The following is a 60948-nucleotide window of genomic DNA, read 5'->3' on the forward strand; positions in this document are numbered from 1 at the left end:
CCATACACCAATCCATAGAATAGGTGCTATTATCATCTTATTTTACAGCTGAGAAGACTGAGGCTCAGAAGCGTTGACGTGGCTTGCCCGGATTAACACAGCTAGTAGGTAGCAGAAGCACTTCCACCTGGCGTCTGACTTAGTATTTGGGGAGTCTTTCTTACCCTAAAGCCGGTGCTCTGAACCACCGTGTAATTACTGCCTAATTATTTTATTCACTAATTTTTCACTAATTTTATTTCACTATTTCACCATTTTATTCACTTTGATTTCTTCATTTAAAAAATAGTTATTGATCCCTTACTCTGTGCTTGGTCATATACTGAGTATAAGTTGTGCATTGACGAGTTTATAGTTTGTACACAAATAAGGCTTACAGTCTAATCGGAAAACAGTGAGCAACTGATAACAAAACGAATCGCCCAATTAAAATTGTGGTATGTACTTTGGTGGGAAAGTATGGGGAACTATAAGAAGGGTGTTTTCTGGGAGATGAGGGCCTGTGATGTGTCATGGGCGCTCAGTCACTAAGTCGTATCCGACTTTTCGCTACCCCATGGACTGTACCCTGACAGGTTTCTCCATCCATGGGATTTTCCAGGCAAGAATACTGGAGTCGGTTGCCATTTCCTTCTTCAGGGGATCTTCCTGACCCAGGGATCAAGCCGCAGTCTCCTGTGTCTCCTGAATTAGCAGGAAGATTCTTTACCACTGAGTCACCTGGGAAGCCAGGTTCATGCTGAATGACTTATGATTTGACTTGGGTCTCCTGCCCCCTTAAAATCTAGCTCAGGGGGCTTTCCTGGTGGTCCAGTGGTTACAACTAGGTGCTTCCAGTGCAGGGGGCACAAGTTCTATCCTTGGTGGGGGAACTAAAACCCCCACAGGCCGCAGTGGGGCAGCCAAGAAGTCTTTATCAAACTGTTTGAACATTGTGTTAACCAGGATTCTAGCAGTTACAAGTGACAAAACTTACCACAAACTAAAACCAAAGTAAGTATTGCTTTGTCACATTCTGGATTAAGAGCACATTAACAAATATTGACTCAGCTCCCGCCCCTCATGTGTTGGGGGACAAGCATATGGATGTAGAACTTACTCATTCAACAAATAGTTGCTGAGCTTTTGTTATGTGTTAGGTAAAACTATCTGATGACCCCATTCTTGTCCCCATGGGAATTAACTGTCTGGTGGGGAGACCAATAACAAACACTAAATACAAATGAGCATATAATTATACTTGTGAGTAGTGCTAGGAAGAAGGGCAGAACACTCTAAAAGCCTCTAAGCAGGGATCTTGGCCTTATCTGGAAGGTCAGGGGAGACCTCCCTCTCCCAGAGGATTGTTTGGTGTGACATATGAAGGATTCATAGGCGAATTAGGCAAAATAAGAGAGAGAGCATTTTAGACAGAGGAAACTGCATGTGCAAAGGTCCTGTGGTAGAAGGGAACATGGTAATATCAAGGACTTGAAAGAAGGTCAGTATGGAGCATGCAAACAAGAAGGAGGACTGGCATGAGACGAGGAGGAAGAGGTAATTAGAGGCTGGTGGATTTTCTCAGAGCTTACAATTTGAAGAGACAGGAACCGTGCACAGAGGCTACCATTTTTTGTGTGTTTGAATCAAATGTGGTGATGTGTGAAAGGCATAACAGTGCCTGACATACAGCAGACACTCGATAAATGGTAGCTTCTAATACTGTCCCAGTGAACTGTGAATTTCTAGAGGTCAGGGACTGTATCCATTTCTTCTCTGTCTACAGGCTCTCTATGGAGGGAGAGGACTCAGCACATGTTTGTGAACCAAGCTAGAAGGAGCAGCATTTAATCTATATCTCAGAAAATGAGGCCAGGAAAGAGCACCTCTAGCCAGGGGAAGGTATAGGCCTTGGCCAGGAAGCAGGAATAGACAGCACTGATTTTGGAAAGGCTGGTGGAAAACCGAGGGGGGTTGCACCATAATGATCATTGGTGAATTGCCTCCCCAGCATCCATCCCCTTTGATTTTCATTTGGAGGTCGATTAGTGCCCTTCCCACTGACTCAGTGTGGTGAGGATAGGGCTACATTCACAGCATCAGGGATGAAGTGAGTACAGGAATGGCTTGACCTATCTTTATATCCATTCCCTTCACTGTGGTGATTGGCTCAGGTATGGGCACGTGACCTACATTCATCCAATCAGAATGGGTTTGGGGAGTTACAACGATCTAGTGAGGATGGGGCTGGAACATCTCCCCAGTATGAGGGACTTTCTGAAGGCTGAGCCAATCCAGAATACTTGTCAATGAGAGATGAAGAGGGAGAAATCAGAATCGGTCTGGGAAGGGCCTGGATGTGGGTTCACCCTGACTTCAATGAGGAGACAAGTCAGCTCCATGCTGTCTTTTTTGACCCACAGCATGGGCACATGCACACGTGGTGGAGACAAGAGTTCCCAATGCAGAGTGAACAGCAGGAGGGGAGCAGGAAGTGGAGACGTGAGAGCTGAGACAGCTGCAGAGACATTCATGATGACAATTTTGTAGCGAATGGCCTGGGTCCTTGAGTAACTGCAGGCAGCAGATCTGGCCACCCACCTGGACGATTCACATGGGGACTGTAAGGTGAGAAACACCTGTGATTCCCGTGGGGACTATAATGTGAGAAAGACACTGTGTTCCTTAAGCCACTCTGTTGTTGGGTCTCTATGTAAGAGCTGTCTGGCTTGGCACCAGCTAATTCATTCTCCCTTATACCCAGCAACCTCTCATCCTTTGAGACTCAGCTCAAATGTCCCCTCCTCCAGGAAGTCTTCTCTGAACTCATCCAGAGGAATGATCAGTTTTCCCTGCTCCATGTTTCAAGGTTGTGTTTCATTCTCTCTTTTTTGCTGTTGTTTGGTTTTGTTTTATTTATTTTTAATTGAAGGATAATCACTTTACAATATTGGTTTGATTTCTGCCATACATCACTATGAACAAGGTTGTATTTCTAAGTCCCTTTTGCAGGCCTCCATCACAGGACATATCTAATTCAGATGCGCTCCAGTTTTGGAGAAGGTGCCTACCCTGTTGATTGTGATTTGATTCATCCATTCATATATCTGTAGAGGTTCATACACTTGCAGGCTGTTTGCAAAATCCTGGGAGATGCAGTGTTGGGATGGGGCTAAGAATTTGAGCCCCTGTTCTTGCTTAATTAGTTGAGCTCATGGAAGCAGCTCCATCTTGTTCTCCTGTCTCTAGTACTCATTTTGTTAGAACAGATCTAGAACTCAGCCTTGTTCTCTGACTTCCACAAATCCCCCCTCACACAGGCATTTGTGTGGGTAGCAGATTTTACTAAAGATTTGATGAAGGTGGGAGGAGGGTTTTAATATCTGAAGTTGGTTCTTATTTTATTCTCTTTTTCAGCAACTTGCGAATATCCTTCGTAAGATTTATAGCAATTTGTCATTACTTTGTTTATCTGTCTTTTTACTTTTTGTGTGTTTTCTTCCTCTATGAGGTTGTAATAAGGACTGATCTTGCTCATCATCCTTTTTACAGCACTCAGTACTGGTAGGCAGTAGACTGACCTCAGTTTAATTAATGAATGTGAATTTGGACATCTGTCTGAAATGTTCTTCCACCATAGGGAGATTTTTATCCAGCTCACCCTCTCCAGTTTTTCCAGGCTTTTTCTTATTACTCATTTTTTTGTATCAGTTTGTCCCACAGGGCCTCCAACATTCTTCTTACCCTGTATGTGGAAAATGTTCCATTCTCTCTAGCCCCTACTCCTAAACCCATCTGCAAATCTAACTCCCTAAGGCATTCAGAAACAAGACACCTTTTATATAAGGAAATCTCCACTCCTTAAGACACAGTCATGGTTTTAAATTTCCTCTACCTTGACCATTTCATCCCTAGTACCCTGTACAGGGCCTGGCACAGTAGAAGCTGAGGCTACACATGTGTGTTAAATTCAAGGAAATGGAGAGGCTTTAGATGGTGTGACAGACTAAAGGCCACCACAATCTCTTTGGCAGTCCTTTTGTTAAGAGATAGGGTCAGTGCTTCCCCTTCTTGAATGTGGACCAGCCAGTGGCTGTTTTGACCAGTGGATTATAGTGAAAGTCATGCTGTACCAGTTCCAAACCTAGCTTTTATGAGGACTGGCAGTTGCCACCTTGGGTTTTTGGAGCTCTGAATCACCACGTGAAACTCCAGTGATTCTGCTGGAGAGACCATGTGGAAAGGCCCTGAGACGACAGGGAGATGGGCCCAGTTGAGCTCAATCTTGTTGCTGATGCCACCCAGACATCAGGCATGTGAGGGCAGGCTCGTGGGTGCCTTGGACTTTCAGACCAAACTCATCACCCACTAACTACTGTTGCCCAGTGACTATGGTTGGTGTCATGGAGCAGAATAACCCACCCAAATCCTTGATCCACCAAGTTGTGAAATATATTAAAATATTCTAAGCCACAACATTTTGAGTTGATGTGTTAGGCAGCAATAGGTCACTGGAACAGAGGGAGCGAGCCCCTTGGGGAGCCAGGCCAAGGATGCTGGCTGGGCCACCACCAGGACTCGGGAGGGTGGGCAGGTGACACTCTGGTGGGAAAAGGAAAGCAAAGGGAGCTTCATTTGCACCCTAACGGGGCTGTGGCTGGAGGAACAGATAGTCAGTGGCCACCTCACCTCTCCTTGGCTGGCCCAAGCTTAGAGAGTCCTTGGAGGTCCTTGGCATTGACCTCATAGTGGAGGTGTTGATGTACCCTGTACTGATGACATGGGACAGAAAAGGTACATATATAGAGGCCCTACTCTGTGCCAGGCACAATGATGCATGTGTCCTTAAACACAGTACAACCCAGAGAGAGATATGCAAATACTGGGTCAATATAAGTAAAACTGAGGCTTGGAGAGGGCAAGTGAGCTGCCCAGCGACAGAGCTGGGGTTGGATTCTAGGCTGTCTATTCCAAAGTCCAGCTATGGCACTGTGACCTGGCCACATTAGAGGGGTCAGAGGGATTTGAGGACCTCATGGTGGTAGTGGTGACCACAGCTCCCAGGGGTCTGATATGTGCATTCACCCAGGAGAAGAGGCTGTGTTGTCCCCTGCCAGGATGAGGGCTTTGAAGTTTTTCCCATGGAGAAGAAGGTGGGGGGTATAAGAGAGCCCAGGTTCCCTAAAACCCAGGGAATTAGGTCAGTAGTTCTTACCTTGCTGCAGGACCCAGGCAAAGAGGCAGAATCTCTGCCCGAAGGAGAACAGGGCATTAGAGTGGGAAAACATGAGTCTAGTCATGGCTGGGTGGCCTGGTGAAGGAAAGGGCCCTTTGCCTCACCGATCCTCAATTTCCTTATTTGTAGAAGGGAATAACCACAGTACCCGCCCTGCTAGTCTTTCACTCATTCATTTATTCATTCATTCATTTTCTCACTTACTCAACAAGCACCTACTGAGCACCGACAGGACCAGGCTGGACGTAGCAGTGTGCCAGCGACATCCAGACCCCTGGCCAGTCCTTGCATGCACGGAGTGGGGAGAGATGATGGTCCCCAGACCCGGAACAGCTCCTTTCCCATCTGGGAGCTCTCTTCTCACTTCCGGGCAATGGCAGTGCTCATCACAGTGGAGGCTCAGAGATACTCCCTGGGGCCTCTGGGCAAAGGCTGCAGGGAGGTGAGCGGATCATGGGATGGAGAGGAGGCAGAAGCGGATGGTGGCTGATTCTCAAGGCTAAGTCCTGCGACAGTGAAATGGGTCCTCTGCCCGTGGCCATCTCAGGAGGGTGGGCTGGGCTGTGGAGGCAGATGGAGGAAGGCTGGATCTGACAGGTTGAGGAGGCCTCTGAGAGCCCCTCTGGGGGTCAGAACTGAGACTCAGGTCCCACCAGACTGCTCCAGAGTATGGTCTGTCAAGGAGGCCTCAGGCCACCCCAAAATAGAATGAGTTCTTTCCCTGTGTACAGTTTTTACAGTTTCCAAAGCTCTTACCCTGTATGGCCTGAAAGTATACATTAAGAGGGTCATTTTCCAGATGGGAATATTGAGGCTCAGAACAGTGGCTGGCTTATCCAAAGTGATCTGTTAAATTGAGACAAGAACTCACCTTCCTGGTCACTCCTAGTGCTCTGTCTCACCCTGACTCCTCTCCTCTCCTTACTGACCTTCTCCCCATGAAGTCCCATTGACCCCAGCTCCCCATCTACCTTCTCCTTGGGGCCCTGAGACACCCCCTCCCCCTGCCATCCCCATCCATGGTGATTCAGGAGCTGTCATCTTTCAGGAAGTGGGGAGATGCCAGGGAAGAGCAGAGATGCAGACTGGGGTGCAATCCTACTGCCTCACACTCACCCCAGGCAGGCAGAGAGGACACCTTCTGTGCCTGGAGGCCAGGGAGACAGAACTCACACTTCATCTTTTACATTCAGGCTCACCTGTGATCCTCAGAGAACCCTCCCTGCTGAAGAATTTTACAAGTGAGGGATTTTTATCAAGACATGATAAGACGTGACCAAGATTTCCCAGTGAGCAAGTGCCAGAGCCAGGACACGAACCCTGGTCTGGTTCTGCATAACCCTGGTTATTATGCAGAGCCCTTTCTGAGTCTGGTGTCAAGAGAGGGAGGGCTGGGCAGCCGGATGGTCAGGCATTCAGGGGGACACGGAGTCCAGATGTCTAGAGGCAGTGTAGATACGGCACCAGCCAGCAAGTGTCCCTGTAACAGCCGTGCTCCCCAGGGTTCTCCTGGAAGGAGGCAGAGTGAGATCATGCAACAGCAAGATTAGGATTTTTTGTGAAAACAAGCAAGAGACAGCAAGGGTAAAACAGGGGCTATAGCTCTACTGGAGATGGTGGGGAGGATGAACAATATCACTCACGAAAAGAGTCCAGCCAGGCACTCAACAAGCAGGCGTCATCCCCCTTTGCAACCTGTGCAGTCTTAATTTCTCTGTGGCTCAGTTTCCTCATCCATCAGATGGGAATCACAGCAGCTGCCTCACAGGATCTCTGTGAGGATTAAGGGAGTTGATGTAAACCTGGCACATTGTGAGGACTCGGTACCTGTTTAGTGTTGACTATATTCCTCCTGTCAGTAGCATCCTATCCTGTTGGGCCTCACGGCTTTATTTCCCACCACTCCCACAAACCCCACCAGTCACACTGAGGACCCTCCCTAGACACAAGCGCAGGAAGCCAAGAATGAGGACAGAAATGCACATAAGGTGTGTTCACCCGGAGGGTGAGGGAGTTTGGAAGTCATTGCCCTTGGCGGTGACATACTATACCTAGATGCCACACCAAAACTACTAGAACCGAACCATGAACTCAGCAAGGTAGCAGGATACAAGGTTAACATACAGATGGACTTCCCTGGTGGCATGCTGGATAGGAATCCGCCTGCCAGTGTAGGCGACACGAGTTCAGTCCTCGGTCCAAGAAGATTCCACACAGGTGGAGCAATTAAGCCTGTGAGCCACTACTACTGTGCCTGACCTCCAGGGCTCTCGAACTGCAACTCCTGAGCCCTTGCGCCTGGAATGTGGTCTCCATAACAGAGAAGTCACTGCCGTGAGAAGCTCAAACATTGCAGCCAAGAGTAGCCCCCACTCGCCACAACCAGAGAAAACCCCCATACAGTGACGAAGACCCAACACAACCAAAAAAAAAGATTAACATACAGAAATCTATTGCATTTCTTTACACTATTAGTGAAATATCAGAAAGGGATAATAAAAACAAAATCTCTTTAAAAATCACATTAAAAAAAAAAGCAAACAGGAATAAACCTGACCAAGGAAGTGGAAGATTTATATCCTGAGAACTATAAGATAGTGTTAAAGGAAATTGAAGATGACTCCCGGTAGCTCATACAGTAAAGAAACTGCCTGCAATGCGGGAGACCTGGGTTCGACCCCTGGGTTGGGAAGATCCCCTGGAGAAGGAAATGGCAACCCACTCCAGTATTCTTGCCTGGGAAATCCCAAGGATGAAACAGCCTGATGGGCTACAGTCCATGAGGTCACAAAGAATCAGACACAACTGAGCGACTAACACTTTTATAGAAATGAAGAGATATCCCACACTCTTGGATTGGAAGAATTAATATTGCTAAAATGGTCATAGTGAACTTCCCTGGTGGTTTGGTGGTTAAGATCGGCCTGCCAAGGGTGGAGAAAGAGATTCCATCCTTGATCTGAGAAGATTTCACATGCCACGGGGCAACTAAGCCCGTGTACCACAGCTACTGGGCTGAAGCATTAAAGTCCATGAGCCACAACTACTGAAGCCCACGTGCCTTAGAGCCTGTGCTCTGCAACAAGAGAAGCCCTTGCAATGAGAAGCCCATGCAACGCAATGAAGGGTAGCCTCTGCTTTCTCTGGCAACTAGAGAAAGGCCGTGCACAGCAATGAAGACCTAGCAAAGACAAAAATAATTTATTAAGATGAGAGCATTAAAAAATCGAATTGCTTCCTAAAAAAAAACAATGACCATAGTACTCAAAGCAATCTACAGATTTAATGCAATCCTTATCCATGTCCTTACCGATGAAATGGTGACAATATCAGTGAATGAGCCATTGGCATAAGTGAAACCCCAAGCCCTGTGCCTGGCATGGTAGCTGCAGGATTTGGTGCTGGGGCTGGAGGCTTGGGAGTCCCCGCTCTCTTATAATCACCAACTATTCATGATTCTTAATCTGATAGTCGGGAGCCTCTGTAGCAAATTGGGGTCCTTGTGTTCTCGCAGTATTTCTGAAAGCCAGAGAACCGGCTCATACTGAAATGGGAAGAGGTCGTCAAGCCGATAAAGGAGCCTGTGTTCTGGACTGGGAACACGGGTGCTCCAGGAGGTCATGTGGCGAGTCCTGCCCCGCAGAGCTGGGACAGCTGCCTTGAATAGTTGGGAAATAAATTATTAATCAATGCTCTCTTAAAAAAAAATCAGGCGAGGATGAGTGTGGTAATTTCAAAAGTTTGGAGCCACTGATCTGGCTTCATTCCTCCCTTCTCCCTAGGGCCAGTGTGTGGACAGAAACACTAAAGCCCTAGTTTGGAGCCCAAGGATCATAGTCTCGGAAGCAGCCCATCATTTGATGAGACGAGGGTCAGGAGGTATCATTTTTGTGTTATGATGGAAAGGAACTAACAGTTATCAGGGCCCTTCTATATGTCAAGTGCTTTACAGGTATTCTCATTATCACAATAAGCCTTTCAAATACTGTGCCATTTTACAGATGAGAAAAAATGAGGCTCAAGTTAAGTGATTTACCCAAGTCTCACTCATCCCGCCTTGAAGACTTAACTCACTTTATTTCTTCTGTCTAGAGGCAGTTCCCCACTGAAGGCAATGTTGCCCCTCAGAGATATTTGGCAATTGTCACTACTTAGGGTGGGGCTACATCCGGTGAGTGGAGCCCAAGGTTGCTGCTAAACATCTTACAGTGTACAGGATAGCTTCCCATAGCAAGGCACTACCTGGCCCCAAGTTCAGATGGTAAAGAATCCACCTGCAATGCAGGAGACCCGGGTTTGATCCCTGGGTTGAGAAGATCCTCTGGAGGAGGGCATGACAACCCACTCCAGTATTCTTGCCTGGAGAATCCCATGGACAGAGAAGCCTGGAGGGCTACAGTCCGTGGGGTCGCAAAGAGTCGGACATGACTGAGTGACTAACACTACTACTACTAAGTTGAAATAATGTGGAGCTGGAGAAACTCTGATCTAGAGAAATCCATGCGCTTCCCTCTGGGTCACTCCGGGCGGTCCTCCTTGAGTCCCCCCTGGGAGTGGTTGCCCCTCCTCATAACCCCTGCAGCCACTGTCTGTCCTAATAGGTGCTGATCATGCTGCCTCGAATCAGAGCTTCCAGTAAATGGTACTGGATTGATAATCAATAAATGCTTGTTGGTTTAAGACACAAGGTAGTGCCTATTAACTCCTTGCTTCAATTAGACTGGGGATTCCTACCATTTCAGGGCTGGAAAGAAATACCCGAGGGCTCTGTTCTAGCACCCTAACTGAGCACCACCATCCCTCACCTCGATTGTCTTGATAGCATCTGACCTGGCCTCTGTGTTCCAGTCCTTGACCTCTTACAGTGTATTCTTCACACAGTATCCCAAGGGATTCTTCCTAGTTCTGTGGTTTCCCATCTCAGATCAAAAACTAAAGCCCTTATGGTGTTGTTCAAACCAATATAGCGTCAGACATTCACACCCTTATCTGACTTTGTCTCCTACCACTCTCCCCTTTTCTTGCTTTGGACCACACTAGCCTCCTTGCTTCCTTCTAGTATTCAGGCTTCTACCTCAGGGCCTTTGCACTTGCTGTTCCCTTTGTCCTCTAACTTCTTCAGGTATTTTATCAAACCTATTTCTCAGGGACTTCCCTGACTGTCCAGTGGGTAAGACTCTGCACTCCCAATGCAAGGAGTGTGGGTTTGATCCCTGGTCAGTTGGGGAACCAAGATTCCCACATGCCACACAGTGCACGGCCAGGGGAAAAAAACCTTTCTGACTCACCTGATGTCCAATTTAAAACCAGAATCGATCCCTATCCTGCCTTCCCTGCCCTGCCCTCTTTTGCTTCATGACAATTATCTGACAAGACATATATTTACTGGTCTGCCTCTGTGTGTATCCTCCCATAGATATCCCCCAGGAGAGCAGTGATTATGTCCTGCCTTGTTCACTTCATATCCCCAGTGTCTGGTACACAGTAAATTCTTAATCAATATTTGAAGGATAAATCCAGTTGCTTGGATCCAAGTGAATTGGAAGCTGGTGCATGAGTGGAGCCCAGAAATCTGTATTTTAAAAACACACCCCAAGTGCAGGTAGGGTGGAGAAGCCCCATCCCAGAACATCAGCAGTAAAGAAACCCAGGAATATTCTGCCAAGTCCAGCCCTCTCATGTCATGACGAAGTCACCAAGGCCAGAGGTGGGGAGGAGGGGCCCCAGATCCCGGGGGGGGGGGGGGGCAGAGGGGAAACTCAAACTTCAGTATTGGAAGGCCAGCACAGGGCTCTCTCTGCAGCTCGTCGGCCTAGTCCTCGTCAGTCTGGTTTCCGGGGAATCGCTGAGTCTGAGGCCCGGGGCACAGTGTGGTCTCCACCTCAGGTGGCGGCGGGCAAACTCGGACCTGTCTTTGCTCAAACTAACCTAGTGGTGAAGTTGTCAGTGTTAAAGTTCAAGAGTTGATCCTACCTTTTGACATGATTAACCCATTTTTTAAAAAATTTAAGACTGTAACAAGTATTAACAAATGAAACTGAAACTTTAGTCTTAGAGTCAAGTTCTGAGGGGGCTGGCAGGCATAATTTGGGTAGGCCTTCCAAGACCCTGGAGGAGGGGAAGTTTCAAAAATGTTTGGAGGCCCCTTTACCTGGTTCTAGAATTTCCCAAACCTGGATCACTCAGGGCACTTGGGAAAAACATAGGTTCCTGCTGCTGCCCAGATGTTGGGTTCAGTGTGGCTCAGATCAGGCTTAGGAATTTGGATTTTTAAGGCATTCTTATGCTCTGTAAACTTGAGAAGCTTGGCCTGTCCAGCGCCAGTAGCCTGTGGAGTAATGAACCTTATAAGGCAATGAGGTCTGGTGTCAGGCACTCCCTCATTCCCAATCTGTTTAGAAACAGAAAAACCCAATCCTAACTTACTCGAGCAAACACTAGTCTGTCTACAAATCCCAGGAGACTCTTGTGCTTGTCAAATGCACCTTGGGGAATTTGTATTCTAGTGCTTCAAAGAATGGCTTGGGCACCTTTATGACTCAAGAGTCATTGGAAGATCCATCCTAGCTGGATTATTTGAATGTGCAGAGGTTGCCGGGAAATGGCCCCAGGGGAGCAGGTGTTGTGTGGGCTTTTTTTGGCTGCACTTGGTCTGCGTTGCTCCGTGTGGGCGTCTCATTACCCTTGCTTTTGTTGCAGAGCACGGGCTCTAGGGTGCATGGGCTTCAGTAATTGTGGCATATGGGCTTAGTTGCCCTGCAGCATGTGGCATCTTCCCTGACCAGGGATCGAACCTGTGTCTCCTGCATTGGCAGGTGGATTCTTAACCACTGGACCACCAGGGAAGTCCTGGTGCTGGGCTTTGTGGGAAGACCAGCTTGGCTAGTTTCTAGAGTGATGAACAGAGGCCAAGGGATGCCTGTGCCCTGCAGCTCATGCTGATCGTGACTCTACTGCAGGGGCCATCCCACGTTTACGCACATAGAGCTCCTGGTCACACACATACCTCCAAGAACACACGTTTACACAGAGAAGAGAGAAACCCTAAACCTCTTCCAGACAAACACTGTTTCCTGCTTCCCTCCTCCAACCCACTGTTCCAGCCCTGCCAGTTCTCACTAAGGACAATTCTGAGTAGCTTCTGCTGAAAGTCCTTCAATAGCTACCCCCCAGCCCCCACACATACTCCAGGTTTGACATTCTGATGCACTCTGGTTTGACATTCAGGGCTGCAGGATAGGACTCCTCCCCTGTGGAAGATAGAATAATGACCTCCCGCCCCAGGAAAGATGTCACCAATCTAATTCCTGGAAACTGTGAATGTGATAGATGGCAAAACGGACTTTATAGATGGGATTAAAGACTTTGAGAGGAGGAAACTATCCTGGACACAGATCCTTCTAAGTGGAGAACTTTTCTTGGCTGTGCTTAGAGAGATGTGATGATGGAAAAAGGATCAGAGCTGTGATGTCACTGGCTTTGAAGAGAGAGGCCAAGAGTCAAAAAATGCAGGGAGCCTCTAAAGGTAGAAAAGACAAGGACATAGATTCTCCCCTAGAGCCTCCAGAAATGCAATCCTCTAGACATCTAATTTTACCCCAGTGAGACCCATGATGGACTTCTACTGAACTTTAAGATAACAAATGTGTATATCTTTAAGAGACTACAGTTGTGATAATTTATGATGGCAATAGAAATCTAATACATTCCCCACTGAATCTTCCTCCAGCTAGCTGGTCTCTGGCCATTCTTACCCCAGACACCATGGGCTGTCCTCCTTCCCTACCTTTGCTCACGCTGTTAGCACCTATTAACAACTGCCTTTCATGCTAAACTGTCCTTAGCATTGACCACCTGCTACCAGCATCCACCTTTCTGCCTGATCACTCCATGGGCTCCCCACTAGACCATAAACTCCTTGATTTGTTTCCCTCTGATTCCACAACCAGGAATGGTCCACAGAGGTTGGCATAGTGGACCTGGCATGCTTATGTGGAACCTCTGGTTCTTGGCCCTAACTGCAAGGTCACCTGGAGATCTTAAAAATCTCAGTTCTACCAAATCACTGTGGAAGAATGGAAGACAGCTTCACGTGTGTTATTGGGAGATTTCCAAGAGTTAGGTTGAAAAAAGTAGAGCTGAAGAGTAAGTAACATATTTTACCTTGTGTGAGGGGGAAAATTTTATATAATTTTTTTTAAAAATTGACTATCTTTGGAAAGATATGGAAAATAGGTGAAGAGTACAAAGCACCCTGAAACTTTCTGAATTCTGCACCATATATATGTATTACTTATTTACACACAAAAATAAATGTTTAAAATTCAAAAGACTGATTCTTGTGGTATGGTCAGAAAAAGAGCCAGGATGTCCCAGTTGGGAGACAGGAATCTGTGTCTAAAGCACTGTCTGCCAGTTTATTCCAAGTCAGGAACTGAATCGTCAGAAGAGGGCAGAGCCAAGATGCCAATGATATTTGAAAGCATAATCTTAAAATGCACTTAATCAGAAAAATAGAAAGCTCTCTAAGGGATTGTGAAGCCAGGTTTGGAAACCACTGATCTAATTCCCTCTGTGCATTTTATGGATCAGGAAAGACAGGGAGGATCATTTGCCCAAAGCCACACAGCCAGCCAGAGGCACAGGCCAGTGTCCCAGGAATGTTTGATCATGACAATGGCATAGGTTCCCAACCTCTGCCCACCCTTCATACAAAGACTTTTCCCTTAGAAGACCCTGCGGACTCATGGGCAGGAGGACAGGAAGAGAGAAGAAAACACCGTCTTTAATCAACCCACCTGCACAAAAACCAGGGCAACACTCCCTGCCTTGCAAGGTCCCAGTGAGACAAAAAGCTGGTCTCCTTGAGAAAAAAAACCATCTTATAAAAACAAAAGGCTTCAAAGCACCAGTGGCTAAACCCGCTGAGTAGAAAAGGGGTTCAGGGGGAGATGACAGCTGGCTGGGGGTGGGAGAAGAGAGGGCTGGAGGCAGAAGTTGGCCCAGAGGCAGAGCAGCAGCCAGGCCGGAGGGAACCGTCACCCTCTTGAGCTGCACCGGTAGCTGATCGGGCTGACCTCAGGTTCTGCAGTGACCAGAGAAATGCCCAGGGCTGGCCCTTCAGCAGAGACCTGCACATGAGATACTGGGGTGGGATCCGAGTTCAGGATATCTCGGCCTGAGACAGGAGGGGATGGCGGATCAGAGTGTGGACAGCGAGGAATGGTCTCCATGGAGGGGCTCAGGTGTACAACCGTCTGTACTTCCATCTGGTTCCCCCAGGCCTCCCACCCTCCTTCGCAAGCCAGGGCTCCTCCTGTTTCACAAACTGGAAGCTGAGGCCCGATCCTCCTGCCCTCAGATTCACCAGCCAGCACACGGGATGCAGGGTCCTCAGAGGTGTCTGAGGAGGGAGGTGAGGAGACTGAGCCCTTATGTCGACTTGCTCTTAAGGAAGAGTGCTGGCCCTCCAAAACCCCCTCCCCGATGGCACCCCCCTCCATTCTGCCTCTCCGGAACAACTTCTGGGCTTGTTAGAGGGTGCTTCTGGACACCGGCGCGATCATGAACTCTGGTGATCTTTCAACACTGGTGACCAGGAAGCACAGATGAGCCCTTTTCTATGCTGGAGCCACTGATCTTTCATCAGATGAAGTGGATGGCGTCCTTAGAGGTTGGCAGAGTTGCTGAGGGGGTGAGGGGTCATGTGTGCAGCAGGCTCAGGTACCTGTGAGGGAGTGGGGCAATGGGGTCATGTCCCGCCTTTGGTAGAGAAAGCTCGAAAGCTTTGCCAAGGGTGGGCAGAGGCTGAGTCTAAGAAGGCTTCCCTGTAGGTCAGGCTGAATGCAGGGCTCTGGGATCCGTCCATCCCATTCCCAACAAGAGAACGGGTATATTGCTTTAAGAGAGGCGTTGGCAAGTGGTGGCGGTGGTATGTGAGCATGGTGTATGTCATATGGTTTCTAGAGTGTCCAAGTTGGAAGGGAGCTTGGAAATGGAATTCAGAGACTGGACACTGGATTTTGGAGTCTGAAACTACAGATGATATACTGTGTTCAAGTCCTGCCTCCACCAAAAACGCAGCTGTGTGACCTCAAGTAAATCGCTTTACATCTCTGGGACTCAGTTTCCATATCTGCAAAATGGGGATTATAGTAAAATCCCAGTACAGTCCAGGGAATTGAGAGTCAAATGAAAAGGCTAGAAAGAGCTCCATTTACTAAGGGATTATTTTAATTATTTGAGGCGAGAAGCTAAGGCCCAGAGAAGACAAGGGCTTTGCCAGATGTCACACAGAGTTAGTGATGGAGCTGCGATTAGAACCCAGGACTCCTCCTCTTCATAGTTCGGGGGAACTTTCCCCAGGGCTGGTGAATAAATGTGGTGAGATGGTGTGTGTGTTTCTCCTGCCCTCTCCCTCTGGACAGGGGACAGGATGCTGGGGGAAGAAGGGAGAAAGGGGAGTCTGGAGAAGGGCGGGGGTGGGGTGTGGGGTCGCCCGCACACGTCAAGGCCGAGGTTAAAAAAAATACAAACCCCGCGATTCTCCCCGCCCCACCCCTCAAGTCCAGGCTGCTAAGGGCCAAGTCCAAGTCGGCTTCAGACCCAGATCCCGCCGGCTCAGGCTGCAGTCAGTCAGGGAGCCGCCAGGGGGCGCGCCTGCCATCTTGGCCAGAGCTCGCGGCAGCGGCGGTCAGTCTAGCCGTGGGGGTGGGCGTGGGGCAAACGCTACCCAGACCTGCAAGAAAACAAAAATCGATTAGGGAAGCGGACCTCTGAAGAGGGAGGCGGAGAGATCCGCCTGCTCCCCCCTCCCCTTCTTTCTCCTACGCTAATGCCGGGGTCCCTCCACCCCACACGGCTCCGCGCCATGACCCACGTGTACAGGGGCTGCAGTTGTAAATGCGACGTCTTCTGGGGCGCCTGGTATCCGTAGGAGTCAAAACCGCCGATGAAATCGACTGCGGAAGGGGAGATGGCACGTGGTTAGAGATGGGCCTGCGGAGAGGCGAGGTGATGGGAGGCAGGGTCCTGAAAGGGAGGAATCTGAGACCAGATCCAGTACAGGGCCTGAGGGGTTGAGCTTTGCTGTAGCATCTCGAGGGACCGGCCAAGGCCTGAGATAGAGAGCTGGAGCGTAGATGCGGAGGGCTGTCGTTTAAGGAGGAGGCTGAGGGTTGGGGGTGGGGGAACTCGAGCAGGGAGGCAAGACCTTCCGAAGGGTGGGAGTAGGACGAACTGGGAATGGGTGGTGCTTGACAGGAGTGGGGCTGTGGACCCCTCCGAGGGGACAGGACGGGGCCTAAGGGGCGGGTAGTGGGGCAGGGCCTTGGCTTGGGGACCGGGACGTCTGGTCCTCATCCGGAATGGGCCGGCTATGCAGATCCCCACCCAGCCTACTGTCTCTTCTTCCCCAGGGCTCCCTCCCGCTTGGGCCCCTGTCCAGGGTGCTGTCGGTGTGGGGTCCCCACTTCCCTAGGGGCTCCGCACTCACAGCTGTCCTCCTCTTCCAGGAATACTTTGCTCACGTAGCAGGCGAACACGAAGCCGAACAGCTGCGGGAGGACACAGCATCAGAAAGGGAGGGAGGAGTGGGAAGCTCTTTCTTCAACCCCTGCCCGGCCATGCCCACCCTGGCTGGAGGGGCCAAATGTGCTGAGAGGAAGGCAAACCCGTTAACAACTTCAAGTTTAATGACTGTGCCTTAAACTTAATACCCTTAGTTCTGTTCTCTGTTTTGGGTGTGACTTTGAACAAGTAATTATTTTACCTCTTTGCTTCTCCAGTTGGACCTGGGAGATATCTTACTGGCTTGTTAAGAGGAAAGAGGGTTATGTAACTTTGTGTGTGTGAAGTGCCAAGGGCAGGGTTGGGATGGGCAGGGGGACAGAAACTCACAGCCAAAAAGATCTGCAGGGCACTGCTAAGTGCTTCAATGTAAGGATAGTCGAGCAGGCAGCCGGTGACTGAGATGACATGATGGTCCTCCAGGGCCAGGCGGGAGTTCAGGACAGGTGTCACCAGGCAGCCTGGCCCATTCTCCATCCACCAGGAGCGGTGCAGGGATGTGTTGAAGGTCATGATGAAGTCCCGGTCCTAGGGGCAGAGGGGCCTAGGATACTGAGCTGGGGGGAGGGTGGAGATCCTTCCAGGCGCCAGGTTTACTTCACACCTGGGTTATAACAGCTTCCCTTCCTGGCGTGATTTGTGAGGTTATGGTCTGTATATGCAAGTCTAGAGTTGGCCAGTAGGTGGCGCTAGATGATCATGCCGGGCTGCTACAGCCCCGCAGGAGCCTCAGAATTTCAGGGCTGGAAAGGATATTAATGGTGATTGGTTTCCCTTCTCCAGCTGTTAGTGAAATCCCCAACACAGACCTTCTTCACAGCTCACTCAAGCTCTCCACTGCCCCCTGTGTGTGACCCCGGGCAAACCTCTCCTCTCTTTAGTCCTTGGTTTCCTCTTTTGAAAGAGGAGAAGAAGGCCATTTCCTTCCTTTTGAAATGGCCTAGATCAGTTCTTACCCGCATGTGCATCTATGTGTTCATCCATTCACTCATATGGTCCATAACAAATATTCACTGCATACTGACTGGGCGCCAAGCACTGAGATGTGCGATCTCCCTCCGAAACTACATGAAACTGGAATTTCTATTAACTGCACTTACTAGATGAGGAAACATGCTCAGAGAGAGTAAGCCACCTGCCCAGGGTCACACAGCTAGGAAATGTTTAAGCTGGGGTTTAAATCTAGCAGAAGTAGGAAGCCAAGTGCTCTCATTCATATATTTTGCCTCCTTTCTTTTTAAAACTAGGAGCTGTGCCCTCTGGGTTTGTTCTTGAAGTTAAATACTCCCTCTTTCTTCAACAGTTCTTCATGTGACATGGTCGGTTCAGTTTTTCCAGAATAGACTCTACCCTCTCTTTCTCATCTGAAAAATATCTATCAGAATTGGACTCAAATCTTTGCAGTCTAGGCCATACAAAGCATGTTGTATTTTCACCTCTTTTGCACTGAACATGTGTGGAGCCTAAGAGAAGTTTTCTGGATCATAATATATTGATGGTTTCTTCTGAGACTGTGATCAACTGGAACCCCAACCCATCTTCATCAGACTGCCCTTCAGCTTCATCATTTGTTTTTGAGAAGTACAGAGGAGGCCAAAAATGAAAACGTAGGGGTGGGGGGGGAGCACAGATTACTCCAATGTGTAGAGAGCGTTCTCTTTAAGAGATGACACTCCAGACCCACACCACAGGAGCCCTCGGGGCAGGGGATGCCAGGCTTTGCCCTCTGACAATGCCAGGCCCGAGGCTTACCTGGGACAGCTGTCCAACCTCCAAATAGAAGCAGATGATAAATGCATTCCAGCCAACCCAGAGCACCAGCCAGGCTGCATACTGGGGAAAGCAAAAGGGGGGGGGGGGTCGTCAGGGCGGGGCCTGGGGGAGTGGAGAGGGGGCGGGTCAGTGGACCAAAGAGACCTCTGCAGGGGAAACTATGACAACGCCTCACTCAGACAGCACTTCTCAGTTTATAAATCATCTTCCAACCAGGCTCCCTTATGAGAGCCCTGCAGGGAATGCACTGTCTTTGTCTTTAAAGCTAAGCTAAGGCTCAGAGAGGAGATTTGCTTTTTCCAAGATCACACAGCTAGGAAGAGGTAGGGCTGGCATGCAAACCCAAGTTCTCTGGTAGGTAATCCTAGCCACTCTGGGAAAGTGAAAGTGAAGTTGCTCAGTCGTGTCCGACTCTTTGCAGCCCTATGGACTGTAGCCTACCATGTTCCTCCATCCATGGGATTTTCCAGGTAAGAGTACTGGAGTGGGTTGCCATTTCCTTCTCCAGAGGATCTTCCCGACCCAGGGAATCGAACCCGGGTCTCCCGCATTGTAGGCAGACGCATTACTGCCTGAGCCACCGTGGAAGCCTGCAGAGAACCGCAGACGCCAACCAGACGGCATCCCTCACGTGGCAAAGATGGCCTCCCTCACGTGGCAAAGACGGCCTCCCACACGTGGCAAAGATGGCATCCCACACGTGGCAAAGGCGGCATCCCTCACGTGGCAAAGGCGGCATCCCTTACGTGGCAAAGACGAAATCCCACACGTGGCAAAGAATTAGGGAGGAGCTCGATGTTGCCGTTTAGTCTCTAAGTCATGTCTGACTCTTTTGTGACCCCATGGTCTGTAGCCTCCCAGGCTCCTCTGTCCATGGGATTTTTCAAGAATGCTGGAGTGGGTTGCCATTTCCTCCTCCAGGGGATTTTCCCAACCCAGGGATCGAACCCACCTCTCTTACATATTTTGCATTGGCAGGTGGGCTCTTTTACCACTGAGCCAGCTGGGAAGCCCGAGGAGCTGGATGATTTCCACCCAAATCCTATGCCTGTGATTCTAATGGCGGCCTCCTGGCAGAAGTGCTGTTTACAGAGGTGCCTGGGGCGTTCCTGAGGACTGGAGAGAAGAGTCCTCTTAGGTGAGGGAGCGCTTTGGAAGGGCCCTGTTCACCTCTGGAACTGAGCCTGTGGGAGGTGGGGAAACTCACCCTAGAATGAGGGTGCGTGGGCTCAGGGGTGGGAGAGGCATGAGATTACATGTCATCGGTATTTGAGGTGTCTGGCATTTATGAAGCAAACCTACCAAAGAGCCTCTTCCTTCAAGAGACGTGTGTGAATGGGTCACTGAGGAAGAGCAGCAGATGAGGATGAGACTAGCTGAAAACAGGAGTTTGGACCTATTTTGGACCAGGGCTTGGAAGAGGAAGTAGGCGGAGGGAGCCAGGGATACAGAGCATTCCTGGGACTGGGCGCAGGAGGCACTGGCCTCAAAATCACACAAGCCTCTCGACCACATGCTTGATGAACATCAGAGGACAGGAGCCAAGCCTTCCTGAAGCGACTTGAGAAACCAGACCAGACCAAAAGCATCTCACACGGACCAACTGGGGCAGTGTGGGGATGCAGCAGGAGCCTTCGCTCTGGAAGCGATGCTCTAACCCTGCCACTTATTAGCTGTGTGACTTAAGGAGGCCTCGTCACCTTTCTGAGCCTCATGTCCTCATCTGGAAAATGAAGACAGTAAGATATACCTCGCAGGGCTGTCATAAAGGTAAGTGAAGCTAGTGAAACTCTTGGCATGTGTCTGGCACATGGGAAAGTGAAGTATGAAAGTGAAAGTTGCTCAGTTGTGTCTGACTCTTTGCAACCCCATGGACAGTCCACGGAATTCTCCAGGCCAGAATACTAGAATGGGTAGCCTATCCCTTCTCCAGCAGATCTTCCCAACCCAGGGATCGAACCCAGATCTCCTGCATTGCAGGCAGATTCCTGACCAGCTGAGCCACAAGGGAAGCCCAAGAATACTGGAGTGGGTAGCCTATCCCTTCTACAGGGGATCTTCCCAACCCAGGAATCAAACCGGGATCTCCTGCATTGCAGGCGGATTCTTTACCAACTGAGCTATCAGGAAAGCTCTGGCACATGAGAGGCACTCACTCAATGATACATCTGGTTAATAGTTGGACTTTTCTGTAGAAAATTCTTTAGGAAAGTACTAATCTTGTCTCCACTGAGCAAAGAAGCACTGGGATTTGGATATCACCAGCCAGGCTGGAGCCAAGACTCAGGCAGGGGTCTAGGTGCCCTGGGTTGGGGGACAGCTCTGGCTGGAGAATGAGGTAGAAATGGATGGGGATGAGAAAGAAGGAGTTGGTTTGGGGAGGGGCCGAGTGAGCCATACCAGGATGAGGTACCGGGAGCGGTACTGCACGGTGCCAAAGATGCCCAGGATAACTGCCATGATGTGCAGGAAGTTGGCAAGGATTGGAGCCCACTGGTAGCCCAGGAAGTCAAAGATCTGCCGCTCCAGCGCAGCCACCTGTGGGAAAGAGCAGGCTGAGGCCACATCACACCCTAAAGGAGGAAGACGGGGACTCCTCCTCAGCCTTGTGGAGCAGGGGACACCAGTTACCAGGGTGATGAGGCACCATGACCTGACTCTACACACGCCTCAAGGCCACCCCAGCCCTGTAGGACCCAAGGGGATGCTGGGAGGTGAGGACAAATTGGTGAGGATGCGAGGGGGATGGAGCCCTGGTGATCACTTTGGGGTGGGCTAGTGGGAGACGGGAGCCAGGGTTCAGAACACCTTCCATCCTGCCAAGAAGCCTCCCCACCTGGCACCTGTAGCTCCCCTGGGGGGTGGGTCTCAGCCAGTGGAGTCAGGATTCAGACTGGCTCCCCCAGCACTGGTCTAGGGATGAGCCATGGCCCTAGAGGGCCCAGGGGAGCCTGTAGGACTGAGTCTCCTCTTTTAAGGACCCCTCTCTGGAGGTTGTCCTGGCCCAGGGGACCCACGGGCTGCAGAGAAAGGGATTTTTCCCCCCCTCTTTCTCCTCCTGCTTCCACACTAACTTTGTGCTCCTTGGCAGTGCCTGCCCACACAAATGCTTGTGTTCGGTCATATGACTTGCTTCATTCAATGAGATTTGAGCAAAGAGGAAGCAGGTGAAAAAGCTTGAAAAACGGCGGTGCATTAGAGCTTGCCCACTTTTTACACTTGTAACATAGAGAACACCTTTTGAAAGAGCTCAGGCTGACCTTCAGGAGGACAAGAGGGCACGGGGAAAAGAGCCAAGGCATCTGAACTGACAGCGAGTCAAGCATTAACACACATGAGTGAGGCCATCCTAGATCACTCAGATGCTAGCCAACCCACCAATACATGTCACTAGACCAAAGAACCTCCAGCTGACCCACAGAATCGTGAGCTAAATCAAGTGGCTGTTTTATTTTTTGTTTTTATTGCTATTTTTGAATTTTCAGCCACGTCGTGCAGCTTGTGGGATCTTAGTTCCCTGAATCAGGGATTAAACCTGGGCCCATGGCAGTCAAAGCCCTGAGTCCTAACCACTGGACTGCCAGGGAACTCCCTAAAATGGTTGTTTTTGCACCATTACATTTTGGAGGGACTTGTTATGCAGCAGGAGGTAACTGATATAGGACTCGATCAACAGTCCCTTTCCAGTAGCCCCTGATTCAACCTTTCAGCTGATACACTTAGGAACAAAGATCCCAAGGATACCAATGGTTATTGACCATCCCATATCCCTCCTTCTGTTGACAGAACCTATCTCTTTGTTTTGGAAACTGCCTCCCAGACCCTCAGTCCATGCACTAATTTCTGCGGTGGGCTTGGGACCCAAGTCTAACTAAATAAGCAGCACACAGTGATCTGCTCAGGGAAGGACTCTCTCTGCGCTCTGCCCCTGAGAGTTGCCTGGATAGTTGCTGGGCATCAGGACAGAGATGCTGCCTGTCCACCAAGATACCTGGATGGGTGTAGTGTCAGCTGAGAGCTCCTGGGAACTGTCTTTGCCAGCAGGCCGCTTGAGGAGGAAGCCAGAGCTAAGGGACAGAGTGAGGAAAGAAGAGTGAACATGCCAAGGGGAGGGTCTGAGGATCTAGCCACGACTAAACGAGTTCTCCCTCCTTGTACTGATTTCTGTCACTTATATCCAAGAGTCCTGACTACATAGAAGGGGAGAGAAGAGAGTCTGTCTAGGTAGGGAGAGAAGATCCTAGTAAAATAAGATCCCAGAAGGCTTTTTCTGGCCAGGAGGCAGGAGGAGGTGGAGGTGATGGTACCACACAGATGGTAAAGCTTGGGCAGAGGCCCAGGAAGCTGCAGGCCCAACCCTGGCATCCATTGACCTGGCACCGGCCTGCCTCTTGCTGGTGACTCCCCTCCCAGCGCTCTGCAGGTTGTAAAGAGCTTTCCAAGTTCATCTCTCATTGGATACTTCTTGGCAGAAAGGCACCGCTGAGATCATTACCTCAGAGGAAAGCAACAATGAGGCTCAGAGAGAGGAAGTGACTTGCCCAAGGTCACACAGCAGGTTGGTGGCAGAGCCAGGCAGACATTTTGCCTTTCTCTGCCTTCTGTCCCATCTTAGCACCAACACGCCACCTTTCCCGGTTGGCACTGGCTCGGGAGTTTAGACATGTGGTTTCTGGTTGAGGTTCTAACACTGACTCCTGGTTTACTTGGGCAGACTACCTTCTCTGTGGGTCTTGGGCTCCTCTTCCATATACAAAGGCTGCCAGGCTAAATAAGGGCCCTTCTGGTCTTGAATCCAGTGGCCTGCTCCCAAAGCTCCTGCCCCAATTCTGTTCTCCTTTCTACCCTGACTCTGCAAGGCTCTGAGGAGCACTGGTGGTTTGAGGTCCAGCTGGGTGCTCTAGACTCAGCTGGCATGGGATCCTAGAAATGAGGTTGTGACAGGGTTGCTCAGGCTCATAGTGTAGCTGGGGAGACACCCTGCCTGGACACAACTACCTAAACCTGACATCACCCACACCCCCACTCTGGCCCTTGCTCAAAACCCTTGTGTTCTCAGGGACCTCACTGATGGAGTGAGCAGCAGTCAACTCAGGTTCAAAGTGCAGTTCTGCTGTGTGACTCAGGACAAATTACTTCCCCTCACTGAGCCTATTTCTTTAATTATAAATGGGGAAGACAGTAATTCCCCTAGGAAGTTGTGAGGATATGGAGACATCACATAAACTATTAGACTTAATATATGGGAGTTAATTAACAGAAGACCTAACAGTCAAAGCTTCTTAGTTGGGCTTTGAAGGCTGCTAGGATCTGGCTCAATTCTTTATTCCGGGTCAGTTTCTGCCCCCAAGCAGCTGAAATAACAGTTGAGGTTCCACTATCATTTCCCTTTTCCTATACCCAAGTCCTCATTTTTCAAAATATAGCACAATTTTCTCCTTCCCTAGCAAGACTTCCTGCCTGGCCCAAAGGGATCTCTCTTTCCACTGAATATGGAACACTAGCTGTCCAACACTCACCCACTCATTCATCAAAACCCCATCCACATCCATTTGTTCATCCCTCCGACATCTGACATGCCCTCATCCATCCAGGGCCCATCATTTATTTATTCACAGAACGTTTAGTCTGTGTCAGGCCCCGTGCTGACGCGGCGATGCTGAAGTGAATATGTTGTAGCCCCTGCCCTTTGGGAACTCAGAGCCTAGGCAGGGAGATGGATGGAAAACCGGACGTTACAGACCATTGTGATCAGCGTGATAACCCAGGCCTGAATGATGCTGCCTCTTCTGCTGAAGGTGAGTGCAGAGATCAACTTAAATAAATAAAAATTTTAATTGAGATTCCACATCTTATATATAATCCCAATTCTAAAGTTGTTGTTTTTTACTCGAAAACTGAGTCAAAATACTCCAGAACTCCTGCTTCCGCAGCACTGATAGGCAACTAATTAACAACCAAAGATAAGAACAAAAAACAGGAGGAGTATCTCCCCCATCTGGTTGCACTAGCTTAGAAACACTAGTCTGAGGACTGCAGTAGGTGTAAATCATAACTGGCCTTGGAGTGTCCTTTTTCCTTTGATGAGAGGACGTGTGTGGTGTGGAGACAGCAGCAACCTATCCCTTTACAAAAAGTTCAAGTGCACATTTAGTGAGAGGGAAAAAATGACTTTGGGGAGATTTTGACCTGGCCAGCCTACAGGCCAGACACAAGCTGGCTTCTTGGGTCTCCCTCCTCCGTGAGCCGGCACGAGGCTTCTGTGGGCAAGTGCTGCAGCCTCCTGCCAGACTTCCTGACAGAGGGAGGCTGCCGACCACCTCTCTGGAATGCTTTTTCTAAAGCAGATTTTGCTTGAGTCACTCTGTCGTCCATGCAGCCCAGAGAGCCTGGGGTAGTCCCTACGGCCTCTGGGCCAGCCAACTCATGGGTCACCAGGACCCCAGACAAGCAGGATGAGAGCCCTAACCAGTCCCAGAAGGACAGAAGAGATCCAGACTCCTCAGCCCCACAGCCCTGGTCTGGATTTGTCAGTGCCCACAGAGTAAGTCCCACTTTCCTGCCCGTCAGTCCTCTCTGCCCTTGATCTGAATGCCCCTCTGTGCCGCTTCCTGACCCAGACCCCCGCAGCCCCGTTTCACGAGCCCTTCCACACCAGTGAGTGTCTCTCTGGCCTCAGAGCCTTTTCTAAGGGGTCCCCCACCCCCTACACATTGCACCCAAGGACCCTGCTTCTCTGGAGCCTTCTCAGTGACTCTGTTTCTCTTCTTTCATCTCCTGTTCCTCGGGCCCAAAGGTGGGATCCTGGGGTCCCCACACTGCCTGGCAGAACTGTCCCACCCTCATCCACGGCTGGATCCATCATCCACTCCAGGTCAGGTCCGTTCCTTAAAGACGATTCCTTGATCCCTGCATCATCCTGGTTGACTCTAACATTGGAGGGGGGCCACCTCCTCCAGCACCTCAACCTCTCAGCCCCTCAAGTCCTCGCCCCTGACCCAGGCTTCCATCCCTCCTTGTCCACAGCCACCTCTTGGGCTGGGTCATCACCTGTAACTGCCATGCTTTCCAAAGTCACCGATTTCTGAGCCTCTCTCAGGCCGCCCCAGCTTCTTTCCACAGCCTTCATGATGACGAGCCCAGCCCAGGGTGCCGGGTCCCCAGCCCTCCCCTCACTTCCATTCCCCACTTCACATCCCAGCTCAGCCTGCTGGGATCACAGGATCCCTCACTTCACCATCAGCTTCGCCTGCAACCCAAACTCTCATACTCCTGCTTCTTCATCACGAATGTCAGGAAAAGCCCACTCCTGGACAAACCCAATTAATAGTTTTCTTAGTTCTTGAAAAGCAGCCAACCATTGCTGCAGTCACTCCCCGGGGCAGACTGGGGCCCCTAGAGATCTGGAATCTTCAACTCCAAGAAGCTCCCCAGGGAACTCACTCTCCCTGATGATATTCAGGTCTTCTCGCTGTCCTCCACCTCCTGGGTGTCCTTCACCCCTACTCTGGGTGAAGACCTGGTCTCCTTCACCCCCATCTACTATACTTGAGGCTCCATTCCGCCTCCCACCCAAGGCCAATGCCTCCTCCTGCACTCAGAACTCTGTCCTCTACCTTCTCAGGAGCCCACATCATCCACAATTTCTTTTCTTGTAAACTCAACTTCTTCCCCTGCCCGGGATCCTTCCTACTGGCTCCTAAACATGCTCAAATCTCTTCAGTTAAAAAAAAACAACAACCACTTTTCCCCTCCAGCGAATGCCTTATCTATCCCAACAGTTCTCACATCCAAAGTTGATTAAAGGTCTTCACATCCTTCCTGCAACTCACTCTCCCACGCACCTGCTATAACAATTTGGTCCAGAAATTAGGAGCAGAGCCTGCTGCCACTGGTTTTTCTACAACTCTGGGCAAGTCACTGAACCTCCCTGTACCTCAGTTTCCTCACCAACAAAATGGGTATGTTTCACAGTATCTCCCTCATCTGATCTTGAGGAGAGTCAGCACCATGTAAAATTATATTCCGTTACAGAACTCCCCGCTCCACCGCTTAATTTTTTTCCGTGGCATTTTTCACTGACTAACGTACTACTTACTGCTTATTTACCGTCTCCTGCATTAGACAGTGAATTCAATGAGAGTGGGGATGTCCACTGCTGTATTTTCAGCGGTGAGAGCCATACATGGCACACACATCCTCCACTTCTCAGGCCTGACTGCGGTGCAGCCCAGCCCCTCTTCATACCCCATGTGTCCCAGCAAATGTGTGCCCTGACTTCCTGCCAGCTTCAGTCCTTTAAGCCTCCAGCCCCTTTATAACCAAGCACCCACTGGATGGTTCATCATGAACTTAATATGCCCAAACCCGGTCCATTTCCAGGGATGTGGGTCCCATGAGGTGTCCAGCTGCATGAGCTAGAAAGTTAAGCTTTAGGTCCTAGTCTCTTGCTCACCTGCATGCCCAGCCTGTCATCGAGTCCCGGCTCTCTGATCTTCTGAATCTCTCACATCTGGCCATTTTCCTCCCTCTCCCCTCTCTCACCTGGCCGATTGCAATACCAGCCCCCAGGCCACTTCAAACCTAACCCACCCTTCTTTCCAGAGTGAAGCCTCCACCAGGCTCCCCTGCTGCCCCTCCCCTGGCCCTGAGCGCCCCACCCCCATCCCTGATTATTTATTTATCGGGTAGCTGCCAGCTGAGGGGGATGCAGTTGCCATGGGAACCTTCAGCCCTTGCCTCTGTTCTCAGTAGGATGCTCTTGTCTGTCTAGACGCCAACCCCAGGAGCCCAACATTAGGTGGGGGGCTGGGGGTTGAGGGGTGAAGAATGAATAATGCAGATGGGCCCACCCCGGCCCCAGAAAACTAGCTGGGGGAGAGGGCTAAGCCTGGGGCCACAGAACCCCATCAGAAGCCTCTTGTGCCCAATCCCTTGCCAGCCAGTTCTGCAAGTCAACCACTTTTTGCCCCAAATTATAGCTATGTCACCAGGGGACTTAGATACAGAAGTCAGGTTGTCTGGGGAGACAATGAGGAACAGGACCCTGAAGTTTCTGGAGTGTAGTTTGGTCCAACCTGGTCTCCTTTACTGACTTCATATTATTCATTTTTTTCCTTCACTGACTTTAGTTCACAGAGAGGCTGAGGCGAGAAGAGCTCACCACTGGGGGCTCTAGGCAGACCAGAGTTCCATTCCCAGATCAGTCCCTGACTCACTGGGTGACCTTGGGCAAGTTACTCCCCCTTTCTGAGCCAGCTCACTGGGAAAATGCCCTGAGGATTCCGGACAGTGCATGTGAAGCTCTAAAGCGGGTGCCTGGTACACAGTTGGTGCTTAGGACATGGCAGCAGCCTTAGATGCATCCCCAAACCCAAGCCCCCCTTTTCCCAATGGATTTCTGAGGCAGCTGACAAAATTAAAGTCGACTCAGCTCCTCATCCGTGAAATGAGGTAGTGGGACTGAAGCCACAGATGGCAGAGCTGGAAGGACCCCTGGAGACCCGCTGGTCCAACCCCCCATTAGAGAGGTGAGCAAACTGCCAGCAGACAAGGGCAGGGACTTGTCTAAGGGGAGGGTCTTCTCTCTTTCTCTGAGCTCTGTCTCAGAGCTCAGGGATGGATCCCCTCTCCAGGGTCCATCTGGCATCCATAGCCATTTGAGCATGAGTTGAAATAAACACCCAGCAAGAGATTAAAAAGAGTGCAGTCAGTGGAGACCAGGTAGTCTCTGGCAGGGTCGGGAAGATGGGCCTAAAAGGGACTCAATTCATCCGACAAGTATTTCTTGAGCACCTACTATGTGCCAGGCAAATGCAGGATATATGGTGATAAGCAAGCTAGCGTGGCTTTGGCCTCAGAGAATTCAAGCCTAGAGACCAGATACCACAGTCCTCTGGGAGCTGAGGATAGAGGCTTCTCTGCCTGGTTTCCCACCCACTGTGTGTAGTGACTTGAGGGGAATTCCTCCAACCTGTAACACACACTCTCTCTCCCTTTCTTTGCCAGGGCTCTCGCAGCCCTCTGCCTCTCTCTGGCCCAGTCTGGATCCTCCTGGAAAATGTCCAAGGCTATCACTGTTAAGTGAGAAGACAAAAAAAAAAAAAAGAGCTGCAGAACAATATGATTCCATTTATGTTTAAAAAAAAAAAACAAAAAGAAGACAGATACAAGATGTGTGTGACTGTAAATGCCGAATCGAGAGCCAGGGAAACATACAACAAATGGTTATGAAAAGTTCTCCCTAGGGAGCGGGAAAGGGGAGACTTTTACTTTTAAATACACAACACTTTTGGATTTCTGAGATGTTTTACAACAAAGCTACAATCTTTTTAAAAGTTAAGAGAAAATGTTGTAAGATGTTGTTGATTCATCGCAAGACTATGTGAAGAGCACCTGGCTGGCTCAGGATCTGAGATCTCCTGTGACGGGAACGTGCTTTGGGACCTAGGGCAAAACTCCTCTGAGCCTCAGTTCTCATCTGCACTATGGGGGCCGCTCCGGCTCCAGGTTTCTCTCCAGGCCTGCTGTTGCTGCAGCCTACCTGCCTGCAGGGGTGCTGGCCTTGGGATCCTGGGACCCCTGCTCAGAGCCTCACGGCTCTTTTTCCCTAGAAGACGGTTTTGCCAGTCCCTGGTACAACCTGTCTCTCTAGGTTCTGCCTGGGTCATCACAGCCCTGCCTCCCCTTGCCTGACTATACCCAGACCCACCACCACCCCTTCTCCAGGTGCCAGCAGCCCTCTCCCCAGAGCCCTAGTGTGGCCACCTTGTTATGAAGGTTCCCCTCTTACACGGCAGGCTCCGAGCGGTCTCCTTGAGTCTCCACAAGTGTTCCAGACAGGATGTGGCAGAGCTAAGATCTGAGTTATCTCTATCTCCACTGCTCTTTCTACCCGCCAGACTTCTGTCCAGACAGCCAAGGGGATATGAAGGGACAGAGCAGACGTGGGGACAGAATCTGCTCTGCTCTGATGAGCCACCCAGCCCAGCCTCCTATGGGCAGTGAAGTAACAGCTGATGTTTATTAACTTCCAACTAGTGCCAAGCACTGTTCTGAGCACTTCACATCTGTTCATTCATTCATTCTGCCAACAGTTCTTGAGTGGCTTTTGTGGGCTTAGCGCTGAGAGCTCAGTCCTGAGTCCACAGGGCCCAGATCCTTTCCTCACTGGATGAGAAACCTTCCCCTCCTTGGGACAGATACCAGAACACCCGGCCCAGGCCAGGGAGCAGGGGAAGCCGGAGAGGGCAAGAAGAGAAGAAGCTCTTTCCCACAAGAAAACTAGGGGCTTTGCTGGTGGTTCAGGGGTTAGGACTCTGCGCTTTCACAGCCGAGGGCCCAGGTTCAATCCCTGATTGGGGAACTAAGATCCCACAAGCTGTGCAGTGTGGATGAAAAAACAAAACAAAATACAAAGAAACCTCCCACCAAAACTAAACTAACCTCTCCCAATGGGTCTTAGAATTGTACAGCCACTTATTGAGTACCTACTGTATACAGCCCCTCATGCTCGGGTCACATCGCTCTCTACCTTTTCTTGTACGCCACGTGGCTTGCAGGCCAGCGGGGAGTCCTAACCACTGGACAGGTCAGGAAGTCCCAGGTCACATCTCTTATTCTGACCTCTACTGATAGATGAGGAAACTGAGGCTCAGGGAAGCCAAGGGGCTTACCCAGGGTCACACGGAAGAGCGGAGTCTGCACATGTCTGCTGGGGTGGAGCCCTTACAGAACCCCACCACGTGGTTCTTGGAGACTGAGATACTCACTCCTACAATCCCACACCTTCTGCTCTCGAGGGGTAACCTCTCCCCCCCCCCCCCCCAGTGCTGCGCCCTCTTCCTCAAGACAGCTCCCCAGCCTCCAAGCCCCCAGACTGCCATCTGTCCGTCCTCACGCCCCCCTGCTGTGGCCCAGCCCCCTACCTCATCTGGGCCTGGAGGAGCCAGGGAGCAGCTGGTCACTACCTTCCGCATAATTAGCCCTTGGAGACCACACTTAGAGTAGTTAGAGAGGCCTTGGACTGTCTCAGTGGGCTGATCTGGCCAGTCCTGGACTATCCTGAGGCAGCGGCTGGGGTTTGGCCTCTGTCTCCATGGCAACCCCATCCCCTCATCCCAGTGACTGCTGACCTATCCCCAGCTGGGGGGCTCCTCAGGCCCCTTCTGGGCAGATCTATCCCCCTATACCTCTGAGCCGGTAGCTACATAAGAACAACAGGCCTTGAAGAGGCCTAATTGGCATACATCTACATTAATTTGCATAAACCTTGGGCCTAGCAGTCCAGGGTGATACCAAGGTCAGTCTAAAATCAAAGGGTCCTTTTATCTCATGGGGCGCCTAACTCTCCTCATCAACCATCTGGTCCAAACTCACAGGCGCCATGGTGAGAGGTGGCATGGACAGTGCAGAAAAGGACCTTCAGACCAGTGACTCAGTCTGAGTCTCCTCCTCTGTAGAATGGGCACAAGGTGCCTATTTGACAGCAGTGTTGAGAAAATCAAGGGGTATTCTAGATTCCCAGTGGTAAAGAACCCACCTGCCAATGCAGAAGATATAAGAGATGTGGGTTCACCCCTGGATGGGGAAGATCCCCTGGAGGAGAGCATGGCAACCAACTCCAGTTTTCTTGCCTGGAGAATCCCAGGACAGAAGAGACTGGCAGACTAGTCCAAAGGGTTGAAAAGAGTTGGACATGACTGAAGCGACTTAGCGTGCACACACATTTGTAAACTCATTCCCAAGTCCAGGCCTTGCCCCACTCCTCCAACCTCCAACCTCCAATCCTGGCACTCTGCTTTCTGCTTGTGGGCATACCCTTCTTTACAGGCCCAGGAAAGCCCACGAGCCTGCCCTCCCCCAGAAGGCTCCTCCTACCAGGCCCTCCCTATCCCTAATTTCTGGGTCTTGGCAAGAGTGAATTAGATGCTGTAGGCTACCAGCTTTGGCCTTTCAGCAACAACACCTCTGGGCTTTGACCTGGTTGGTGCACAGCTGGGAAGCAGGGCAGTAAAGGGCATCTGGCCTGGCCCTGGCCCCTGGCACCGCCACTCCAGTGTACCTTGGGAAAACCATGCAAGGCAGTTCAGGACATGCTCTGGAGTCACACTGCCTGGGTTTATCTGCCATATGAGCCTGAGTCTCCCCATCTGTAAATGGGGATATCAAGTCTCTGCACTTCTTGGACTTGTGAAAATGAAATGAGATAATGTATATCAAGTGCCGGATAATCAGCACTCCAAAAATGTTAACTATTATTATTAAAATAATGACAGTAATAAGAAAGAAAGTTGAGGCCACCAGGAGGGTTAAAGAAGGGTTTACAGAGGAGGTGATACTTAAATTCGGCCTTGGACTTCCCCGGTGGTCCAGTGGTGCTGGTTTGATTCCTGGTCCGGGAAGAACCCACAAGCCCGTGCACCACAACTTAAGAGTAACCCTAACTCGCCACAACCAGAGAAAGCATTCGCACAGCAACAAAGACCCAGCACAGCCAAAAATAAAATACATAATAAATTAAAAAAAAAATAAAATAAATATGGTCTTGGACTTAAAAACAACTGCAAATCTTCCGGATATCCCTTAAAAGGACACACAGTAAATTATGACATCTCCCTAAGATGAAAGCAACACAGACATTACAATAGGGGGTGGAAAGAGGGTCAAGCTGTGTGGTGTGAAAAGGCTGCAGAACCACCTGAGAAGTATGATCCTTTTTCTCTTTCTTTCGGCTATGCCGAGAGGCATGAGAGATCTTAGTTCCCGACCAGGGATCAAACCTGTGCCCCCTGCAGTGGAAGCTCAGAGGCCTAACTACTGAACCACCAGGGAATTCCCAGCAGGATACAAATTTTGGGCAGAAGAAAGAAAAAGAATCATCAAACTATCATCAAACTGTTAACTCTGGAGACTGGAACTGGAGGGGGGTCTTTGAGAGTCCACTAGAGAGATTTCTGTAAGGTTGCTACATTGATGAGCAATGTTTTTAAAAGAAAATAAAATAAAGAAGAAATTACCAGGGGATAAATGAGCATGGGCAACCCCCGCCCCGCCCCCGCCGCCCCCGAGGTGTGGGTGGGGTGATCAACCATCCCGATTGGCCTGGGGCTGTGGAGTTTCTCCCAGATCCAGCACTTGAGGGAATAAACCCCAAAGTCCCAGGTAAACTGGAACAAGTTAGTCACCCCAGACGTGGAAGGGTGTGGACCACTTGAGGGCCTGGAGCAGCTCTGCATGGATGAAGTGAGAGTGGCAGGGTGGGAACAGCTGCAGCTAGGCCTCAGACCCAGAGCTTTATCCCACTGGCTGCAGGAGCCAGGCAAGGTTTGAGTAGGGTTAGCCAGGGCTTCCCTGATGGCTCAGATGATAAAGAATCTGCCTGCAATGCCAGGGACTCAGGTATGATCCCTGGATTGGGAAGATCCCCTGGAAAAGGGAATGGCAACCCACTCCAGTATTCTTGCCTGGAGGATTCCATGGACAGAGGGAGAATCCATGGATGGATGCCTCAAGCATGGGGCTCCCTGACTGGGGAAGGGGGCTAGAGATGGGCAATCTGATGGAGACATCGAGGCCTTCTTCAGATGGCTGAAGGCAGGAGCCAGAATCCCTCTCCCTCCTAGGGCACCCACCTTCTTGGAGATGCCCCCTCTACCTCTCCCATTCCCATGTCCAAACGGTCAGCACATTGCCAGTGCCATTCCTCAGCAGGCCCCGGAATGGGGAGTGAAGAAGGCCTGGAAGGAGGGCGCCCTCCAGAGAGAAACTGGGGAGTGGGGGAAGACAACCCAGACAGAGAAGAACCCACCATAAACCAGGCTCTCCCAGGACATGGCTGCTATAGACAAATGGACATTTGGATAAATATAAAGGTGATTAATCAGATTCCCCCCATTAAGTACAATGAACGATACCATATTATTAAGTCAAAAACTCACAGTAGAAAGCACATTAATGAAGCTGGCACTTAGGCAGTAAGAATTAATTAATTAGCGAGGTGTAGAGGATCTCAGGAGTGGCTATGACAAGGGAAGTGAGGTAGCAAAGATCAGAAGGTTGACGAAAACAATCAGGAGTCAACATCTGCCCAGGAGGGGACTGAGAACAGAGCCTAGGAGTTATCAGCCCAGGCTCTGGATGGAGTCCGAGCTGTCACTTAACAAGCTGTGGGATCTGGGAAAGTCATTTCCCTGAGCCTCAGTTTCCTCATCTGTAAAATGGGAATACTACTGTTACTAATAACCACTTCCTGGGGCTGTGAGAATTCAATGACATAATGTGAATAAAGGACTTTGCATATAGTAAGTGCTCAATAAATTATCGTTAATTGGACAAGTCACTTTTCCCCTCGGGATCTTAATTTGTCACTGGCAAAAAGGGCATAAAGTCCTATCTTTGTCACAGAGAACCCAGGGGATGAAAATAAGAACGCAACCATGAAAGCAATTGCTAAACTCTAATATGCTTTTTAAACTGTGAAATACTCTACCCACATCTCTTATTATGAGGGTAATTATGAAGTCTTTAAGGCTTCCCCGGTGGCTCAGCTGGTAAAGAATCCGCCTGCAATGTGGGAGACCTGGCTTTGATCCCTCGGTTGGGAAGACCCCCTGGAGAAGGGAACAGCTACCCACTCCAATATCCTGGCCTGGAGAACTCCATGGACTATTCCATGGGGTTGCAGAGTCAGACACGACTCAGTGACTTTCACTATGAAGTCTTTGGTTTCATCCCAAGGCCAGACTCTTGCAGCTTGACTCCAGAGAAGCTATTCAGTGTAGTGGTTAAAAGTGTGGTCTAGAAGCCAGACTGTCTGGGTTTAAATCTCACCTTCAACACTTCCTAGCTGTGTGATCATCAGCAAGTCACTTAACCCCTCTGCGCTTTAATGTCTTCATCTGTAAAATGAAGATAATAATAACAGAACCTATTTCATGGGGCTGTCCTGAGGCCTAAATGAGGGAACATGTGTAAAACACTCAGAACACTTGCTGGCCCTCAGCTATAGGTGAAGCCATGTTAATGGCACTGTGATTATTACTCATGGTGTAGGCTCCAGGACCCCACAGTTCAGAGGACTCCTGTTCTGAAGGCCAGGAGACCACAGTCGTCCAGATGTGCAGGTTCCTTTAAGGCACTCTCCCTGATTCCCCTGACCCTCCCACCTCCACCCCGCTCCCCTCCCCCACCACCACACCCCATCCAGTCCAGCAACTGCCTGGCTGGGTCTGGCCCCTTGCTCCAACCTTGATCTCCTCACTCACTCACCAAGCATTCGTGGACACTGACTCTGCACCAGGCCTGCACTGGCTGCTCAGAAGATTGACTCCAAGTGTCTGCGTAGCGAGAGGCCCAGAGAAAAAAGCAAGGCCTCCGCTCCAGGGACTTGCCCTGTACACGCGGCCTGATGTCCATGTCATTGACTCCTCTCACTCCTGAGAAGTGTCATTTTACGCTTGTGGACACTGTGGTGCAGGGAGCAAAGTCACAGACCCCGGGCACAGAGCAGGATCCAAACACACGCAGTGGGCTCCAGAGCCTGCACACCACCCCGCTCTCTCCATCAGCTCCTCTGGTCCACGCACAGCATCAGCACCGCTGTTGCTATGCCTCCCCCAAATGCTGAAGCCGGTGCCCTCCCAGAGGATCCACCAGGGCCACAGAGGCTGCTGAGACGGGTTGTGTTCAGACTCCTCGTTTGCTAGCCGTGTGATGTCCAGCGAGTCTGAACCTCCTAAGCCTCAGTTCCCTTATCTACAAATAGGAAAAGAATTAAAATCTGCCTTTCAGAGTTGACATTAGCGGATAGAAAGCCTCGCACAGAAGGTGCGCCCAACAGATGCCATTCTCTGTTCTCCTCTGAGTCCAGTCCTTCCACCCACCTCACCCTCACTTTTGTAGATGGTGTTCTGATCTGCTGAAGTTTTCTCACCCCTTCAGTGAAGGTTTCTTTCATTCTCTCCCGAGGCTTTTCTGCAACCCTCCTGCTATCACCTCAAGTGGGTGGCCTGCCTGCCTTCACAGGACCCCTGCAAATCTCCATGTCAAGTGCGCTATCCCAGGGCTCCCTCAAAACGCTCCCTTGAAGTTGACCCAGTGCTCCCTCTGAGTCAGCCTGGCTGAGTCAGCCTTTGAGAGTGGGCAGCCCTTGCCTGTAGCAGAGGCACTCCAACCAACACCATGCAAGATGTCTCTACACAGAAACTCCCAAGTTTCAGGGCCTCCTCCTGGCCCTGCCTTTTCCCTCCTAGACTCTGCTATGGACCTATGACATCCTGTCTGACTCAGAAAATTATGAATGTTGAGACCTTGGGCAAATCATTTGACCTTTCAGGGCCTCGGTTTTTCCATCTGTAGAATGGGGTCTGCAGCCCCTACCCTACTTGCCTACCAGGTTAAGGAGTGGACTCAATGGGATAACTGACTCCTGGGAACCATCAAGCTCCCCTCCTCGCTGGGCAGAACTCCTGGGCTCGCACTTTCTGTTCCAACTGGGTCAAGAGAAGCAGAACAGTAAAGCCCCTGCTCCTTCTCCTTCCCACATGAGCATCCCCAACAGCAGAACTGACCTCCAAGGAGCCTGATGCAAGAGAAGAATCTCCTGGAAGTCTGTTTTATCTCAAAAGAACATGCACCTAATATTCTACTCTGGAGCTTCCCAGGTGGTGCAGTGGTAAAGAACCCACCTGCCAATGTAGGAGATGCAAGAGACACAGGTTCAATCCCTGGGTCAGGAAGACCCCCTGGAGTAAGAAATGGTGACCCACTCCAGTATTCTTGCCTGGGAAATTCCACGGATAGAAGAGCCTGGTAGGTTGCAAAGAGTTGGACATGACTGAGAAAACACACACACACACACACACACACACACACACAGTCTACTCTGACATAGAGCCTTCTCCCTCGACCACTTCCCCCCAGATCAGGATAGAATGGATCCTCTGCGGAGATATAAACAAATAAATAAATGTCTAAAGAGAAACATCAAAACCCCTCAAATCATTGTACTTGAGATTGTAGCCAGGGCAATTAGGCAAGAAAACGAAAGCAAAGACATCTGTATTAAAAAAAAAGAAATAAAACTATCTCTATTTCCAGATAATATGATTTTTTTTAAATTGAATGAAAGAGCCTTTAAATTCTATAGTGCTTTACAATTTTTAATAGTTTTACTGTAATGGAAAAGGATAGGGAAAAGAATACATACATACATGTATAACTGAGTCACCTTGCTTACACCAGAAACTAACACAACACTGTAAATCAAATATACTTCAATTAAAAAAAAGTTTCACAACCTATTTGTATATAATCCCATAGCCCTTTACCCCCTACCCCTATATTGGCCCTACCCCTTCCCTCTCCCACTGAAACCACTAGTTTGTACTCTATATCTGTGAGGCAAATGACATGACAGTGTATATAGAAAGCCCTAAAGAAGTCATACACACACACACACAAGAAAAACTTAGAGTTACTAAATCAGAGCACTAAAGTTGCAAGGTCCAAAATCAGTATGCAAAAATCAGTTTTATTTCTATATACTAGCAATGAACAATTCAAACTTGAATTAAGGAAACAATTTCATTTATGATAATATAAAAAATAAAGTACTTGGGATAAATTTAACCAAGGAGGTGCAAGACTCATACACTGAAAACTAGAAAATAATACTGAAAGAAATTAAAGACCTAAACAAATGGGAAGACATCCAGTGTTCATAACCTAGAAGACTTAATATTGTTAAGATTGCAATGCTTCCAAATTGATCTACAGATTCAATGAATCTGTATCAAAATTCCAACTACTATTTTTGCAGAAATGGAGAAGCCAGCCCTAAAATTCATATGGAATTGCAAGGGGCCCAAAACAGCCAAAATAATCTTGAAAAAGAACAAAGTTGGAGGACTTCTTGACTTCAAAACTTAGCAACACACTACAGTAATCAAGACAGTGTGGTACTGAGATAAGGTCAGACATACAGATCAATGGAATAGAATCTAGAGTCTGAAAATAAATTCATATATTTACAAAAAACATTCAACAGGGTGCCAAGATGATTCAATGGAGAAAGTATTTATTCAATAGAGGATGCTGACATAATTAGACATCCATATGCAGAAGAATGAAGTTGGACTCCTACCTCACACCACATATAAAACTTCATTTGAAATGAATCATAGACCTAAATATAAGGGCTAAAAATACACAGCTCTTAGAAGGAACCACAGGAGTCAATCTGAGTGAACTTAAAACAGGCAACAGTTCCTAAATATGACACCAAAAGCACAAGCAGCCAAAGGAAAACTAGATAAATTGGGCATCATCAGACTCAAAAACTTTTGAACATCAAAGCACACTATCAAGAAAGTGAAAAGTCAGCTCATGGAATAGGAGAAAATATTTGCAAATCATAGATGTGATAAGGGTCTAGAATCCAGAATATATAAAGAACTCTTGTTTGCTATTTAGTCACTAAGTCACGTCCGACTCATTGCAACCCCATGGACTGTAGTCCACCAGGCTCCTCTGTCCATGGCATTTCCCAGGCAAGAATACTGGAGTGTGTTGCCATTTCCTTTTCCAGGGAATCTACCTGACCTAGGGATCAAACCCATGTCTCCTTCACTGGCAGGAACTACCACAAGGGAAGACAAAGAACTCTTCCAATCAACAATAGAACAATAAATAGCCCAATTAAAAATGGGCAAAGGATTTGAATAGAAATTTTTCCAAAGAAGATACAAAATTGGCCAATAAGTACATGAAAAGATGCTCAACATCATTAGTCACCAGGGCAATCAAACGCACAATGAAGTACTACCTTACACCCACAAGAACAGTTATTCTAAATAATACAGGTAATAAGTGCTGGTGTAGTGAGGACGTGGAGAAACGAAACCTTATGCATTGCTGATGGGAATGTAAAATGGTACAACCACTACGGGGAATAGTTTGACAGCTCCTCAAAAAATTACACATAGTTATCATGGGGCTTCCCTGGTAGTTTAGACGTAAAGAATCTGCCTGCAATGCAAGAGACTTGGGTTCAGTCCCTGGATTGGGAAGATCCCCTGGAGGAGGGCATGGCAATATTCTTCAGTATTCTTGCCTGGAGAATCCCCATGGACAGAGAAGCCTGCAGGAGCCTGCAGGAGTCCATGGGCTTGCAAAGAGTTGGACGCAACTGAGCAACTAAGGCACACACACACATCACATGGCCCAGCAATTCCATGCCGAGGTACATACCTCAGAATTTAACAGAGTTCAAACAAAACTTATACAGGAATCTTCACAGCAGCACTATTCATAGCAGCCAAAAAGTGAAAACAAACCATTAATCAATTGATTCGTGGATAAACAAGATGTGACACATCCATTCAATGGAATATTATTAAGCTACAGAAGGGAATGAAGGAATGACCTATGCCACAATACGCATGAACCTTAACATTATGCTAAGTCAAAGAAGCCAGTCCCAAAGGACCACATATCATATGATTCTATTATAACAAATGTCCAGAACAGGCAAACCCAGAGACAGAAAGTAGATTACTGGTAGCCAGGGGCCAGAGGGCAGGGGGAATGAGTTTGAGGTTTCTTTTTAGAACAATGAAAAATGTTCTGGAGCTAGATAATTGCCATGGTTACACAAGTCTGTGAACATATTAAAAACCACGGAATTGTTAAATGGTGAATTTTATGGTATATGAATTGTATCTCAATGAAATAAGGAGAAAAAAAAGTCCAGACATTTTTGCCCTTCTCATCCTGATGGAGATTACATTCACAGGCAGGTAGGGAGAGAGGGAGCCACACACAGAGAGACACATGTGCACAAACTGAAATTATTATTGTGCTAATAATAATGGGAGGGGTGTCAAGAATGAGAGGTATGATAGACGTGGTTGAGGAAGACTTCAGGGAGGAAGTGATCCGAAGGAAGTGGGGTTATCGAGGAGCGGAGAGGAGGAAAGAAGGTTCAGGCTGAGGATCCTGCATGGGAAGGAGCTTGGCAAGTAGAAGGGTCCAGAGAAGACCCCCATGTCTAGAGCAGGGGAAGTGAGAGGGAGAAGGTAGACAGAAGGGCTGGGAGGCCCGTGGTGGCTGGGGCGGGGGCACCGAGCCCTCGGAGTGCTCTTTGGATAAAGGTTCATGGTGTGCAGGTGGAGGGTGATATTCACCTACTGCAGGGGTCAAGTGCTCCCAGTCAACATCTGGGAAGAGTTGGGAGGTCATCTCCCCAGGCTGAGTCACTCTTCATGTGACCTGATGGAAAAAAAACCAATTCCCTGGCTTATTTATTGGCCCGTGCTGTACTGATGCTCCCAAGGAAGAAACACTGATGAAAACCAGCCTCACTGCTATGGCAACAGCAACCACTTCTGACTTGCCATCCTGATGAGAGGCCAGGTGGGAAGTCTGCCTAGCAACTGTGATGGGTGTCAGAAGTCCCTCTCCGGGGCTTCAGGATCCCTCTTCCATCACCGCCCAGACCGTGGCTCGGGTCCCGGCTTCTCCTTCCATGGGGAATCACAGCCAGCTGCCAACATCTGGACAGCTCTTCACAGCTCAGACTGCGATGGATGCCACCACCCTGGAATGTGGGATTGTTAGCCCCCATGGACAGATGAAGACACTGATGCTCAGACAGGTAAAGGGGGGCTCTGGCATCCTTCCCTCTGTGCTGCCTTCACACTCCCATATGGGAAAGGTCTGCTCATCTGGGCAAGTCTCCTGCTCTGATTCATCTGAGGTGCCTAGGAAAGAATGGAGTGTCACTGCCCCTTCCTGTCACCCTCTTCCTTTCTTGGTGATCTACCGGTTCCGGGGACCTGCCCCCAGTGTCCTCTTCTGACCCAACAGAAGGCTAGAGGAAGGGATCATTTGAGGTCCGTGAGAGCCTGGGTGGTAAAGGACTGTGAGAGACCCTGCACAGGAGGGCAGTACCCCCCTGCCGCTCTGGGTGACGCAGCTGAAGCATTTCCCTGTGAAATGCCTGGCTTTGAACTTCAACACTAGTACTGACATGATGATTAGCACTTTGTATGCATTTACCCTGCGCCAAGGGCAGAGGCCCAGTGGTCAAGAGTCCGCCTGCCAAGCAGGAGACATGAGTTCGATCCCTGGGTGGGAAGATTCCCTGGAGAAGGAAATAGCACCCCACCCCAGTATTCTTGCTTGGGAAATCCCAGGGACAGAGAAGCCTGGTGGGCTATAGTCCATGGGGTTGCAGAATGAGACACAACTGAGAGACTAAACAACAACTCTGCTCCAGGCTTTGTGGCAAGCGCTTTGTGCGCACTCTCTCATTTAAATGAGGGATGGGCTATCACCCTTTTCCTATGGGGGGGGAGCGTGGCCTGAGATCTCAGAGCTGGAGGGGGCGCTGAGCAGTGGCAAACCAGGTGGTTCTGGAGCCAGAGCCTGGCTCTTAACCAGATACCTGCCACCCCCAGGAGACCTTCTCATCCTTGTCCCTATCCCCCATCCAGGGGGACTGGCTGGGAAGATGAAAAGGGAGGGCAGAGGAGCTGAGGAGTGGAGCTGCCGCCTGCAGTCACTTCCTGGCTGCAGGCCAGAAGGCTGCTGGCAGACCTGTTGGAGGAAGGGGTGCGCAGTCTGCAAGGCAGCAAGAGTGGAGGGGGAAGGGAGGGGCCCGAGGGGCCCTCTCCAGGATGGGCCCTGCCTCATCCCCAGGCCTGATTCACAGGAGGAAAGAAAGGGAAGGCGTGGTTCTTTTTTGTTTGGCTTCGCTGGGTCTTTGTTGCGGTGCATGGGCTCTCTAGCTGAGACGGTTTAGTTACCTCTTGGGTTTCCCTGGTGGTTCATAAGGTAAAGAATCTGCCTGCAATGCAGGAGACCCCGGTTCGATCCCTGGGTTGGGAAGATCCCCTGGAGAAGGGAACGGCTACTCACTCCAGTATTCTGGCCTGGAGAATTCCATGGACTATGCAGTCCTTGGGGGTCTCAAAGTGTCGGACACGACCGAGCAACTTTCACTAGTTACCCCTTGGTATGTGGGATCTTAGTTCCCCGACCAGGGGTCAGATCCACACACCCTGCATTGGGAGGTGGATTCTCAAGCACTGGGTCACCAAGGAAGTCCCAAGAAGTCATGGTTCTTAAGTGCCTACTACGTGCACATGCTGAGCATCGCCCTTCACAGGTGGTATTTCATTCTGTTCCCAGAATGACAGAGACCAACAGCTAACACTTACGATGTGCCAAGCATCTCGGATGCTCAGCATGCTTTGATTCACTTAATCCTCCACAGAAACACACCAGTTCAACGCTCTGCACATGGGAAAACTGGAGCATAGAGGAGAAAAGTAACTCGCCCAAGGTCCCACGGCTCGTAAAGCTTTAATTCAGGTCCTCTGGCCCTAGATTTCCTGAGTAACAGACTTCGTATCCTGCTAGGGGAGCTGTGTCCCCATGGTCCAGAGAGGGAGAGGGAGGCCCTTTCTTGAGGTCACCAGGTGTCAGAATGGGGTTTGAGCTCGTCTCCTGGGAATGTCTATAGCATTTTGACTTTGTGTCACCTTTGCCCCTGTTCCCCACCAACTCCTGCCCAGAAACATCGAGCCCTTGAGAGCAGGTCTACCTATAGCCATTTGCCCATGGTTGCCGAAACTGAGCAGAGAGCAATCCGTGCTTCCACCCAGCTGGAGAGCTTATTTCTCTTCAGGGCTATTTTTGTCTGGAATCACACACGCAACCACGATCCTTCCCAGCTCGTTTTCTGGAACAGTCCACAATGAGCCCCAGTGCCAGGCTCCCTGACTTTCATTGGGAAGGAGGCAGGGATTAAGATCCCCTCGGGCCCACTGTCTCCTGGGGCCTCTGTGGACTCATCTGTACAATGGGTTGGAGGGATGTTCTCTGGGAACTTTCTGGCTCCTGCAGTTCCAGATTCTTTGTCGCGAGCTTCCCTTTCAGCAAACAGTCCTAACTGGGAGTTTTACAGCCATACCACCTCCCGGAGTCTCACTGCGATTTGCCTTGGCTGTAATTACGGTGGCTAAAGCTGAGCGCTGAACAACTGATGCTTTTGAACTGTGGTGTTGGAGAAGACTCTTGAGAGTCCCTTGGACTGCAAGGAGATCCAGCCAGTCCATCCTAAAGGAGATCAGTCCTGAACGTTCATTGGAAGGACTGATGTTGAAGCTGAAACTCCAATACTTTGGCCAAATGATGTGAAGAACTGAATCGTTGGAAAAGACCCTGATGCTGGGAAAAACTGAAGGCAGGAGGAGAAGGGGACGACAGAGGATGAGATGGTTGGATGGCATCACTGACTCGATAGACATGAGTTTGAGTAAACTCCGGGAATTAGTGATAGACAGGGAGGCCTGGTGTGCTGCAGTCCATGGGGTTGCAAAGAGTCGGACATGAATGAGTGACTGAGTGACTGAACTGAACTGAACTGAACCACTTCCTTAGTGCTAAGGGCCAGGTGCTGCACTGAGCGCTTTTTACAGATTCTCTTGCTGAATTTGCTGGGCAGCCCCAAGAGGCAGGATCCAATGATCTCCACTTTACAGATGAAGAAACTTGGCCCCAGAGAGGCTGAGCACCTTGCCTCCACTCACGCTCCCTGGGAGAGGCAGAAGCCGGTTGCCTTGCTGTTGCCTCCCGCAGCTGGGAGGGCGAGAATACATTAGCATATGTCAAGGATCTGGCCACAGGCCTTGATAAACCCCATCCCTACACCCTCCATCCCGCCCCCATGAGGCCCAGGAGCCAACCAGCCCCACCTGTCAACAGCTGACAAGCACGGTGTGATTCCCAGGCTGGACCCCAGCCAGTCTCACTTCACGGAAGGATCCTTGCGTCCCTGGTGGCCTATCTCGGGGATGACAGCGAGTGGCAGCTTGGGGACATCAGTGCACTCAGGTGGCTCCAGGGCTGCTGACCAGCAGACAGGCATTGACAGGCGGGAGCGGCTGGCATCGCCGGAGGCAGACAAGGCACCTGGGAGCCTCTGCCTGCACCCGCCCCCGAGTCCAGAAGCTTCGCTAACATCTGGGGGCCTTCAGACACTGAGATGAAAGTACCAACAGAGCACCATGCGTCCAAATATTTAAGTTCCGAATCAAGCTCGCAAACTTTTGAATAAAATATGTTCTGTCTTCCCACCCAGACACAGCAGTCTGGAAGGCCAGGCTGTGTGCTGAGATTTCTCAGACTCCTCTGAGCTCTGCGCTGGAAGACAGTAGTGTCTTCCTGGTCCCTTCTGTGCAGGGGTTTCATACACAGGTCTGGGCGCCTGGGACACATGTGCAGGCCAACATCCACACCTTCCCCGCCCCCCGACAGTGGTCCTTTGACTGTCCCAGGGGTTCTGGGACCAGAACCAGCTGCACAGCCTCCCTCTGGACAAGCCCTGGCAGGTCCTGAGAGTGGCCTTGGGGCTGACTTAACAGGGGACCCTGGGGTCTACTGTGAGCAAGCTGGTAAACCCTCACTGGAGCCACGTTCCCGACAAAGTCTCAGGCCACACAGGTGCCTGGACTCTGGGTAGCCCCAGGAGATGGAGAGCTTAGGATTTAGCATCATGAAATCCAGGCAGACCTCAGCTCTGCCGCTTGCATGCTGTGATTTGTGGCTGGTGAATTCCCCTTCTGGGTCCCCCTTTGCTCATCTGTAAAACAAGAACGACAGTTCCTGCCTGGTGGGGCTGTAGTCAGGAGTAAATGCAGTAAGTCTGTGAAAAGCTTTGGGTTTTGCTTGCAGACTGTTCAACTCCCTTGAAGACTATCTGAGAAGCCCTCCCCTTAACACCCAGCTCCTTCACTGTCTTCTTTTCCGTAAAGCTCTGGCCACACGACAATATGATCATTGACAGATCTGAACCCACACGGGCCAGGACTTAGCCTCCCACACCACTGAATCCCCAGGATCTCGCATAGGGCCAGAATTAGAGAAGGCAAAGTAAGCTTTGTGATTATTCACCCAGGTTTTCCATCTGCTTATGGGGTTCATTCAAGCATTGCCACCACTGAGGGTCTTCTGAGGGCCGGACTTGGCACCAGGCTCTGAGGACCAGATGGCTCAGGCTCCTCTCCAGACTCCATGGAGCTCAGAGTCTAGAGAGAGTGATTTCATGTGGAAATAGGAACAGATGACAACAGAGTGATACCTGCCGTAATAGGGGCAAGGTGTTGCCAGAGTCCATAGGAAGATAGATGCAGGAAGACATGCTCCAAAGAGGAGATGATGAGTGAGCAGGCCTTAGGAGATGAAGAGGGGTAGGGCCCTCCAGAGACAGAAACAACAAATGCAAGGCACAGAGGTGTGAGATGCAGCCGGTGTGCTTACCTCCATGTGGCCTGAGCTCAGGGACGTGGAAATGGTGTCAGGGTTCGTGGGGCAGCCCACTGTCCCACTGGCTAGACCACTGATCCTCAATGTGGGATCAGCAGCAACAGAAGCACCTTGGAACTGGCTAGAAACGCAAATTCTCAGTCTCCACCTTGGACCTACTAAGTCAGAAACTCGAGGCGAGGTGCAGAAATCTGTATTTGAACAAGCCTTCTAGATGATTCTGGTGCACGCTAAAGTCTGAGACCCATCAGACATCCCCCTGTAGGCAACAATGAGCCATGGAGAGGGGAGGAACAGAAGGAGGCAGGATCAGACTGTACTTCATGACGATCACTGGGCTGGTAAAAGGCCCACATCTGAAAGCTGGCCCCATACTGGAGGAAAAAAAAGGAATTTCCCAGCAGTCCAGTGGTTAAGACTCCACGCTCCCAAAGCAGGGGGCACGGGTTCAATCCCTGGTTGGGGAACTAAGATCCCACATGCCACACAAGGCTGTCAAAAACAAAAAAAAGTTGGTCCCACGTGAACCCTCAGCTCCAGCAGGACAGAGCTGCAGTGTGTAGCAGATGTAAGGGAGGGGCTCCTGGAAAGTCAGAGACCCCTGGGGGGCACACAGCCTGCTGCCAGGGTGACCACCTGTCACTTGGAGAAAGAGGGCAGCACCCTGCGGAGGGGCAATGGAGAACTGGTTATCATGGCAACTTCCCCTCAGGTGGGACAGGACAAAGGAAGAGAAAGTCTGTGGTCCCCAGGTATCCACCCCATCCCCAGGTGGGAGCATCACAGTCCCGGGCTCCTCCTCTGACCGCATGTAGCCCAGCATCTCCTTCTCTGTCCACCTGGGCCCCAAGTGGCAATTTCCTCCCCTCCCCATCATGAGGCCACACCCTCCTGCCACAGTCTAAGGGCTGGGGGGCTGTCTCCTTGGTTACAGCCCAGGCCCTTGTATCCATGGTGACCCTCTCTTAAGAGGCCCCAGATCCTCATCTGCTAGGCCAGCAATGTCCTTTGCCAAGGCTGGTTCTGGGAGCAGTGACCCAGATCAGGAGTAGGGCTCTTCCATTCTTTCTTCAGTTGGCACATGGTGAGAGAAAGAGGTACAAGATGATTCAACACGTTACCTTCTGCCAGGAGATGGACACAGAGGGTGCATTAAATAGCTTTCCGAGGTCCAACTTGAAGCTCAGGAGAAAGCAACCTGAACCCTCAAACCCAGCGAAGTACAGAGCACAAGAGGGGGTCTAGAGTCCGAAAGGCCTGGGTGGGAGTCTTGGTGCAGTTATCTTGGGCAGCCGGTGTCACTTTTTGAGCCTCAGTTTCCTCACCTGGACACTGGAGATATTAATATCTACCCTCTAGGGTCCCTGCAAGATTCAGGAAGAAAATGTGTCTGACTGAGAAGCATATGCCCCGCACCCCACTGAGTCTTATCTTCCTGTCCGCAGGTTCAGGAGGAGGAATGCCCGCTCCTGGGCGAGACCCCTCTTTGCTGCTCGGACCCCCGCCGGGCAAGAGCTGTGGCTCTGGGCTCAGAAGCACTCCATAAACCTTGGCTGCTGGTGCTGTTATTATTACTATTAATCAGCCGGCAATGAATGGTAAATTGCTTCCTCCAGGTAATTTACATTTCCTATTGTCATTGTAATCTTCATTCAGTGCAATCTGATACAGGGACGTTTTCTAGAAAGCAGGAGCCATGTTGTGCTTCTTAGCTTTCCTGCAGTGCTTGGCTCCGGTCCTGGCAGGGGCACCCAAGCAGCTCAGCGTGGAAACGACTTGGAAATCACCTACTCTAACTCAGTATGCAAGGCAGAACGCTCTCTTCCCTGGCTTTATCAAGCGCTTGGATGCCTCCAGGGATGAGGTCCTTATTCCCTGCTGAAGATGGACTAGTGCCTGGGACTCCAGGGTGGCTGAGCTCTGTGGGGTCAGCAGGAGCTGAATGGGCAACTGCAGGAGTTGGGGCGATGGGAATTCCCGGGGCCACCCCTATGCCCTAGCAGCCCCCCTTTCTCTCCCACTGAGAGTTGATAATAGGAGTGGTTCTAATTATGCTCTAATTGCTTTCTTCCAGGCAGTTTTCTCTGGAGCCAAAGAGTTCAGAGTTCATGAATAAATGAAGAGGGAGGAAGCAGGAAGGGATGTTTATTGATCCACAAACCTCCACGTGCCAGTGTCTGCCCCACAAATGCTTGGGCATGCAGCTGTATACAGTTTTGCATGCATACATGCATGTGTGCATGTTAAGTCGCTTCAGTTGTGTCCAACTCTTTGCAACCCTATGGACTGTAGTCTCCCAGGCTTCTCTATCCATGGGATTCTCCAGGCAAGAATATTGGAGTGGGTTGCCATGCCCTCCTCCAGGGTATCTTCCCAACCCAGGGATTGAACCCGCATCTCTTTATATCTCCTGCATTGGCAGGTGGGTTCTTTACCCTAGCACCGCCTGGGAAGCCCCTGTATACATACATACAAACACACAAATATACACATCACAGGCCCCAAAGGACTCATGGGGGTTGGGGTGGTAGTGAAAGGAAGGTAACAAGAAGTGTGTGAAACTGACTTTGGGTTCTAGTCTCAATTCTGCCATTGACTTGCATTGTCCTTATGTTAAGTCGCTTCAGTCGTGTCTGACTCTGTGTGACCTGTGGACAGTAGCCCGCCAGGCTCCTCTGTCCAGGGGATTCTCAGGCAAGAATACTGGAGTGGGTTGCCATGCCCTCCTCCAGGGAATCTTCCTGACCCAGGGATTGAACCCGGGTCTCTTACATCTCCTGCATTGGTAGGTGGGTTCTTCACCACTAGCTGAGGTAAATCCTAGTTTTCCCAGCTGGAGAGTATGGAGGGGAAGTGATGTGTTTTGATACCCTCCTCTCAGAAGACCCAGCCTTTAGGGTTTCAGTGGGTACCATCCAGCCAGACAGAACCTCAGGTGAGGGCATTGTCGCCCTCAGACTGCCCTCTCATCTGGATGCCTCCTTCCCTAGGAAGAACTGGGTCCCCAGGGAAGCAGCAGGAGGAAGTCACGCATGTCCGTGCTGGCAGGACGCCTAGTAAAGATAAGGAGGGGCTCCGGACTTGAGGCTTTTGGGGCCCTGGGCCCAAAGTCTCAGTTGCTTTGTCTGCTAAACGTGAATGAGAGACTCTGTGTGATGAAGGTTCACCCAGAACATATAGTGATGGTCTTAGCCAAGTGCTTAGCATACAGCAAGCATCTGGTAAGTGGTAGTTATTATTACTAATACTGTCAACACCCTGCAAGGTACAGATTGATGCCTTCATAACACATGAAGAAACTAAGGCACAGAGAAGTTACACACGTTGCCCCAGATCACGCATTAAGTGACAGGATTTGAACCCAAGCCCACCTGACCCTGAAGTTCTGGGCTCCAGTGTTGCTTCTCTGCTCTGTTTGATCAATCTGGGCCCCAACACCTGGCACATAGTACCAGCTCTTGAGGACATATAGATATTATGGATGTATGGATACTATGGCATACAGTATCCATAATATGCTAAATGACAGAGAAAGTGGTTAAAAAAAAAAGAGAGATAGAGTATAACAATATGCTCTGTTTCAAGTGACCAAGGTTGGGGTAGATTGATGAAAGAACTAGACCAAGATTTCCTTCAAGGTCGAATAGAAGTGCTGGATCTGAGAGACCCCAGGACTCACCCATGGCTGGGGCCAGGCCAGGTGGGGATCAAGGCGGGTCTTGGTGTGCACTTGTAGAAGGAAATCTTTTCACCCTTTATGACTTCCACTAAGAGGCCAAAGTTAGCCATCCTGGCTTTGGCATCAGTCAGACCTGGCTGTATCACTGCCTTGCTGTGTGACACTAGGCAAGTAACTGTTCCTCTCTGAACCTCAGAGGCCTCAGCTAGGAGATGAAGAGATACGGGATGGCATCAGGTCAGTTCAGCTTAGTTCAGTCGCTCAGTCGTGTCTGACTCTTTGGACCCCATGAATTGCAGCACGCTAGGCCTCCCTGTCCATCACCAACTCCTGGAGTTTACTCAAACTCATGTCCTTTGAGTTGGTGATGCCATCCGGCCATCTCATCCTCTGTCGTCCCCTTCTCCTCCTGCCCCCAATCCCTCCCAGCATCAGGGTCTTTTCCAATGGGATCATATGCTAGAGGTTAAGAGCCGGGTCTGGAGTCAGCCTGCCAGGTTTGTATCCCAGCTCCTCCACTGCCTGACATAACTGCCTGTGGCCTTGGATTCTGCTCCTGGAAAAGGGGTATCACAACTGTCTACCACATGGGGTGTAGTGAGTGTGAACAGGCTACTACAGGTAAAGCAGTTGTAACATTAGGCAGTGCTTTGAAACGCTCCGTAAATCTCTACTGGACATCTTACACATGGGGAAACTGAGCCCTGGAGCGGGGAGAAGACTTCTCTGAAGTCATGGAGCCAGGGCACAGCAGAGCCAGGCCCACGCGGGAGCCGGCTGTGTGCACGGCTCCTTGGCCAGCCTGTGGCTTGCTAACCTCAGACCTCTCACAGTACCTGGGCCATCCTGCTCCAGCCTTGAGGACTCGGGGCGGGGGGAGGGGCGGCTGAAGCTCCTGTCCTTCCCGGTGGCTCTGAGGCTAGACAAACCAGTGGGCATGTCAGAGGGCAGGGAGCGCCTGGCTGGCCCCTCCACTCCAGGGCTGGCTGCTGAGGCCTCGGAAACAATCCAGGGGTCCAGGACCAGAACACCATTTGTCAGCCCTGCGTGGTGGTAGCGGGCTTGTCTCCATGGCAACGGTGCAGTGTGAAGGCATCCTGGCAGCATTAGGGAGCGCGCAGAGTAGTATAAACAGAGGCTGCAGTAGATTACACGCCTATTATGAGCAGTCTCGGGCTCTGAGCACTGGTAATTATGCCTAATTGTGCATTTAATTGTGTAATTGAAAACCTACGTCTCTGGTTCAGGATGGGGCTGCAGAACCTAACGCCCCCACCCCCCAAAAGAAGGAGGCATAGGAGCCACCCCACCCTAATAATCCCAGGGCTGCCTCTCCTTCGAGGGCAACGGGTAGCTGGGGTGAGCACGGCGTAAAGTACCTGCAGACTTCTACTCTTTCCCACTTCAGCGCCAGGAGCTCAGCCAGGCTCTGTGATTTGGGGTGGTGGGGGAGCAGGCTCAAGGTAAAGGGACATGGTATACACACAAAAGTGCTCACAATTTTCATTATTCATATTATACACCATTTTGTACTATAGCCACTGTCCTCTCAGGACCTAGAATCAGCATCTGGTGCCTCCAAAGGACTTGGAGCATCAGTAGATCAATACACATCCAAGTCATCCAATCTACATGTAAATCCTTAATCACTACGAGAGACAGGGAACTCACTGCTCAACAGTCAGCCCACCACGGCAGAGCCTCTGTAGTTTGAAAACTGCTGATGGAGTTCAACACCCTCTCCTCCATCCCCTGGTTTCACAGACTGGAGAAAATGAGGCCCAGAGAGGGATAGGGCCAGCTCAAAGTTACACAGCAGGTGAGTACCAGAATCCTGGGATTCTGATTTGCAGCTGAGGGCATATTTTATACCCTCAAGTGACCAAGAATCATGGTTCTGGGCTGCAGCAAGAATCATGCCCAGAACTTTGTAGATGTTTCATAAATATTTGCTGAATGCCACTCAGGGTAGGGTTAGTTGAGGCAATGTTTGCTCTCTTACCTGACAGTATTTTATCTTCCTAGGGTTGAGGAAGTTCCCCTGAGGTGGGCCAGGCATTAGTAATGGGTTAGAACCTCCTGCTCTGAGCCTCTGTAGCCTGAGACTTGATTTTACAACCAAATATGCCATGTGGGCATTTGGGATAGGGAATCTCATTCAAACAGACAGCGGAAGGAAGAGGTTCCCTGAGTCCTGGACAACCTGACACCCAGGTGTCAAGCTCAGTCAGGTCTTTGGCGGCAGGAGTCTCCTCCTCCACCCAGAGTCTGAGACTCCCATCAGTCACCACAGGCTGCAGCAAAGTGGGCTGATGTGGAAGCAGCCCTGATCTCTACCCAGGAAAGGATGGAACTCATCGGTGAGTCAGAGCTGCAGAGGTCCTTTGAGATGAGGAGTCCACCTTCTCCATTACAGAGGGGGACGCAGAGAGCCAAGCTTCCTCTCGGACCTCCTCTGAGTGAGTGCTGGCTTCTGCGCCCAGAACTCTCTCTGCCTATCTCAGGTCACCCTCACTCTAGTCCCATGAGAATGTGCTATTATCATTCCCATTTTAAGCAAGAGAAGATCGAGGGACAGGAAGGCGGAAGGCCACACAGATTTAGTAGAACCTCTGCTTCAACTAGTTTAATAAAAGGATATGTCTATTTCCTATCCCACAATATTCAGGTTCATACAATCTGCTGCCTCATTTCCAAGGCATTCCAGAGTGAACCCTGGGACTTCCCTGGTAGTCCCGTGGTTAAGAATCCCACTTCCAAGTCAGGGGATGCGAGTTCAATCCCTGGTAGGGAAATGAGGATCCCACATGCCACAGGGCAACTGAGCCCACAAACTGCAAACTACAGAACCCACACGTTCTGGGACTTTATTAACACAACTACAGAGAAGCCCACGCACCAAACAAAGACCTTGCATGTTGCAACTAAGACCTGACACAGCTAAAAACAAATAAACATATAAAAATTTATAAATTCAGTTCAATTCAGTTCAGTTGCTCTGTCGTGTCTGACTCTTTGAGACCCCATGAACCGCAGCACGCCAAGCCTCCCTGTCTATCACCAACTCCCGGAGTTCACCCAAACCCATGTCCATTGAGTTAGTGATGCCATCCAACCATCTCATCCTCTGTCCCCTTCTCCCCCTGCCCTCAATCTTTCCCAGCATCAGGGTCTTTTCCAGTGAGTCAGCTCTTCACATCAGGTGGCCAAAGTACTGGAGTTTCAGCTTCAATATCAGTCCTACCAATGAACACCCAGGACTGATCTCCTTTAGGATGGACTGGTTGGATCTCCTTCAGTCCAAGGGACTCTCAAGATTCTTCTCCAACACCACAGTAAAAAAATAAAATAAAATAATTATAAATAAATGTATTTAAATAAATATAAATAAATGTATTTTTAAAAAAGAGTGTGAAAACTTTGTGGGCCCCTAGTCAGCCTATTTTATCCCCAGGAAGGACAATTCTCTGATGCAGATTATTAGTATTCTGATTTAGAAAAGTGCAGGTGGAACCTCAGAGAGGTTAAGTGTCTTACCCAAGGTCACCCCGGCTATAAAGAGACAAGAGATGGAACTCAATCCCCAGCCAGACGACACAGCTCAAGCTCTTTCCAGTTGAACTCCCTGCCTCTGGATGTACCAGCTGCTTTGAAAGGCAGGGGCCTGGAGGCCAGGGTAAGCCATCAAAACCCACAGCCACAGCAACTGCTCTTCCAAAACCCTGGTACTTGCCGGCAGAAGTCCCAGGGAGGCATGCTTTGCTGCCTGAGGCTCCCCCTCAGTCTTTGAATCACCATCCTTCTCCCTCTCCAGGACTAGCAAGGAGACCAAGAGCATAAGAACTGGGGTCCCTCAGACCAAAGCCATCTCCACCCACTGTGACCAGGAGCTGGCCTTTAAAAACACATCTCTGGACTTCCCCGGCAGTAGAGTGAATTAAGAATCCACCTGCCAATGCAGGGGATACGAGTTCGATCCCTGGTCTGGGAAGATTCCACATGCTGCGGAGCAGCTAAGCCCATGCGCCACCACAACTGAGTCCGTGAGCCTACAGCCTGTGCTCCGCAGCAAGAGAAGCCACCGCAATGAGAAGCCCGTGTGCTGCAATGAAGAGTGGCCCCCTGCTCACCCCAACTAGAGGAAGACTGTGCAGAGCAACGAAGACCCAGTGCAACCAAAAATAAATTAATTAAAAAAACCCCACATCTCTGGTCTCAGCCTGCTTCCCATCACTCACTACTCCCTGAAACTAGAGGAGAAAAAAGATTTCAACCAACAGAGCTGGCTAGCTCTACTTGGTCCAGATTTTGCAACTATTTTCAGATCCTTTCCCCTTGATCATTTATGTGATGCCTAGACTGTATCTTCTGTTTCCTTGGCAACCAGTCATTTCATTCTTCTGACTTCAGTATGCCCATCAGTAAATGGGTATAAAGACCATCCCTATCTCATCGAGCTGTTTTGAGGGCTGATAAGTCTTCAATACAGGTTAATTTCTTGGGTAATTTCTTCTTAACCTGTGTCATAAATTCCCTTAAATTCAACACAGGCCTTGGGGTGAGTAGAAGCGGGGATGGTGGATGGGGTTAGCATTTGAATAAGCAGCTCAGAAGGTCTGGCATCTAGGAACAATTCTTTATGGATGAAGGAAGATTTAGATTATTCCATCCGCTTCCGCATCCTGCATCTCCCAAATCCTACAGGCAGCCCAACGGGGCAGGCAAGGTAGAAGCTGTGGAGTCCTAGATCTGACGTGAGAATCCTCTTCTGTCCCCAGGATACAGGTGGCCGTGGATAAGCCAGATAGCAGCAAGGGACAAGGTACGTAAAATGCTTAGTGTAGTGCCTGGCTCACAGCACACACCAAATAAAAGGAAATCGTTCTTATTATTTTTTCTGACAGAACCACACATTTTCCATATAAAGGAACTAAGACTTGAAGAGTTTATGGGTATGACTCTGATCACTAAAATCTCTAATCCAGGCAGAGATGGGGGCTGAAGTGACTTATCTGAACCTCAAGGAACACAGGGAGCACTTGCTTGGGCCAGTGCTGTTTGGTCATCAGCTCAGGGAACACCCTCAAACTGCCATGGGGTACCATGGTTATTCTGATTGCTTTATAGCAGAGGCTCAGAGAAGGTAAGGGACTGTCTGGAAGTCACAAAGCAAGGCAGCAATGTCTGCCTGATCCTGGAGGTACTGGTCTTTCACCCCTCTATGCCAGATCTCAGAGCAGCTGCCATTTATGGGGTACTTATGTCAAATTCGCCAAGCCACCCACTCCTGCAAAGGAGCAGAACTAGGGTCGTTTGTTGCCCTCTGCCCCAATCCAGGGTCTTGAGGGCTGTTTGGCCTTAGTCTGTCCATCTGCAAAAGGGACCTGATTACCTGAGCTCCTATCTTGTCCAAAGGGGTATAAGGAACAAAGAGGGCCAGTGCTCTGATTCTGAAGCCAGGCCCAAGGACCAGAGCAGAGCCAGCCCCTCCCCAGGAAGCCCTGAGTGTGCAGATGCAGCTGCTTCCGAGAGCAGGCCCCCGCAGAACCCAGCTCCCTCTGGTCTTCACCATCACTGCTGCTAATAACGATATCAATCAGGTTGACCACGTTTCACACCATTACTCGCAGCTCAGCAGGAAGCAACATATTTCCCCCCCTCATCCACCACCTTGCAGAAAGCAAAGAGCTTTCCAGAAGGGAAAAGAATAAAACCGTTTTTTCTTTTTTTTTTTGAGTACCTACTATGTACATGGAAGCTGGCTAAGCCCTTTCTCCAACTCTGAGGGGTAAGGATAACTCTTTCTCTTGGACAGAAAAAGACACTGCGGCCCAGAGGAGTGAATGCATGTGTCCAAGGTCACCCAGAGCGGGGACAAGAACAACCATGGCAATGATGTATTACTGACCACTCACCGGCTCACGGTGCCCGGCATGTGCGTGATCCTACTGAAATAGTACCATTTTAGTTTTCAGATAAGGGAACTGAGGCTTGACGCCATGAAGAGATCTGTCTGAGGTCACAGGCTGCTGAAGCGTGAGTAGCAGAGTGACACAGCAGAGAGGGTGGCTCTCTGCTCAGGCAAAAGAGCGCATGAACCTTGGTTCCATCACTGACTAGCTTAGACCTCTCTGAGCCTCGGTTTCCTCATCAGAAAAAGGGGCTAATAAAAACCTCTACCACATTTTGTAGGGTAACAATAAGAAGGATAAAAGCAGTAAAAGAGCTCACGTTTATTGATCGTTGAACACACTAGGCACTCTGCCAAGTACGTTACATATGTAAGCTCACTGGGTTAAATGAGGTAATGCATATAAAGTGCTTAGCACAGGAGTCCAGAAATGGGAGTGATAATGATGATGGTGAAGAAATTGATGATGATTCCCTTGGGTAAATCTCCTTGGTTCATCCTCACTGGAAGAATAGCATAGCTTGCAGGGTTTCAGGAAGGAGGTAGACTAGGAAAGAAGGGCAGGGGAGGGGAATGGGAAACACACAAAAATTAGGAATAACATTAATAATGTCAAGATGATACACCAGGTAAGGAGAAAGCAAGGGACCCAAGATGTCCCACATAGTGGAACCAGACTGAGACACTTGGAAACCTCCAGGCCAGTCCAGACATCCTCCCAGTGTGCCAGATGGGCAGAACTAGCAGGACCCTAGAGACACAGACCAGTGGTTCTTCCCATTTTACAGATGAGGAAAAGCCAAGGCTTGCAGTAGGGAAAAGACTTGCCCAAGTTCCCCAGATGTCAGTGAGGAAGACATGAATCCAGGCCGCCTGACTCTTAGCTTCGTGTCCAATTACGTGCTGCTTCCCACAAAGGAAGAGTGCAGGATGGCCCTTGGGTATGTCTGGGTCACAATTCCGGGGAAGCATCCCAGGATATACATCATTAAGATAATAACAATATGGATTTCCCTGGTGTCCAGTGGTTAAGAATCTGCCTGCCGATGCAGGGGACACGGGTCCGATCCCTGGTCCGGGAAGATCCCACATGCTGCGGAGCAACTAAGCCTGTGGGCTGCAACTACTGAAGCCCATGTGCTCTAGAGCCTGTGTTCTGCAACAAGAGACGCCACTGCAATAAGAAACCCACACACCACAGCTAGAGAGTAAGCCCCGCTCTCCGCAACTAGAGAAAGTCCAAGTGCAACGGCAAAGACCTGGTGCAGTGAAAAAAAGACATTTAAAATTTTTTCTAAAAAGATAACAACAGAAAAACTTATAGTTTATTGAATGCTTATTCTGCGCCTGGCACAGTGCAAGCTATATGCATTTAACCCTCACAACAACCCTTAGGATTGGGCACTCTTTTCTTTTTTTAAATATTATTTATTTATTTTTGGCTGCGCAGGGTCTTTGTTGCTGCTCGAGCTTTCTCTAGTTGCAGAGGGTGGAGGCTACTCTCTAGCTGAGATGCACAGGCTTCTCATTGTGGTGGCTTCTCTAGTTTCCACGGATCCCAGGGTGCAGGAGCTTCAGGAGTTGCAGCACGTAGGCTCGGTAGGTACAGGCTCCAGAGCACAGGCTTAGTTGCCTTGCGGCACGTGGGATCTTCCTGGACCGAGGATCAAACAGGTTTTCCCTGCATTGCAAGGCAGATTTTTAACCACTGGACAACCAGGGAAGCCCCCTTGGGGACTGTTTCTATCATCTCCATTTAACAGATGACAAAATGTGAGTCAGAGAGGCCAAGCAACTTGCTTATGACCACATAGCTAGGAAGTGACGAAGCCAGGACTCAATCCCATGTCTGTCCTGTCAAACTCCAGAGGCTTGTCCCCTGTACGTGTCCACCTGAACAGTTCAGCCCTCACCTGCTCCTTCCATCCTCTGGTGCACCCTCACATCCTACTCCCTCACGCAAAGCAAGGCTAACCCAACTCCAGAAGAGTGTTTAGAACTGGGCAGTTTTATTGTAATCATCAAACCCCATATGAGAAAAAAAAATGATACAGTTCCTCTGCAAAAGTTTTTAGCTGAGAAACATTTAATGGCCTCTTCCTTCTCTGCCCCTTTCCACTGGATGAGAAAACAGGCTCCCTTCTCCCTGGGATGGTCAGGTTGGTGAATTCTACCATCCAGGAGCACATTACCGAGACCATGAGGCAGCAGAGGCTCCTGGGGATTAGCGACAGCTGAAGGGACTCACTCTGCAATCGGCCCAGACAGAGCAACAGACCCAAGAGACCAATTTTCAAGTCCCTCCTTGGAGCACATCCTCAGATTATCTCATGGAATGCTCACAAGCTGCCCAAAGGCATCCAGCTAAGACTCAGAAGGATCAGAATCCCACCCAGGTCTTGTCGGATTCCAGAGCTGCTTATGCTAGTGAACCCTCCAAGTGGAAAGGTGGGTTTAGCTGAGCTGGGGAGAGCTACAGAGGCAAGTAAGAGAGAAGCAGGGAGACTGCCTTGACACCTTCATTTATCTACAGAGAAGTAAGCACCTCTCATCACAGCCAGAACTACTTATTTTCCAGTAAAGAAGGCAAAGGAGGATGCTGGTCAGCTGCCTGGCTTCATAGCCCCTAACTAGAGAACTCTGGACCAGTAAATTCATAGGATTGTTATGAGAATTAAATGAATTAATACATGGAAAAGTGCTTATAAGGGCACCTAGCACCTAGTAACTGTTCCCCAAAGCTAAGGACAGTTATTATCAACAACAGAGAATGACCATGGGTTAAACTGTTAATAGTGCTTATCTCTGGGGTATGGGACTGGGCATAGAAGGAAACATCTTTATCTTCTGCTCCATTTGGTTATTTATTGATTTAATCATTTTATAAAATGTGTGTTACTTTTCTTTCTTTTTCTCTTTTATTATTATTATTATTATTTTTGCAGCATGTGGATCTTAAGTTGCAGTAAGCAGACTCTTAGATGCTACATGTGGGATCTAGATTCCCTAACCAGGGCTTGAACCCAGGCCCCCTACATTGGGAGTGAGGAGTCTTAGCCAATGGACCACCAAGATATCCCTGTATGTTACTTCTCTAATAAGAAAAAGTCCTAGTTTAAATTTTTAAAATTAACACAGAAAGAAAATTCCTTGGAAAGTTTCAGCACTTTTTGGAATTTTATGTTCCTGAAAGGAGATAAAGAAGGGTGTTTGTACTGGAGCCAGGAGTTGCCAAATAACTGATTCACTCATTTACTTTACAAATATTAATGGAGTGCCAGGCACTGTTCCAGCTGCTGGGGATTTAGCAGGAACAAAACAGATAATCTCTGCCCTTCTGGAGTTTCCATTCTACCTGATCTTAATTAATGCCCCCCTGACAACCTCAAGGATGAGCAATTCACAGAGAGGCTGACCAAGATGTCACTTGCCCTGCAGCCCACATTTGGGAGCAGGGCTCCAATCTTAAGGGCCCAGCTGTCTGGGCCACTGTCCAAGAGGGCAGGTCTGTGGATGGAGTGTTTGGGGCTGGGGTCTCCAAGAGGAGAGAAGAAAGATGAATGGGGTCTGTATATCCACACTCAAAGCTTCCTTCTGCTTTACTGTATGTACACGCCAGTGGTGGAGGAAGGGCAATGGATGCAGGCAAAAGTGGAACCCAGATGAGACCTCTTTACTGGTTAGACCTCAGCTCTAGCATAGGCAGGAGATCCTGGCCTCTCCTTAACCACCTTCCCAAACTCACTTGCCAGAGTCTGTACTGAGGGGCAGAGCTGGCCCCCTTCAGCCCCCAAATTCACTCCCCTGGCTTCCCTGAGACAAGAACCTGATTTCCCTGAGCTGGGATTATGTACAGTGTCCCCAGATACTCCCACCCTCCCTGGGCACCCAAGTATCTCCACTCCCATCCCTGCCAGCCCTGTCTCCCCCCCTCCACCCACCCCCCCACACCCCGCCCCTCTGGTGGAAAGACTGACAATGCCTGTCGCTACGGTGATCACAGCCGAAGCAGGGAGGACAGCCCCGCACCTGGTAGGTCAGCTGGCCCAGGACCTAGTAGCTCCTTGTGACCCTCTCCAGGGAGGGGCTCTTAGGCCTGCCCAGTCAGGAGGGTGGAGGCAGGCAGGAAGAGCACAAAGGAGTGAACGGTTCTTGGAGTCTAAGATCCCCCCACACACAGAAGAACACGGACCAGGAATGGTCAGAGATCTAGACACATACCAAGGAGAAACGCGGAGAGAGACACACACAGGAGCAGAGAGTTTGTGAGAAACGCTCAGTGGGGCGGAGACCAGAGGCAGAGACCCACGCAAACGAGTGATCTAGAGGAAAACACACGGCAGGGACCTCAAGGGATCCACACACCCTCCTCGGACACACCCCCCAAGCCCCGGAGAGCCACAGTCCCACAGCGCATCTCCCCAACAGGAGGCCACTCGTCCAGTGCGGGCCAGTCGCGTGGAGCCCCAGGCGCGGGGCGGGCGGGGACTCGCGCACAGGACGCACTCGGGGACCGGGGAGCGCCGGGCGAGAGGCGCACACAAAGAGACAGCTGGGCCCGCAGGAGCAGGCTCCGCCCGTCCGCTCCGTGACTCCAGACCACCCCCAACCCGGGCGCTCGCCCCAGACCCACACCCAGACTCACCCACCCCAACGGCTCGCCCCGGGACCCCGCCCCGCCGCGCCCTACCCTACCCTACCCGGCCCGGCCGCCCGGGCGCGCGGCGCTCACCAGCTGCAGGCAGCAGAAGGCGACCAGCGTGCAGCGCCCGCTGCACTTGCCCATGGCTCCGGGGGCCGCGCGCGCCGACCGCCGCGGCGCCCCTCTAGTTCGGCGGCCGCCGCCTCCTCCGTGCCGCGCGGGCTCCGCGTCCTCGGCGCTGGGCGCCCCGGGCGGCGGGGCCGGGCGCCTTAGGGCCGGGCCCGGGAGCGCCGGGTCCTCAGGGCTGGTGCCGGCCGCTCGCGCTCGGAGTCCATGGTCCGTCCGCCCGCGCGCCGGCTCTGCCGCGCCTCCTTTGTCTGGACGCCCCGCTGCCGGGCGCGCCTCCCGCCCCGGGGCGGTTGGCGAGGAGCGCGGAGCGGGGAGCGCAGGCACCGAGCGCGGCGCAGAGCAGAGCAGCACTGCCCAGCTGGGGCAGCCGCCCGGGCGCTCGGCGGCCGCGGTTTCCCGGCCCCACCACGTGGCTCGGCCGCCGCGGCTGCTGAGAGGGAGGGCAGGGGAGAGAGAGAGAGGGGAGGGGAGAGGAGGGGAAGAGAGAGGTGGGGCGGGGCGGCCAAGGAAGCGGAGGGGTGGGGAGAAGGGGTAGGGAAACCGAGAGCAGAGCCGAAGAGGCAGGGAATGAAGAGAGCAGAGGGCAGGCTTGGGTCAAACCCAGACTTCCCAGCTCGCTCGCTGTGTGACCTTGGACAAATCACGTCACCTCTCTGAGCCTCTGTTTTCTTAACAAAATAAGAGCAATAATGATTGCTCTTGTGTTGCCGCAAAGATGAAATGCAGTTACGTGACTCAAGCGCTTAGCTCTGTGCCGGGTCTCCCGAGAGTGTGGAGCATGCCTCTGTCCACCTTGTCTCCAGGGCCCGGAGGCTCCAACCTTGGCCTCTATCTCCTTCCATTCCAGTCCCCAGATCTGCTCTCCATCCCAGCCTCCCTCCAGAGTTCTTCCTTCCCTCTTTTCCTCTCACTGGCATTTACTGAGCCCGACCTGACTGCATCCACACCCCTGGGGCCCCTATGTTCCAGAAATGAGGCCTGCAGAGTTGTTCCAGGACCCACTGAGCTTCCCAGGCTAGGGAACAGGCAGGCTCCCAGGGGCATGAGCACAGAGTTGCCTGATGGCAGAGGTCTGCCCAGGGGGCTGTAGTCCCCCTAACCCAGGCAGCAGTGGGGAGGGAGTGAAGAAGGACTTGTCAGTGGAAGACTGCCTTCTCCAAGACACCCCTTGAAAAGCACTCAAACTCTCAAACACATCCCCAATCCGTTTACTCATTCCAGCACCACTCCTAACTTCTTACAGTCATTTTGAGGATTAGCATCACTCAAGTGGGAATCTCTGCATCATCCTCGGGGGCTTCTCTATCCCATCTGACCTGTCATTATATTCTGTGAACTTACCTTCCAATTGATATCTATGGAATACCTACTAGGTACCAGGATTTCCACTGGGGGATAAGGGGATGAACGAACCTCTGCATTCACTGAGAGAATAGTCTAGAGACAGATTGTCATCAAAACCGGAAAACATACAAATACATAATAACAAATTCTGATAAGTGCCTTAAAAGATAGAGAAGAGTAAAAGAATAGGTGGCTGTAATTCAAGTTTGGAGACCAGGAGAGTTTCCTTTAGGACATGGCACTGATACCCAGATTTGGAAGGAAAGGCCAAGGTGGAGAATAGTGTTCTGGAAAAAGAAACAATGTCTCTTTTCAAAAAATGTATCTATTTTTGGCTGCATCAGGTATAAGTGGAG

General features: G+C 50.3%; 1 protein-coding gene and 1 long non-coding RNA gene across 4 annotated transcripts; one reads left to right on the top strand and one right to left on the bottom strand.

The window, feature by feature from the left end:
• Positions 1-13980: 13980 nt before the first annotated feature.
• On the bottom strand, positions 13981-59683 carry NKAIN1 (sodium/potassium transporting ATPase interacting 1). 3 transcript variants are annotated; one of them, XM_020882777.2, is made up of 7 exons: positions 59210-59683; positions 20957-21094; positions 18536-18616; positions 17114-17311; positions 16710-16770; positions 16095-16176; positions 13981-15953 (listed from the first exon to the last, which is right to left on the bottom strand). In XM_020882777.2, the coding sequence occupies exons 1-7, from the start codon at positions 59261-59263 to the stop codon at positions 15944-15946; spliced, it is 624 nt and encodes a 207-aa protein (XP_020738436.1). In that variant the 5' UTR covers positions 59264-59683; the 3' UTR covers positions 13981-15943. The 3 variants fall into 3 exon arrangements, with proteins under 3 accessions (XP_020738436.1, XP_070315173.1, XP_070315172.1); XM_070459072.1 differs by lacking the exon at positions 59210-59683 and adding an exon at positions 58699-58794; XM_070459071.1 differs by lacking the exons at positions 20957-21094; positions 59210-59683 and having other exon boundaries at positions 17114-17327; positions 18536-18612.
• LOC139032249 (uncharacterized) lies at positions 39927-51878 on the top strand. The gene is made up of 3 exons (XR_011484783.1): positions 39927-40211; positions 46333-46503; positions 46962-51878. It is a non-coding gene; the product is annotated as an uncharacterized lncRNA (long non-coding RNA).
• Positions 59684-60948: the final 1265 nt, after the last annotated feature.

The sequence above is a fragment of the Odocoileus virginianus genome, chromosome 30 (assembly GCF_023699985.2).
Source record: "Odocoileus virginianus isolate 20LAN1187 ecotype Illinois chromosome 30, Ovbor_1.2, whole genome shotgun sequence".
NCBI classification, from domain to species: Eukaryota; Metazoa; Chordata; class Mammalia; order Artiodactyla; family Cervidae; genus Odocoileus; species Odocoileus virginianus.

Excerpts from the sequence above, each read along its gene's own strand:
- NKAIN1 (XM_020882777.2), bottom strand. The coding sequence starts at position 59,263 with ATGGGCAAGTGCAGCGGGCGCTGCACGCTGGTCGCCTTCTGCTGCCTG. Across the intron at positions 18,617-20,956 it reads GCTCCCGGTACCTCATCCTG|TATGCAGCCTGGCTGGTGCT; the intron begins GTATGGCTCACT and ends TGCTTTCCCCAG. Across the intron at positions 17,312-18,535 it reads AGGTTGGACAGCTGTCCCAG|GACCGGGACTTCATCATGAC; the intron begins GTAAGCCTCGGG and ends CTCTGCCCCTAG.